The 60,214-nt window shown below is 38.8% G+C and overlaps 1 protein-coding gene and 1 pseudogene across 1 annotated transcript; one reads left to right on the forward strand and one right to left on the reverse strand.

The window, feature by feature from the left end:
- Positions 1–22,391: 22,391 nt before the first annotated feature.
- Positions 22,392–23,043, forward strand: LOC129376556 (gastrula zinc finger protein XlCGF26.1-like; annotated as a pseudogene).
- A 2,966-nt stretch (positions 23,044–26,009) lies between these two features.
- LOC129376552 (gastrula zinc finger protein XlCGF57.1-like) lies at positions 26,010–49,191 on the reverse strand (the record flags this gene model as incomplete). The annotated part of the gene is made up of 3 exons (XM_055056153.1): positions 49,050–49,191; positions 48,761–48,961; positions 26,010–26,524 (listed from the first exon to the last, which is right to left on the reverse strand). Coding segments are annotated over exons 1-3 (858 nt in total), but the record flags the coding sequence as incomplete, so codon positions are not given.
- Positions 49,192–60,214: the final 11,023 nt, after the last annotated feature.

A 60,214-nucleotide genomic window follows, 5' to 3' on the forward strand; every position in this document is an offset into this window, starting at 1 on the left:
TACAAGACATTCAGAGCATCGACTTGGCTTTGGATGAATGGATATTTTTGTGCAGAATTGGCATGGATTTAATTTATAAGTAAAGGTAAGATGGGAAAAAACATGTTTTTGTTTAGTTTTTTAATGAAATGTGCATTTTGTGGGCCACAGTCTGTATGTCTAAAGAATTCAGTAAAGTAGAAATGTTAGCTAATCTACCACAGCAATGATTTATTAATAAAACACTAAGACTAAAACAAACTACTGCAAAAAACTCAATGTTCTATTCAGTGACCAAAATTCTTTTTTTTTTTTTTTGTTAAATCCTAAAACATGGCATTGTTATCAGTTGCTATTGCAACGAGTCTGCATGTAGCTTGGGTGATGCAGAGTGAGAAAGTGGTTTAGGTTTCTCCCTTTGCTGTGGATCATAACACGAAACAATACCTACATTTCTAGGTTTCACCTGGTTACTACAGCTATGGATGACGTGTAAAAGAACGGTCTTTCTGCCCTCCAGCGTTGTATGCATGAGCAAAATTTCTGAGTAACCAATAACATACATGGTGTCTGTATTTATACATCGTAAAGCCTCACCGCACGTCACTGTTTCGCATCCATATGAATCTTTATGTGTTTAAGTAATTGTTGTTTCATCCTGAAACTCTTTCCACAGGTCCCACATGAGAAAGGCTTCTCACCTGTATGAATTCTCATATGCTGAGTTAAAGTCCCTCTGTCACTGAAACTCTTTCCACAGGTCTCACACCAGAAAGGCCTCTCACCTGTGTGAATTCTCATATGCTGAGTTAAAGTCCCTCTGACACTGAAACTCTTTCCACAGTTTGAACAAGTGAAAGGCTTCTCACCTGTGTGAATTCTCATATGTTTAATTAAAGTCCCTCTGTCACTGAAACTCTTTCCACAGTTTGAACAAGTGAAAGGCTTCTCACCTGTGTGAATTCTCATATGCGTAGTTAAAGTCCCTCTGTCACTGAAACTCTTTCCACAGGTTGAACAAGTGAAAGGCCTCTCACGAGTGTGAATTCTCATATGCCTAGTTAAATTCGTTTTTACACTGAAACTCTTTCCACAGGTCCCACAAGTGAAAGGCTTCTCACCTGTGTGAATTCTTATATGCCAAGTTAAAATCGTTTTTTGTCTGTAACTCTTTCCACAGGTCCCACATGAGAAAGGCTTCTCACCTGTATGAATTCTCATATGCTGAGTTAAAGTCCCTCTTTCATTGAAACTCTTTCCACAGGTTGAACAAGTGAAAGGCTTCTCACCTGTGTGAATTCTCATATGACAGATTAAACCATGTTTTTGAATGTAACTTTTCCCACAGTTTGAACAAGTGAAAGGTTTTACTCCTGTGTGAGTTCTCATGTGTCTCTTCAAATTACTGTTTAGAGAAAAGGTTTTATCACAAATTTTACAAGAATATATTTTTTGCCCTCTGTGAGTTTTCTTCTGCGGTTTTTGTTTTTCAGCATCAGTTCTGTCTTTCTGCTGTTTTGTTTTCTCATATCTCTCCTTTGGTTTATGTTCTTCCTTTCTCTTTTTTCCTGGGTCTTCAGAATTGCTTCCTTCCTGATCCTGGTTCTCAGTTTCTGCAGAGCCATGAGAGATGAGTTGGTTCTTCTGTGGTTTTGTGTCATTGAGAATCTCCTCTTCTTCACACACACAACATTGTGGAAAATCTGGGAAATAGACAAAAAAAAGTTTTTTAAATGTCAATCAAACAAGAAATCCACTTTGATGCCTTCATGTATCGAAACAGGATTTTCTTAGGTTATTCTAAAATTACAATCTTACAAGAATGAACATTAACTCAACTAAGAAGTTAACGTTCTATGTTCTAGAACATTGGATGTTCTAGAATGGAACTATGACCAGAACTAGTTTCATTCTGGTCATTGCTCCATTCTAATGACCAGACTGGAACTATTCTTGAGTCAAAATATGATATTAAGGATCTCCAGGTGAGCAAATAAGATGGCAATCGCTTAATCTAGTAGCTTCCTGACAAATATTACATAAAATCTTCTTCCTCCATGTAGAGAGAGGAAGAAGACGCCTAAATGGAGGAGGAGTCAGATGTTCAGGTCACCTGACTTTTGGACGTGTACCCTGACCACACACACGGTGTCGCAATCCGACTGGGAGATTGTGGACCAACGCTGGTGGTGATGCGGGCTGTGTGCCTGTAATGGGCGCAGGGGAAGTGCACCCATTATATGTCACCAGATATATATCACATTAAAGAGTGACATAAAATGCCTAAAGGGAAACCATAAAGTAATTTTAATCTCACCCGCTGATATTGTCAGACATTGCTCCGCTCACACACTCAACACAAACGTTCAAAAGCACAACTAAATCTCAGCCTTTACTTTCCTGGGATTCACAGCAGAATTGGTAGCATTGGGTGATTGTTGTTAATCGCACACATGCAGAAAATAATGGCAAAATGAACCAATTGAAAATATTTGACATGAATATTGGACAATTTGGAAGATTAAATATGAAAGGTGAAAATGTACAATGATAAAATTATTTAACGAGTTTATTTAAGACACAAGTTAGTTAATAAGTCATTTACTATGTTTACATTATGAAAATGGAAACTTAGCAGCCAGACAAGACAATTACTAAATATGCTTTTGATTGTTGTGATCATTATTATCACCTGGATCCACTTCCTGTCAGGTCACCATAAAATAATTCCCCAATGAAAGTGGAGGGCGGGGCTTTAGGCGGGTCTAACACTGACCTTCTTTAACTTAAATTTGAGCCGTTATTCTGTCAGAATAGCTGACATTCATTGAGTACAAATGAGCATTAAGAGGCGCTGTCAGCTCAGCATATGTGACAAGATACAAGAGAAAGTCAATAAATATTTTCTAGTGATAACTGGATGGATAGTAGCGTTGCTGTAAACAAATATTTCAGTAATTGAGTAATCTATTAATTATTCTTATGATTAATCAAGTAATCGGATTAAAAACGTATATAAATAAAATATTGGTAAATCTGCTATAACACCAGTTTTACTATCAGATATCAATATCAATCCAATTTTTCATATTGGAGCATCCCTAACAGTGATTTCTTTGTAGTTTAGAAAACTGACCTGTAACAATAACATCAAATAACATAACATTGGAAGATGCACATTCTAGGCTAAACAATCACAGAGAAGTTTGATAGGGGAATTAAAAAACTGTGTCGGCGATATTCAGGGTGCACAGTGGGTCAGGAGAGGAACCGCAGACCCGTCAGAACCTAAAGAACCAGACATCAGTCTCTTCATCCCTCAGTGATAGAGACTGAGAAATAATATGAATGGCAATTTACAGAACAAATCATACAAATAGGTTAATAAATATTGCGAAGAGAAACCGACTCAGAGACAGTGCAATAATATTAGCCTGCATGATCTTTTCCTCTCAGGTTAGGGCTCTGCTTTGCTGCACAAGCATCAGCCTTTTCCCTGAAATAAGCTTCTAGCTATTTTTATTACTTATTAGCCAAGTTTAGGACCCTGAATGCAGGAAGTCAATGTAAGACAACATTGTAATGATGCCCCACATGCTACTAGCAGCATTTAGGCTAACATTAGCATTTTGGCTCATTTTAGATTATACACTAATCTGTTTTCATCTTCCCCGCCTTCTTCTTCTTCTTCTTCTATTTTTCATGGCGGTTGGCAAGAAACTTATTGATGTGAATTACCGCCATCTACTGGAATGGAGTGTGAAACGGGATGCTACATAAATATTCTCCCGCACCCAAATTATTATTATTATTATTATTATTATTATTATTATTATTATTATTATTATTATTATTATTATTATTATTATTATTATTATTATAAATAAAATATTCTTTCTACCAATTTCGTTTTCTTAAGGTGATTTATTAAAGAACAAATATATTCAGAAATGTTCCCCGTGTTTCACTGGAACTGTACTGAAGAAACTGTGAACGATTCAAAAGTTCCGCTTTAATATACCACATTTTCTTTCATATTTTAATTTATTGAGCATGATTAGATCTGTTTAATTAGAACAAAGCACGTACAGTTATTATATCGACACAGGAGGTTTTAGTTTGTAGGTTCTGATTCATTTTTAAAGTTAAACAGTATGAAGCTACATGTGGTTTAGTGTAATGTATTCAACTTGAACATTTGAAATAAAATTAAAAAAACGTCTCACAATAGATAACTGACTTCAAACACACATTTATGAAATACAACTTTTTTGTTGTTGGTCTGATTCCATGTTATTGAACATGACTGTTTAAACATACTCCTGCATATGAAATCAATTGAAATGAATTCAGTCGCACAGACTGTAGAAAAATAGCTCTTTGTAGGTGTAGTATCAGGTTCATGTCAGTAGGTGGCAGCATAAAGGGGCTTCTGTGTCACATTTCTGATTTAAAATGTTTTATTATACATTGAAAGTTTAATATAAACATTTTACATATATTTAAAAAAACGTTAGTAAATGTGTTTAAAAAAAACATAAAACTTAATAATTAATTAAAATGACTTGAAGAAAATTATACTGAGTTTCACTCGGGTCAACTGAGGAACTGAATGAATAGTAATGGAAAAAAGGAAATGAATCAGAAAGAATTTACTCTAATTTGCTATCACTCTTAGTTACCAAGGTAATCAAACAGTTATTGTCATCATCAGTGTTTTTCCAGACTGATCTGAGCTGATCGTTCATCTCTTCCTCCATCTTAATGTTGATTCATTTCCACTCTGTGGATGTTTCTTCAGCAGGAGTTCTGACTAAACCACAGGTGTCAAACTCCAGTCCTCAAGGTGACCTGCAGTGTTTAGATGAGCCACAGGTACAAAACACTGCAATGAAATCACCATAATTACCTCCTCCTTGTGTGGATCAGATCTGCAGAGCCTTAATGACCTAATTACTCTATTCAGGTGGTGCAGCAGAGGCTCAGCTAAAGGTTTCAGGGCATCAGCCCTCCAGGACTTTAAAAGAAGAGACTCAGCAGAAAATTTAATGCCGGAGATGTTGAAATGGTAAAAATGTTGAGAGATGGGAATCTGTTGGTGGTTTGTAAAAATGAAGAACAAAAGAACAAGGCTCTAAACATTGAGAATATTTGTAAAAAGAATGTGTTGGAGAAACAAATCATTGGAGAAAATTAAAAAACTAGAGGAGTGATTTATGGGATCCCTCTAGATGAAGATCTTGATAAAATCAAGAAAAGTGTAGTTGGTGCAAAAGTGAATAACTTAAAGAGATTGTCCAAAACAATAAACGGGGAGAGAGTGGGGAGTCTGTCAATACTCATGGAATTCGAAGAGAAAGAATTACCACTAAACATCAAAATAGGTTATCTCAGTTTTCAGGTCAGGCCTTATATCCCTCCACCGCTTCGTTGCTTTAAATGTCAAAGATATGGACACAGAGCAGCAGTTTGCAAAGGAAAGCAGAGATGTCCAAAATGTGGAGAAGATCACAAATTAGAAGAATGTAAAGAAGAAGTACAAGAAAAATGTTGTAATTGTGGAGGGAATCATAGAGTTACATATGGAGGATGTGAAGTCAGGAAGAAAGCAAAAGAAGTCACACAGATTAAAATGACTAAAAATATAAACTATGCAGAGGCAGTTAAAAATGTGAAAGAACAGAAAATAAGAGAGATTGAAAAAACGAGGCAAATTCCACTGCAAAGTGAGATACAGTCAGAGGAAAAGGTTGTGATATCAGTAGAAAAACTAATATTATTTATGGCATATGTTATCAACTGTACTGACCAAGACAAGAATAAAACGGAGAAGATTAAAATTATATTGAGGGGAGCGGAAACGTTTTTGGGGTTTAAAGAAGGATCATGGGAGAACATAAAGAAAAAATTGGAGGTAGACAGGAAGCCAGGAACATCTGGTGGAAATAATTCATGTTAATATTACAATGGAATGCAAGAAGTTTGATTGCTAACGGACAGGAACTTAAAGGATATATTGATAGTCTTGAGGAAAAACCAGAAATTATTTGTATTCAGGAAACATGGCTAAAAGCAACGTTAGATTTTGAGATTAACGGATTTGGTAGTGTAAGAAGAGATAGGCAGGAGGGAGGAGGAGGTGGATGTGGAATATTTGTAAAAAAAGGGATACAATATCAGGTTTTAGGGAAAGGGAAAGAACTTGAATATATAATAATTGAAATTTGGGAACAAGGTGGTAAAGTTAAAATAATAAATTTTTATAATACATGTAAATTATTATCAATTGAAATAATGGATGAATTAACTGAATATTTGGAAGGAAAAGTAATTTGGTGTGGGGATTTTAATGCTAATAGTACATTATGGGGTAAATGTAACGATAGAAATGGGAAAATAATAGAAGAATTAATAGAAAGTAAAAATCTTGTATGTATTAATGATGGGAGGGGAACTAGACTTAATGTAAGAACAGGAATGGAATCAGTTATTGATTTAACAATAGTCTCAAATGTGTTAGCTGGTATTTGTGAATGGATCATTGATAAAAATACAACAATAGGTAGTGCTCATTATCCCATTACAATAAAAGTAGGATTAATATAAATAATAAAAATATAAAGGTCAATAAAAAATGGGATTTTAATAAAGCAGATTGGATTAAATTCAGATTTTTAAGTCAAATAAAATTAGAAAAAGTGGATATGGAAATGAATATAGATGAAATAAATTTAAAAATTTGTGAGATAATCTTGGAAGCAGCAGATAAATCTATGAAGAAAATAGGGTGTAAAAATTATAAGAAAATAGTACCATGGTGGACAAATGAATGTAAAGAAGCAATAAAAGTAAGAAACAAAGCATTTAAGGTATTAAGAGGTAATTCAAAATATGAGAATTTAATTGATTATAAAAGAAAGCAAGCAATAGTAAGGAGAATAATTAAGAATGCAAAAAGAGAATATTGGAAAAAATTTTGTAGCACAATAGGGAAGGAAACAAAAATAGAAAAAATTTGGAGAATGATTAGAAGAATGAATGGCATTAAAAGAGAATTTGAATATCCTATATTAAAAGTAGATAATATAAATATAATTAAAGATGAAGATAAAGCAGAAATATTGGCAAGAACATTCAGTAAAATCCACAGTTCAGATAATATTAGTGAGGAGGGTAGAAAGGAAGAGAAAATACAAAACTCAAATATAAAGATGTGTTGCAGAATGAAGAAGAAGCAAATAACTTGTTAAATGTTGAATTTACAAAAGCTGAATTGAACTCTTCATTTACAAAACTTAAAAATACAGCACCAGGTAAAGATAAAATATGGTATAGAATGATAAGTCAGCTCAGTGAAAAATCTAAAGAGATAATATTGAAATTATATAATAAAATTTGGGAGGAGGGGAAATTACCAATGGAATGGAAAGAATCAATTATAGTACCAATAGCTAAACCAGGGAAAGATCAATCAAAACCAGAAAATTATAGGCCAATAGCTTTAACATCAAACTTATGTAAAATAATGGAAAAAATGATTAACAATAGACTAGTATATTATTTAAATAGTAAGGGGTATATAGTAAATTATCAAAGTGGATTTCGAAAAGGGAGGAGAACTAATGATCCAACAATATGTCTAGAGCATGAAATTAGAAAGGCACAAGTAAATAAAGAAAATGTGGTGGCAATATTTTTTGATATAGAAAAAGCGTATGATATGATGTGGGTAGAGGGATTATTAATTAAATTATATAGGTTGGGCATTAAAGGAACGATATATCAATGGATTAAAGACTTTTTACTAAATAGGAAAATTCAAGTTAGAATCGGTGAAGTAACATCAGGAGTATATAGAGTAGAAAATGGAACACCACAGGGGAGTATAATAAGTCCGTTATTGTTCTCTATTATGATAAATGATATTTTTAAAGGTATTGATAAAGAAATGGGATGTTCACTCTTTGCGGATGATGGAGCGGTTTGGAAAAGAGGGAAAAATTTAGGTTTTATTGTTAAAAAATTACAAGATGTTATAAATGAGCTAGAGAGATGGGCATGGCAATGGGGATTTAAGTTTTCAGTTGAAAAAACAAAAATGATATTTACTCAGAAAAAAATAAACAGGGAAGTAAAATTAAAATTATATAGTCAAGAATTAGACTATATAAAGACTATATAAAGATTAGACTATATAAAGTGTATAAAATTTTTAGGAGTATGGTTTGATGATAAACTAAAATGGAATGTACATATTCAGAAAGTTGTCGATAAAAGTATGAAAATCTTAAATATTTTTGAGATGCTTGGCTGGCAATGATTGGGGAGCAGATAGGCAATCTTTGAGACAGTTTTATACAGGTATGATAAGAGCTAATATAGATTTTGGTTGTATTGTTTACGGTTCAGCAGCAAAAGTACATTTGGTTAAATTAGATGTAATACAACATCAAGCATTAAGATTATGTTCTGGAGCATTTAAAACCACACCAAGAGCAGCAATGGAAGTAGAGATGGGAGAAATGCCATTAAAATTAAGAAGATTAAGGTTGGAATTAAATTATTGGTTAAATTTGCAAAGCAATAATATTGATCATCCGGCTAGGGAAATTTTAAAACCATGTTGGGAAAAAGAAACAAAAGAAATGGGGAGTCTTGGATGGACAATTGAAAACAAAATAAAAGAATTTAACATGAGTAGTCTGGAAATTAGTCATACAACACCAACATCAGTAAAACCACCATGGATTCTACCAGAAGCAACAGTAGATATGACAATAATGGATAAGAAACAGGATAAATCTTTCATCATTGATAGTAGTTCAGTGCAAGTACTTTTAAACAATTACTATCAGTATATTCAAATCTATACAGATGCATCAAAAATAACTGGAAAAGTAGGTATAGCGTTTGTAGTACCAGAATTCAATATAAGAATAGGAAAACGAATTACAGACGGATTATCAGTGAACACAGGAGAAATGATGGCAATTCTATTGTCTTTACAATGGGTAGAAGAGATAAAACCATTAAAAACAATAATCTGTTCAGATTCAAGATCTGCATTATTAAGTATTAAAAACAAGCAATCGGATAGTAGAATGGACATTTTATTAGAAATATTTCACACATTATATAGAATAAAAAATATGGGGGTGATAGTTAATTTTGTATGGGTTCCAGCACATATTGGAATAGAAGGAAATGAGAGGGCAGATAAATTAGCAAAAGGGGCAATTCAAAATCCAATTAGCATTAAAGTTAAAACAAGTAAAGCTGAAGGAAAGAGTATAGTTAAGGAAAAACTGACGGAAAAGTGGCAGGAAAGGTGGGATGAAGAAATAACAGGAAGATGGTATTATAAGATCAGAAGATGGTAGGAGAAAGAAGAAAGGGAAGAAGAAATAGAAAAGCGGAAAGAGTGATAACAAGGATAAGATTTGGGCATACAGGACTTAACTACTCACTTTTTAGAATTCAAAAGCATGAAACTGGTAAATGTGAGTATTGTGGAGAATGGGAAACAGTAGAACATGTTATTCTAGAATGTGATAAATATGAAAGAGAGAGGAGATATTTGAAAAAAGAGTTTGAAAGTATTAAGGAAAAATTTAATTTAATAGATATTTTGAGGAAGAGTTTTGAGAGCAAACATATACAAAGTTATTCGATTTTTAAAGAAAACTAAGATATTCAGTAGAATTTGATAGACATAAGAGTTCATTTATGGATGATAGTGATGAGTAGAATATAAATATGGATGTAAGTATGTATGTGTAGGTATAAATATAAATATGTTTTTTCTTTTTTTGTGTGTAGGTGTATGTATGAATATATATAGGTATATATATACAGAGAAAGCGTTAGACCAACATGAGCCACACTCCATACCAGTAAGTGGCGGTAATGCTACTCTAAGTTTGTTGCAAACCGCCAATAAACACAACAAGAAGAAGAAGAAGAAAATTTAAAGCCAAACTAATAATCACTTCCAGTTTCTTCAGCACAGCAACAGTGAAACACGTGAAAAATAAAAACAGAGCAAATGTCTGGCTTTACTTTTCCTCTTAAAGACACTTTTGCAGTTTAGTTAAATGTTTCCGTGTTTTCAGTGAAAATGTCTTCAGTTCAGCCTCAGAGAGTTTATCAAGCAGCAGGAAACTCCTGCTGAAGAAACATTCACAGAGTGGAAAGAAATCAACGTTAAGATGGAGGAAGAGATGGACGATCAGCGCAGACTGATGGATTTTACCCGGATACCCAAGATCATCTTGCACCGGATAGGTACGAAACAGCTGAAGTAGCTGTCATTATTTTAATTGATTGTATACATTGATATTAATTTAATTGGTGAATCAATAAAACCAGAGCACACAGAGCATGCTCATTGCTCTGTGATAGTTCTGTGCTGCCTGGCTTCATGCAGCAGGAGAAAAAGTGAGAACTGTCACAGTGTTTGGTTATTTCTGCTTGTTGCTCCTTGGTCTGTGTTCATGATGGAGCGTTGTTTACCACTAGTGCATTGCCTTAATTGCTATGTTTAATAGTGCAGACAATGGTGGTTTCTGATATGAGCAATATGGGCAACCGCCCAGGGTGTTAACTTTTAGGGTTGGCATGAGACTTCCATGGATTGTAGCACAGAGCAAAGTAGAACAAAGAGTGTGAATTGATAATATTGGTTAAATTGATTTGTTTTTATGGGAATGTGGATCTTTCAGACCAATTTGATTAGCACTTTTGCTAATATTTCACATTTTATTGTCATGTGGCGGCTGGTCTTGGTCTTTGCTTAGATGGTCTTGACTATAACACTATGTAAAACTATTTAAAGGGCCGTTTCATTTAACTAAAAAGAAATGTCATAATACTAATGGTCAGATATTGACTTAGCAAGCAGAGTTAATTAGAGACGGTTCAGTTTAAATATTTAGTACTTTACTGTAAGTTACAGTGTGGGACCATTATTTGATAAGCGCCATCACATTCTGTGTCCATAAGAATAGCAAAGTATGATGTAAACCTGCAACAGCGCCTCCTACAGTCACAATGTGCAGTGGTCACAGAATATGGTGTAACGTCCCTGTTGGCGAGAAGCGAATCTTGAAGGGGAGTTAACGTCAGCTAGCCAGACTGCATATTTCCAAATGTTGCCACATTTGACGGCACTAAAGTTTAATTCCTGGTAAAATTATTAACCACATGCAGACATTGTTTATTCTAAATAAGGTAAATAACAATCTCTCTGAAAGACGATGGAAGAGATTTCATTTTGTAATGTTTTGCTGAGAATTACATTTTCCTCTCCTGGGGGTTTCTGTGGGCTCTAGTGTCCCTTATAAGAAAGAAGGCTGACAGGAATGTAGTAAGGAAAGACATTCAACAAATATTGTCTGGTCCGGAAATCAAACCCGGAACGGCCGTGTGGAGGATTGAAGGCCTCCAAACGTGGGTTGCGCTACCACAGCACGCCCCCTGATGAAGAATATTTTCATTTTAGTTTTTAATTAAAGGGTTCATTGTGTGACGTCACATTTTGACTTTTTTGTCCAGATCTCCCACAATGCAGTGTGTGCAAAGAGGAGGAGGATCTAAATGAGCTCAGAAACCCAGAGAGAAACTTCACTTCAGATCAAGATCATCCAGAACCTCTGCAGATAAAACTGGAACAAGAGGAACCAGAACCTCTGCAGATGAAACAGGATCAAGAGGAACCAGAACCTCTGCAGATAAAACTGGAACAAGAGGAACCAGAACCTCTGCAGATGAAACTGGATCAAGAGGAACCAGAACCTCTGCAGATGAAACTGGAACAAGAGGAACCAGAACCTCTGCAGATAAAACGGGAACAAGAGGAACCAGAACCTCTGCAGATGAAACTGGATCAAGAGGAACCAGAACCTCTGCAGATGAAACTGGAACAAGAGGAACCAGAACCTCTGCAGATGAAACTGGATCAAGAGGAACCAGAACCTCTGCAGATAAAACAGGATCAAGAGGAACCAGAACCTCTGCAGATAAAACAGGAACAAGAGGAACCAGAACCTCTGCAGATCAAAGAGGAAGAGGAGCAACTTTCCATCAGTCAGGATGAAGAGCATCTTGTGATGAAACAGGAAACTGATGACATTTTGAACAAACAGCAGAAAAACTCAACAGAGACTTCAGAACAAGAAACGCACATGAAAGCTCAACCAGAACAAAATCTATATTCCTGTAAAATTTGTGATGAAACCTTTTCTCAAAATAGTTCCTTGATGAATCACATAAAAACTCATACGGCTAAGAAACCTTTCAAATGTTCCACCTGTGGAAAAAGTTACCCTTACAAGAGTCGTTTAAATAATCACATGAGAACTCATACAGGTGAAAAACCGTTCACTTGTGCAGCTTGTGGAAAAGGTTTCCATCTAAACGACTCTTTAAACAGACACAAGAGAATTTTCTTTGGTGAGAAATCTTACACATGCACAATCTGTGGAAAAAATTTTGTGTCTAAATGTCAGTTACTTCCTCATATGACGATTCATACAGGTGAGAATCCTTTCTCATGTGAGACCTGTGGAAAATGTTTTCAGAAGAAATCTCATTTAGTTAATCACATCAGAGTTCACACCGGTGAGAAACCTTTCTCATGTGAGACCTGTGGAAAAAGTTTCTCTCAAAAGCAAAATTTAACTGTTCACATGAGATCTCACACAGGTGAGAAACCTTTCTCATGTGGATTTGTGGAAGAAGTTTCACTCAAAAAAACAACTTAACTTCTCACAACAGAATTCACACAGGTGAGAAGCCATTCTCATGTGAGGTCTGCGGAAAAATGTTTCCCTCATAAAAATTGTTTAACTGTTCACATGAGATCTCACACAGGTGAGAAACCTTTCTCATGTGGGATTTGTGGAAAAGGTTTCACTCACAAACACAACTTAACTTCTCACAACAGAATTCACACTGGTGAGAAGTAGCTGTGCATTGATTTATCAGCTGGCTGATTAATAAATGTTGATTTTCTAAATTTTGGGACATTGGTGAGCAGCAGATACATGCATGTGAAGCTGATCTGATTCCTCAATGTTATTGACCTCAGCCACTGTTCTGTTCTCCGCTGTGAGGTTTGACTATTAGACCAGCTCACCATGTCATGTCTGCACCCTTAGTGAAAAGCGAGGAAAATGTTTTGTGTATAGATCCAGTTTAAGTCATCACATGAAGATTCACACGGGTTGGAAGCTTTTATTCTGTAGATTCAGTAGAAAAAGGTTCACTCTAAATAAATGTAACTGTTCAAATGAGAAACTCGCACAGGTTTGATGGCACAATGTGAACCTCAAGATTCTCAGTAAGTTGCTGTTTGGAAGTGGAGTAATTGCAACCGACTTAAATTCTTAAATGTAGCAGGTTTTGCTTACAAAGCATTTTAATCTGGATATTTAGCTGAAATTCGTAAAAATTTTATTCTGCCAGTTTTATATTTCCATTTTATTGAATGAGACTGAGGGAGAGATTGTCTAACAAACAATGAGTTTGAATGCTTTGAGATTTAGACTTCTGAAATTTTGGAGTCTTTATTGTGTTTATCCTTTGTACATATTTTTATTTTAATGATTTGGAGAAATGGATGCATTTCTTTGACATGGTTTAAATAAATTTTCTGCTTACAAAATGGTTTGACGATGTGGATTGAATTTCAGATAGAAAAATCATTGAAACTTTTTCTATAATTTTAGATGATAAAGTATCATAATGATGGTCTTTTCTATTTTTCTGTTTAGTCAAAGACTGTGACAGAATCGATTTACATAAACATAGAGACTGAAATAAAACCTGTTTGAAACAAATAGTAAATCAGGAAAACCTTCATATATAAACAGTTAACTTCTCACATGTTATTAATTTGATTTCAGCACCTCTGAGATCTAGAATTATAAGGCTGAGATATCAAGGTAAACAAAGAGAACCCAGTAGCTGCTGGTAGGGGCCCTCCAGACATTATTACAGAATATAAATAGAAACTGGTTTATAACTTCAACATCAGACCTATGTTTTTATTCACAAGTGTACGTTAGAAAAAATTAATTATTGCCCAAAATTTGACCGTTAGAGGTCACAGTTCAGCCCCGCTCTTCCTCGCCACGGACCCGGTGTCTGAACAACGTGGAGGCAGAAGGACTGGGAATCCTCATAATTAGACCAAGGGCAGCCAGACTCATTAGTTTTGCTAGGTGTTATATTTAGAGGCACAAGAAGGCCTCCTGACACAAAAGACTCAAGTAGAAAACAAAAATAAACTCAAAAAGGGCTCTGGGGGGCATCAAGGGTAAAAGGGGCAGGGCTCAAGCCCTCTCCAGACCCCCTATGCATGTGCCTGCATATGAATGCTTGTCTTTCTAAGTTACCATTCAATAAAATATCTGAAATACAATTTAAATGATGTTAGAAAAATGGCTCTGCAAACTCCGGCATTATTACTTCCTGCACCTCCTGGTTTTAGCTGTAGATTGTTGATCCACTTTTCTCTTTGTTAGGTGAGTTCTTTCTAAATTAACTTCCTTGTGACCGACTACCTTCAAAACACAAAGACAAAGTTTTTCTTTCTCTCTTTTAGAATGGTTGGAACAACCACACATGGCACAGACTTAAGACATTTTGATGTTTAAGTCAAAATGCCTAAATGTGCTGCATTTACTTTCTGACCCCCACCTCCATGGTAAGGCATCGGTGCTACATCATCTGAAACCCAGCAATTTATGGGAAAAAAGAATAATACACTGCTTTAAAATGTAAAATACTTTATTTCAAGTCATACATGTAAAAGTCAAACAATGTAAAAGCTGAACTCAATAACTACATGACACAGAACTGCAAGACACCTGAAATCCACAGAAATTAAAGCTTCCTGAAGACATTCCCTCTTTAACTTCAGTATCTAATGGGACACTGATGGGAACCTTAAGTACAAATGTGACTGAGAAATAAAACAAAAAACTGATTTTAGAAAAACAAAGCTGGTAGACAAAAATGGACCTCAAGTCTATCTTAGTACAAGACATTCAGAGCATCGACTTGGCTTGGATGAAATGGATATTTTGTGCAGAATTGGCATGGATTTAATTTATAAGTAAAGGTAAGATGGGAAAAAACATGTTTTGTTTAGTTTTTTAATGAAATGTGCATTTTGTGGGCCACAGTCTGTATTCTAAAGAATTCAGTAAAGTAGAAATGTTAGCTAATCTACCACAGCAATGATTTATTAATAAAACACTAAGACTAAAACAAACTACTGCAAAAAACTCAATGTTCTGTTCTGTGACCAAAATTCTTTTTTTTTATGTTAAATTCTAAAACATGGCATTGTTATCAGTTGCTATTGCAACGAGTCTGCATGTAGCTTGGGTGATGCAGAGTGAGAAAGTGGTTTAGGTTTCTCCCTTTGCTGTGGATCATAACACGAAACAATACCTACATTTCTAAGTTCACCTGGTTACTACAGCTATGGATGACGTGTAAAAGAACGGTCTTTCTGCCCTCCAGCGTTGTATGCATGAGCAAAATTTCTGAGTAACCAATAACATACATGGTGTCTGTATTTATACATCGTAAAGCCTCACGCACGTCACTGTTTCACACCCATATGAATCTTTATGTGTTTAAGTAATTGTTGTTTCATCCTGAAACTGTCCACAGGTCCCACATGAGAAAGGCTTCTCACCTGTATGAATTCTCATATGCCGAGTTAAAGTCTCTCTGTCATTGAAACTCTTTCCACAGGTTGAACAAGTGAAAGGTTTTACTCCTGTGTGAGTTCTCATGTGTCTCTTCAAGTTACTGTTTAGAGAAAAGGTTCTATCAGAAATTTTACAAGAATATATGTTTTGCCCTCTATGAGTTTTCTTCTGCGGTTTTTGTTTCTCAGCATCAGTTCTGTCTTTCTGCTGTTTGGTTTTCTCATATCTCTCCTTTGGTTTATGTTCTTCCTTCTCTTTTTTCCTGGGTCTTCAGAATTGCTTCCTTCCTGATCCTGGTTCTCAGTTTCTGCAGAGCCATGAGAGATGAGTTGGTTCCTCTGTGGTTTTGTGTCATTGAGAATCTCCTCTTCTTCACACACACAACATTGTGGAAGATCTGGAAATAGACAAAAAAAAAAAAGTTTTAAATGTCAATCAAACAAGAAATCCACTTAGATGCCTTCATGTATAGAAACAGGATTTTCTTAGGTTATTCGAAAATTACAATCTTACAAGAATGAACATTAACTCAACCAATAAGTTAACGTTCTATGTTCTAGAACATTGGATGTTCTAGAATGGAACTATGACCAGAACTAGTTTCATTCTGGTCATTGCTCCATTCTAATGACCAGACTGGAACTATTCTTGAGTCAAAATATGATATAAAGGATCTCCAGGTGAGCAAATAAGATGGCAATAGCTTAATCTAGTAGCTTCCTGACAAATATTACATAAAATCTTCTTCCTCCATGTAGAGAGAGAGGAAGAAGACGCCTACATGGAGGAGGAGTCAGATGTTCAGGTCACCTGACTTTTGGACGTGTACCCTGACCACACACACGGTGTCGCAATCCGACTGGGAGATTGTGGACCAACGCTGGTGGTGATGCGGGCTGTGTGCCTGTAATGGGCGCAGGGGAAGTGCACCCATTATATGTCACCAGATATATATCACATTAAAGAGTGACATAAAATGCCTAAAGGGAAACCATAAAGTAATTTTTAATCTCACCCGCTGATATTGTCAGACATTGCTCCTCACACACTCAACACAAACGTTCAAAAGCACAACTAAATCTCAGCCTTTACTTTCCTGGGATTCACAGCAGAATTGGTAGCATTGGGTGATTGTTGTTAATCGCACACATGCAGAAAATAATGGCAAAATGAACCAATGGAAAATATTTGACATGAATATTGGACAATTTGGAAGATTAAATATGAAAGGTGAAAATGTACAATGATAAAATTATTTAACGAGTTTATTTAAGACACAAGTTAGTTAATAAGTCATTTACTAGTTTACATTATGAAAATGGAAACTTAGCAGCCAGACAAGACAATTACTAAATATGCTTTTGATTGTTGTGATCATTATTATCACCTGGTTGCAGTTCCTCTCAGGTCACCATAAAATAATTCCCCAATGAAAGTGGAGGGCGGGGCTTTGGGCGGGTCTAACACTGACCTTCTTTAACTTAAATTTGAGCCGTTATTCTGTCAGAATAGCTGACATGCATTGAGTACAAATGAGCATTAAGAGGCGCTGTCAGCTCAGCATATGTGACAAGATACAAGAGAAAGTCAATAAATATTTTCTAGTGATAACTGGATGGATAGTAGCGTTGCTGTAAACAAATATTTCAGTAACTGAGTAATCTATTAATTATTCTTATGATTAATCAACTAATCGATTAAAAATGTATATAAAATAAAATATTGGTAAATCTGCTATAACACCAGTGTTAATATCAGATATCAATATCAATCCAATTTTTCATATTGGAGCATCCCTAACAGTCATTTCTTTGTAGTTTAGAAAACTGACCTGTAACAATAACATCAAATAACATAACATTGGAAGATGCACATTCTAGGCTAAACAATCACAGAGAAGTTTGATAGGGAATTAAAAACTGTGTCGGCGATATTCAGGGTGCACAGTGGGTCAGGAGAGGAACCGCAGACCCGTCGAACCTAAAGAACCAGACATCAGTCTCTTCATCCCTCAGTGATAAAGACTGAGAAATAATATGAATGGCAATTTACAGAACAAATCATACAAATAGGTTAATAAATATTGCGAAGAGAAACCGACTCAGAGACAGTGCAATAATATTAGCCTGCATGATCTTTTCCTCTCAGGTTAGGGCTCTGCTTTGCTGCACAAGCATCAGCCTTTTCCCTGCAATAAGCTTCTAGCTATTTTTATTACTTATTAGCCATGTTTAGGACCTGAATGCAGGAAGTCAATGTAAGACAACATTGTAATGATGCCCCACATGCTACTAGCAGCATTTAGGCTAACATTAGCATTTTGGCTCATTTTAGATTATACACTAATGTAACAAACTGAATGGAGCAAATCCATGTTAGTCAACATGCTTGTGACTTTCCACAGGCTATTGACTATAATTCAGTTTAGCTTAGCATTGATGCTAATTGTTAGCATCAGAGCGCTGGGTCCAAACTGGGGCCACACTTTAGCAGGCCCCGGTTACATTTCTCCAGGGATTTTCTATTTTACTTAATTTGAGCGGATTCTTTAAATATGTCTACGAACACAACGATTATTTATCTGTAAAAACTCTCTTTAACCTGACTAATCAGTAAACCGTGAAGATGTTTAGTACCTATCCGGTGCAAGATGATCTTGGGTATCCGGGTAAAATCCATCAGTCTGCGCTGATCGTCCATCTCTTCCTCCATCTTAACGTTGATTTCTTTCCACTCTGTGAATGTTTCTTCAGCAGGAGTTTCCTGCTGCTTGATAAACTCTCTGAGGCTGAACTGAAGACATTTTCACTGAAAACACGGAAAAAATTAGCTAAACCTCAAACTCTTCTTCAAAGGAAAAGCTAAAGCGAGCCCGCGTGCTCTGTTTTCATCTTCCCGCCTTCTTCTTCTTCTTCTTCTTCTTTTTTTTCATGGCGGTTGGCAAGAAACTTATTGATGTGAATTACCGCCATCTACTGGAATAGAGTGTGAAACGGGATGCTACATAAATATCTCCCACACCCAAAATTATTATTATAATTATTATTATTATATATTATATTATTATATATTATTATTATTATTATTATTATATATTATAATAAAAAATATTCTTTCTACCAATTTAGTTTTCTAAGGTGATTTATTAAATAACAAAATATTCAAAAATCTTCCCCGTGTTTCACTGGAACTGTTCTGAAGAAACTGTGAACGATTCAAAAGTTCCGCTTTAATATACCACATTTTCTTTTCATATTTAATTTATTGAGCATGATTAGATCTGTTTAATTAGAACAAGCACGTACAGTTATTATATCGACACAGGAGGTTTTAGTTTGTAGGTTCTGATTCATTTTTAAAGTTAAACAGTATGAAGCCACATGTGGTTTAGAGTAATGTATTCAACTTGAACATTTGAAATAAAATTAAAAAAACGTCTCACAATAGATAACTGACTTCAAACACACATTTATGAAATACAACTTGTTTTGTTGTTGGTCTGATTCCATGTTATTGAACATGACTGTTTAAACATACTCCTGCATATGAAATCCATGGAATGAATTCAGTCGCACAGACTGTAGAAAAATAGCTCTTTGTAGGTGTAGTACCAGTTCTTGTCAGTAGGTGGCAGCATAAAGGGGCTTCTGTGTCACATTTCTGATTTAAAATGTTTTTATCATACATTGAAAGTTTAATATAAACATTTTACATATATTTTAAAAAAACGTTAGTAAATGCGTTTAAAAAACATAAAACTTAATAATTAATTAAAATGACTTGAAAAAAATTATACTGTGTTTCACTCGGATCAACTGAGGAACTGAATGAATAGTAATGGAAAAAAGGAAATGAAATAGAAAGAATTTACTCTAATTTGCTATCACTCTTAGTTACCAAGGTAATCAAACAGTTATTGTCATCATCAGTGTTTTTCCAGACTGATCTGAGCTGATCGTTCATCTCTTCCTCCATCTTGACGTTGATTTATTTCCACTCTGTGATGTTTCTTCAGCAGGAGTTCTGACTAAACCACAGGAGTCAAACTCCAGTCCTCAAGGTGACCTGCAGTGTTTAGATGAGCCACAGGTACAAAACACTGCAATGAAATCACCATAATTACCTCCTCCTTGTGTGGATCAGATCTGCAGAGCCTTAATGACCTAATTACTCTATTCAGGTGGTGCAGCAGAGGCTCAGCTAAAGGTTTCAGGGCATCAGCCCTCCAGGACTTTAAAAGAAGAGACTCAGCAGAAAATTTAAAGCCAAACTAATAATCACTTCCAGTTTCTTCAGCACAGCAACAGTGAAACACGTGAAAATAAAACAGAGCAAATGTCTGGCTTTACTTTTCCTCTTAAAGACTGTTTTGCAGTTTAGTTAAATATTTCTGTGTTTTCAGTAAAAATGTCTTCAGTTCAGCCTCAGAGAGTTTATCAAGCAGCAGGAAACTCCTGCTGAAGAAACATTCACAGAGTGGAAAGAAATCAACGTTAAGAGGGAGGAAGAGATGGACGATCAGCGCAGACTGATGGATTTACCCGGATACCCAAGATCATCTTGCAGCGGATAGGTACTAAACAGCTGCAGTAGCTGTCATTATTTTAATTGATTGTATACATTGATATTAATTTAATTGGTGAATCAATAAAACCAGAGCACACAGAGCATGCTCATTGCTCTGTGATATTCTGTGCTGCCTGGCTTCATGCAGCAGGAGAAAAAGTGAGAACTGTCACAGTGTTTGGTTATTTCTGCTTGTTGCTCCTTGGTCTGTGTTCATGATGGAGCGTTGTTTACCACTAGTGCATTGCCTTAATTGCTATGTTTAATAGTGCAGACAGTGGTGGTTTCTGATATGAGCAATATGGGCAACCGCCCAGGGCGTTAACTTTTAGGGTTGGCATGAGACTTCCATGGATTGTAGCACAGAGCAAAGTAGAACAAAGAGTTTGAATTGATAATATTGGTTAAATTGATTTGTTTTTATGGGAATGTGGATCTTTCAGACCAATTTGATTAGCACTTTTGCTAATATTTCACATTTTATAGTCATGTGGCGGCTGGTCTTGGTCTCTGCTTAGATGGTCTTGACTATAACACTATGTAAAGCTATTTAAAGGGCCGTTTCATTTAACTAAAAAGAATGTCATAATACTAATGGTCAGATATTGACTTAGCAAGCAGAGTTAATAGAGACAGTTCAGTTTAAATATTTAGAACTTTACTGTAAGTTACAGTGTGGGACCATTATTTGATAAGCGCCATCACATTCTGTGTCCATAAGAATAGCAAAGTATGATGTAAACCTGCAACAGCGCCTCCTACAGTCACAATGTGCAGTGGTCACAGAATATGGTGTAACGTCCCTGTTGGTGAGAAGCGAATCTTGAAGGGGAGTTAACGTCAGCTAGCCAGACTGCATATTTCCAAATGTTGGCACATTGACGGCATTAAGTTTAATTGCTGGTAAAAATTATTAACCACATGCAGACATTGTTTATTCTAAATAAGGTAAATAACAATCTCTCTGAAAGACGATGGAAGAGATTTCATTTTGTAATGTTTTGCTGAGAATTACATTTTCCCCTCCTGGGGTTTCTGTGGGCTCTAGTGTCCCTTATAAGAAAGAAGGCTGACAGGAATGTAGTAAGGAAAGACATGCGGCAAATATCGTCTGGTCCGGAAATCAAACCCGTGACGGCCGTGTGGAGGATTGAAGGCCTCCAAACGTGGGTTGCGCTACCACAGCACGCCCCCTGCTGAAGAATATTTTCATTTTAGTTTTTAATTAAAGGGTTCATTGTGTGACGTCACATTTTGACTTTTTTTCCAGATTTCCCACAATGCAGTGTGTGCAAAGAGGAGGAGGATCTAAATGAGATAAGAAACACGGAGAGAAACTTCACTTTAGATCAAGATCATCCAGAACCTCTGCAGATAAAACTGGAACAAGAGGAACCAGAACTTCTGCAGATGAAACTGGATCAAGAGGAACCAGAAACTCTGCAGATAAAACAGGATCAAGAGGAACCCGAACCAGAACCTCTGCAGATAAAACTGGAACAAGAGGAACCAGAACCTCTGCAGATGAAACTGGAAAAAGAGGAACCAGAACCGCTGCAGATGAAACTGGATCAAGAGAAACCAGAACTTTTGCAGATGAAACAGGAACAAGAGGAACCAGAACCTCTGCAGATGAAACTGGATCAAGAGGAACCAGAACCTCTGCAGATAAAACAGGAACAAGAGGAACCAGAACCTCTGCAGATGAAACAGGAACAAGAGGAACCAGAACTTCTGCAGATGAAACAGGAACAAGAGGAACCAGAACCTCTGCAGATGAAACAGGAACAAGAGGAACCAGAACCTCTGCAGATGAAACAGGAACAAGAGGAACCAGAACCTCTGCAGATGAAACAGGAACAAGAGGAACCAGAACTTCTGCAGATGAAACAGGAACAAGAGGAACCAGAACCTCTGCAGATCAAAGAGGAAGAGGAGCAACTTTCCATCAGTCAGGATGAAGAGAATCTTGTGATGAAACAGGAAACTGATGACATTTTGAACAAACAGCAGAAAAACTCAACAGAGACTTCAGAACAAGAAACGAACATGAAAGCTCAACCAGACCAAAATCTATATTCTTGTCAAATTTGTGATAAAACCTTTTCTCAAAATAGTTCCTTGATGAATCACAAGAAAACTCACATGGCTAAGAAACCTTTCCAATGTTCCACCTGTGGAAAATGTTACCCTAAAGAGAGTCGTTTAATTGATCACATGAGAATTCATACAGGTGAAAAACCGTTTACTTGTCCAGCTTGTGGAAAAGGTTTCCGTCTAAACGACTCTTTAAACAGACACAAGAGAATTTTCTTTGGTGAGAAATCTTACACATGCACAATCTGTGGAAAAATGTTGTGTCTAAATGTCAGTTACTTGCTCATATGACGATTCATACAGGTGAGAAACCTTTTTCCTGTGAGACTTGTGGAAAAAGTTTCCGGAGGAAATATAAGTTAGTTAATCACATCAGAATTCACACGGGTGAGAAACCTTTCTCATGTGAGACCTGTGGAAGAAGTTTCACTCATAAAAAAGTTTAACTGTTCACATGAGATCTCACACAGGTGAGAAACCTTTCTCATGTGGGATTTGTGGAAAAGTTTTCACTCACAAACAGAGCTTAACTTCTCACATGAGAATTCACACTGGTGAGAAGCCATTCTCATGTGAGGCCTGTGGAAAATGTTTTCCTCATAAAAAAAGTTTAACTGTTCACATGAGATCTCACACAGGTGAGAAACCTTTCTCATGTGGGATTTGTGGAAAAGGTTTCACTCACAAACACAACTTAACTTCTCACAACAGAATTCACACTAGTGAGAAGCCATTCTCATGTGAGGCCTGTGGAAAATGTTTCCTCATAAAAAAGGTTAACTGTTCACATGAGATCTCACACAGGTGAGAAGCCTTTCTCATGTGGGATTTGTGGAAAAAGTTTCACTCAAAAACAGTGCTTAACATCTCACAACAGAATACACACTGGTGAGAATAAGCTGTGCATTGATTTATCAGCTGGCTGATTAATAAATGTTGATTTCCTTAATTTTGGGACATTGGTGAGCAGCAGATACATGCATGTGAAGCTGATCTGATTCCTCGATGTTATTGACCTCAGCCACTGTTCTGTTCTCCGCTGTGAGGTTTGACTATTAGACCAGCTCACCATGTCATGTCTGCACCCTTAGTGAAAAGCGAGGAAAATGTTTTGTGTATAGATCCAGTTTAAGTCATCACATGAAGATTCACACGGGTTGGAAGCTTTTATTTTGTGGATTCAGTAGAAAAAGGTTCACTCTAAATAAATGTAACTGTTCAAATGAGAACTCGCACAGGTTTGATGGCACAATGTGAACCTCAAGATTCTCAGTAAGTTGCTGTTTGGAAGTGGAGTAATTGCAACTGACTTAAATTCTTAAATGTAGCAGGTTTTGCTTACAAAAGCATTTTAATCTAGATATTTAGCTGAAATTCTTAAAAATTTTATTCTGCCAGTTTTATATTTCCATTTTATTGAATGAGACTGAGGGAGAGATTGTCTAACAAACAATGAGTTTGAATGCTTTGAGATTAAGACTTCTGAAATTTTGGAGTCTTTATTGTGTTTTTATCCTTTGTACATATTTTTATTTTAATGATTTGGAGAAATGGATGCATTTCTTTGACATGGTTTTAAATAAATTTTCTGCTTACAAAATGATTTGACGATGTGGATTGAATTTCAGATAAAAAAAATCATTGAAACTTTTTCTATAATTTTAGATGATAAAGTATCATAATGATGGTCTTTTTCTATTTTTCTGTTTAGTCAAAGACTGTGTGACAGAATCGATTTACATAGAGACTGAAATAAAACCTGTTTGAAACAAAGAGTAAATCAGGAAAACCTTCATATATAAACAGTTAACTTCTCACATGTCATTAATTTGATTTCAGCACCTCTGAGATCTAGAATTATAAGGCTGAGATATCAAGGTAAACAAAGAGAACCCAGTAGCTGCTGGTAGGGGCCCTCCAGACATATTACAAAATATAAATAGAAACTGGTTTTATAACTTCAACATCAGACCTATGTTTTTATTCACAAGTGTACGTTAGAAAAAAATTAATTATTGCCCAAAATTTGACCGTTAGAGGTCACAGTTCAGCCCCGCTCTTCCTCGCCACGGACCCGGTGTCTGAACAACGTGGAGGCAGAAGGACTGGGAATCCTCATAATTAGACCAAGGGCAGCCAGACTCATTAGTTTTGCTAGGTGTTATATTTAGAGGCACAAGAAGGCCTCCTGACACAAAAGACTCAAGTAGAAAACAAAAATAAACTCAAAAAGGGCTCTGGGGGCATCAAGGGCAAAAGGGGCAGGGCTCAAGCCCTCTCCAGACCCCCTCTGCATGTGCCTGCATATGAATGCTTGTCTTTCTAAGTTACCATCCAATAAAATATCTGAAAATACAATTTAAACAATGTTAGAAAAGTGGCTCTGCAAACTCCCGCATTATTACTTCCTGCACCTCCTGGTTTTAGCTGTAGATTGTTGATCCACTTTTCTCTTTGTTAGGTGAGTTTTTTCTAAATTAACTTCCTTGTAACCGGCTACCTTCAAAACACAAAGATAAAGTTTTTCTTTCTCTCTATTGGAATGGTTGGAACAACCACACATGGCACAGACTTAAGACATTTTGATGTTTAAGTCAAAATGCCTAAATGTGCTGCATTTACTTTCTGACCCCACCTCCATGGTAAGGCATCGGTGCTACATCATCTGAAACCCAGCAATTTATGGGAAAAAAGAATAATACACTGCCTTAAAATGTAAAATACTTTATTTCAAGTCATACATGTAAAAGTCAACAATGTAAAAGCTGAACTCAATAACTACATGACACAGAACTGCAAGACACCTGAAATCCACAGAAATTAAACCTTCCTGAAGACATTCCCCTCTTTAACTTCAGTATCTAATGGGACACTGATGGGAACCTTAAGTACAAATGTGACTGAGAAATAAAACAAAAAACTGATTTTAGAAAAACAAAGCTGGTAGACAAAAATGGACCTCAAGTCTATCTTAGTACAAGACATTCAGAGCATCGACTTGGCTTTGGATGAATGAATATTTTTGTGCAGAATTGTTATGGATTTAATTTATAAGTAAAGGTAAGATGGGAAAAAACATGTTTTTGTTTAGTTTTTTAATGAAATGTGCATTTTGTGGGCCACAGTCTGTATGTCTAAAGAATTCAGTAAAGTAGAAATGTTAGCTAATCTACCACAGCAATGATTTATTAATAAAACACTAAGACTAAAACAAACTACTGCAAAAAACTCAATGTTCTGTTCTGTGACCAAAATTCTTTATTTTTTTATGTTAAATCCTAAAACATGGCATTGTTATCAGTTGCTATTGCAACGAGTCTGCATGTAGCTTGGGTGATGCAGAGTGAGAAAGTGGTTTAGGTTTCTCCCTTTGCTGTGGATCATAACACGAAACAATACCTACATTTCTAAGTTTCACCTGGTTACTACAGCTATGGATGACGTGTAAAAGAACGGTCTTTCTGCCCTCCAGCGTTGTATGCATGAGCAAAATTTCTGAGTAACCAATAACATACATGGTGTCTGTATTTATACATCGTAAAGCCTCACCGCACGTCACTGTTTTGCATCCATATGAATCTTTATGTGTTTAAGTAATTGTTGTTTCATCCTGAAACTCTTTCCACAGGTCCCACATGAGAAAGGCTTCTCACCTGTATGAATTCTCATATGCCGAGTTAAAGTCCCTCTGACACTGAAACTCTTTCCACAGGTCTCACACCAGAAAGGCTTCTCACCTGTGTGAATTCTCATATGCCGAGTTAAAGTAACTCTGTCACTGAAACTCTTTCCACAGGTTGAACAAATGAAAGGCTTCTCACCTGTGTGAATTCTCATATGCCTAGTTAAAGTCGTTTTTTGTCTGTAACTCTTTCCACAAGTCCCACATGAGAAAGGCTTCTCACCTGTATGAATTCTCATATGCGCAGTTAAATTCGCTTTTACACTGAAACTCTTTCCACAGGTTGAACAAGTGAAAGGCTTCTCACCTGTGTGAATTCTCATATGCTCAGTTAAAGTCGTTTTTTGTCTGTAACTCTTTCCACAAGTCCCACATGAGAAAGGATTTTCACCTGTGTGAATTATCATATGCTGAGTTAAAGCCGTTTTTACATTGAAACTCTTTCCACAGGTTGAACAAGTGAAAGGTTTTACTCCTGTGTGAATTCTCATGTGTGTCTTCAAGTTACTGTTTCCAGAAAAGGTTTTATCACAAATTTTACAAGAATGTATTTTTTGCCCTTTGTGAGTTTTCTGCTGCGGTTTTTGTTTTTCAGCATCAGTTCTGTCTTTCTGCTGTTTGGTTTTCTCATATCTCTCCTTTGGTTTCTGTTCTTCCTTTCTCTTTTTTCCTGGGTCTTCAGAATTGCTTCCTTCCTGATTCTGGTTCTCAGTTTCTGCAGAGCCATGAGAGATGAGTTGGTTCCTCTGTGGTTTTGTGTCATTGAGAATCTCCTCCTCTTCACACACACAACATTGTGGAAGATCTGGGAAATAGACAAAAAAAAAAAAGTTTTTTAAATGTCAATCAAACAAGAAATCCACTTTGATGCCTTCATGTATAGAAACAGGATTTTCTTAGGTTATTCTAAAATTACAATCTTACAAGAATGAACATTAACTCAACTAAGAAGTTAACGTTCTATGTTCTAGAACATTGGATGTTCTAGAATGGAACTATGACCAGAACTAGTTTCATTCTGGTCATTGCTCCATTCTAATGACCAGACTGGAACTATTCTTGAGTCAAAATATGATATTAAGGATCTCCAGGTGAGCAAATAAGATGGCAATCGCTTAATCTAGTAGCTTCCTGACAAATATTACATAAAATCTTCTTCCTCCATGTAGAGAGAGGAAGAAGACGCCTACATGGAGGAGGAGTCAGATGTTCAGGTCACCTGACTTTTGGACGTGTACCCTGACCACACACACGGTGTCGCAATCCGACTGGGAGATTGTGGACCAACGCTGGTGGTGATGCGGGCTGTGTGCCTGTAATGGGCGCAGGGGAAGTGCACCCATTATATGTCACCAGATATATATCACATTAAAGAGTGACATAAAATGCCTAAAGGGAAACCATAAAGTAATTTTTAATCTCACCCGCTGATATTGTCAGACATTGCTCCGCTCACACACTCAACACAAACGTTCAAAAGCACAACTAAATCTCAGCCTTTACTTTCCTGGGATTCACAGCAGAATTGGTAGCAGTGGGTGATTGTTGTTAATCGCACACATGCAGAAAATAATGGCAAAATGAACCAATTGAAATATTTGACATGAATATTGGACAATTTGGAAGATTAAATATGAAAGGTGAAAATGTACAATGATAAAATTATTTAACGAGTTTATTTAAGACACAAGTTAGTTAATAAGTCATTTACTAAGTTTACATTATGAAAATGGAAATTTAGCAGCCAGACAAGACAATTACTAAATATGCTTTTGATTGTTGTGATCATTATTATCACCTGGATCCACTTCCTGTCGTGTCACCATAAAATAATTCCCCAATGAAAGTGGAGGGCGGGGCTTTGGGCAGGTCTAACACTGACCTTCTTTAACTTAAATTTGAGCCGTTATTCTGTCAGAATAGCTGACATGCATTGAGTACAAATGAGCATTAAGAGGCGCTGTCAGCTCAGCATATGTGACAAGATACAAGAGAAAGTCAATAAATATTTTCTAGTGATAACTGGATGGATAGTAGCGTTGCTGTAAACAAATATTTCAGTAACTGAGTAATCTATTAATTATTCTTATGATTAATCAAGTAATCGGATTAAAAACGTATATAAAATAAAATATTGGTAAATCTGCTATAACACCAGTGTTACTATCAGATATCAATATCAATCCAGTTTTTCATATTGGAGCATCCCTAACAGTCATTTCTTTGTAGTTTAGAAAACTGACCTGTAACAATAACATCAAATAACATAACATTGGAAGATGCACATTCTAGGCTAAACAATCACAGAGAAGTTTGATAGGGGAATTAAAAAACTGTGTCGGCGATATTCAGGGTGCACAGTGGGTCAGGAGAGGAACCGCAGACCCGTCAGAACCTAAAGAACCAGACATCAGTCTCTTCATCCCTCAGTGATAAAGACTGAGAAATAATATGAATGGCAATTTACAGAACAAATCATACAAATAGGTTAATAAATATTGCGAAGAGAAACCAACTCAGAGACAGTGCAATAATATTAGCCTGCATGATCTTTTCCTCTCAGGTTAGGGCTCTGCTTTGCTGCACAAGCATCAGCCTTTTCCCTGCAATAAGCTTCTAGCTATTTTTATTACTTATTAGCCATGTTTAGGACCCTGAATGCAGGAAGTCAATGTAAGACAACATTGTAATGATGCCCCACATGCTACTAGCAGCATTTAGGCTAACATTAGCATTTTGGCTCATTTTAGATTATACACTAATTTTAACAAACTGAATGGAGGAAGTCCATGTTAGTCAACATGTTTGTGACTTTCCACAGGCTATTGACTATAATTCAGCTTAGCTTAGCACTGATGCTAATTGTTAGAATCAGAGCGCTGGGTCCAAACTGGGGCCACACTTTAGCAGGCCCTGGTTACATTTCTCCAGGGATTTTCTATTTTTACTTAATTTAAGCAGATTCTTTAAATATGTCTACGAACAGAACGATTATTTATCTGTAAAAACTCTCTTTAACCTGACTAATCAGTAAACCGTGAAGCTGTTTCGTACCTATCCGGTGCAAGATGATCTTGGGTATCCGGGTAAAATCCATCAGTCTGCGCTGATCGTCCATCTCTTCCTCCATCTTAACGTTGATTTCTTTCCACTCTGTGAATGTTTCTTCAGCAGGAGTTTCCTGCTGCTTGATAAACTCTCTGAGGCTGAACTGAAGACATTTTCACTGAAAACACGGAAAAAATTAGCTAAACCTCAAACTCTTCTCCAAACGACCGTCTAACAAAGGAAAAGCTAAAGCGAGCCCGCGTGCTCTGTTTTCATCTTCCCCCCCTTCTTCTTCTTCTTCTTCTTCTTCTTCTTCTCTTCTTCTTCTTCTTCTTCTTCTTCTTCTTCTTCTTCTTCTTCTTCTTCTTCTTCTTCTTCTTCTTCTTCTTCTTCTTCTTCTTCTTCTTCTTCTTCTTCTTCTTCTTCTTCTTCTTCTTCTTCTTCTTCTCGAGTGAGAGGAGGGTGTGTGAGGAGGAGCGGAGGAAGAGTGTGATGATTGTATATCTTTTCTTTATCTTTTTCTTACTGTTTTTCTGGGTGTTTGGTTTACTTGTTTAATTGTTTTTTCTTGTGTTTAGTTTTATCACGTTTTAAGGGGTTTTTGTTCGTTTGTTTGGGGTGTGGCCGTCGGGCGTGCCTGGCTTGCCGGCGTCTGACGGCAACAATGGTGGGTGTTGTCGGTGGTGGGTCTTTTTCCACGCTGACACGGAAGAACGGCATCAAGGTGGGTGCTGGTTCTCCGTGCAGCGTGGAGGAAGTTTGTTTGGCGGTGGGTGAGATCATTGGGCACGGGAATATAAAGTCGGCTGCACGTATGAATGGGGCAGTGGTGTTGTTTGTGGAGAAGGTGGAACATGCACAGCAGGTGGTGGAAAAGGGTGTTTCGGTGAATGGGTTGTTTTTACAAGTTTCACCGCTCACGTTACCATCCACTAAGATAATGTTGTCAAACGTACCTCCTTTCATCAGTGATGAATTTTTGATTAAAGAACTGTCGAGACACGGAAAGGTGGTGTCGCCGGTGAAAAAAGTCCTTTCCGGGTGTAAATCACCGCTATTGAAACATGTTGTTTCTCACCGTAGACAGTTATTTATGATACTGAACAGAAAGGATGAGGAAATGAATTTGCGTTTCCACGTTAGAGTGGATGATTTTGACTATGTTTTGTTTGCCACATCAGGGCAGATGAAATGTTTTGGTTGTGGGCAGGAGGGCCACATCATAAAGATGTGCCCTGATAAGGCAGAACTGGCCAAGCCGGACTCGGAAAAGCAGCAGCCTGTTGCTGCTGAGCAGAGTAAAAAAACAAATAGTGAGGAGGATGTTGTGGAGGGAGACACTGCTAATGTTGCGGCGGGAGAACCCGCCGCTGCTGCCGCTGCTGCTGCTGGCGCGACTGCCGCTGCGGGGGAACCAGCGGTGGTGGAGGAGGATGTGACAGGAAACATTGTTAAAGAGGCGGTGGAGGACGGTGGTAATGGTGCGAGTATAGGAGAGGATGAGAGCACGGTGGTGTGTGGTGATGGGCTGAATGGTGGTGTGGGTGGAAGTGTAGGGAAGGAGAGTGATGGTGTGCAGAAAGAACAGGAGGATGTGAGGGGTGATGAGGAGCATCAAGTGTGTGGAGATCAGAGCGAGGGGGGAGAGGTTCAGGGGGAGAAACAGGTACAAAGAAAAGACGGTGTGGAGTCGTTTATAGTGGCTGGAGTGGAGGGAGAAACAGGTGAGGTGGAGGAGGAAATGGAGCTGGAAGCTTGTGTCCCGGTGAAACGGCGCAGCAAGAGGAAAAATGTGGTGGCTGCTGTGCAGGCCAGTAAGAAGGAAAGTAAGTCGGTTGTGGAGAAGAGAGAGGTATCGGACAGCAGTGATGAAGAGAGTTATTTCTCAGATACCAGTGAAGCTTCCGTATCTCAGACGAGTAGAGAACCGAGATACCCGGTTGAAACATTTAGAACCTTTTTAAAACAAACAAAAGGTCTCAGAGGGATAAAACTTGAGAGCTATTTCCCAAATTTAAGACTTTTCTATTTTTCCGCAAGGCATCACATTAGACATAAAGAGGACTCAGGTTTCACAGACACAGAAATTTTTAGGTTAAAGAAAATAATGTCTAAAGCCAGAAAACAATTTTTATGATGTACAGTAGTTTTTTAATATCTATTTTAATGTTTCGGTGTGTTTGTTTTAGCCTTTTACCTAAGATGGATTCATTTAAAATAGCATCCTTGAATCTAAATGGGGGAGGGAGGCTGAAAAACGGGCATTGATTTATCAGATGATGAAACAAAAGAAATTGATATCGTCTATCTACAGGAGACACATAGTGATTGTACAATAGAAACAGACTGGGGCAAGGAGTGGGAGGGAGAGGTGATTTTAAGTCATGGCACCTCCAAGAGTGCAGGGGTGGGTTTTCTTTTTTCAAAAGCTTTCACCCCACTTTCTATAGAAATTGAACATGTGGTGCAAGGGAGATGTCTTTTAGTAAAGACAAAATTTGATTGTTTAAACATGTTTTTTATTAATATCTATGCTCCGATAGCCAATGCAGAGAAGAAATGTTTTTATGAGAAAATTGGGAGAGGCTGGGTGATTGCGGACCGAGAATTATGTTTTTATAGGTGGGGATTTTAATTGTACTGAGAACGAGTTTTTAGATCGCAATCACGCAGAGCCACATCCGGCGGCCCAACGGGTCTTGAAGCAACTGGTCTCGTCTCATGGCCTGGTGGACGTATGGAGGAGGATGCATGCAGGCGCCAGGCAGTATACATGGTCCCACATTGTTGATAGTAAAATCTCTTTAGCTCGTTTAGATCGTTTTTATTGTTTTAAACACCATTTTAACGTGTTTAAAACATGCCAGATTTTACCAGTGGCTTTCACAGACCATTCGTTGCTTTTAGGTAGTGTTTTTATCAGAAACATTTTACCTAGAAGCGCGTACTGGCATTTTAATTCTGCTTTAACTTATGATCAGAGCTTTAAAGAGGTTTAACTTATTTTTGGACTGGTTTTAGGGAAAGGAAAGCTGATTTTAGCTCTCTTAGACAGTGGTGGGACTATGGAAAGGTTCAAATAAAACTGCTGAGTCAACAGCACACTGTCAATGTCACTCGTGACATTGCCGGATCTATCAGAGATCTGGAGATGAGTATAGTGGAATTAGAACGACTTACTGACTCCACAGGAAATCGAGAGTATTTTGAAGCTCTCAAATCTAAAAAGCTAACTTTAGCAAACCTGCTGGAAAATAAAGTCCAAGGCGCATTGGTCAGATCCCGGATACAGGACATCACAGAGATGGATGCTCCCTCTGGCTTTTTCTTCAGCCTGGAGAGGAAACACGGACAGAGGAAAATGATCCACTCCTTGCTGTCGGACACGGGGCAGCATTTGAGCGAACCGGGGCAGATAAGGAGGAGGGCTGTGGAATTTTACCGTTCTCTGTTCCGCAGCGAACACAGAGAGAACGACGAACTGTTGGAGGAGTTCTGTGAGGAACTACCTCAGGTCTCTGCGGAGACCAACCTGGAGTTGGAACGGCCTCTGAGCCTGCAGGAACTACACACAGCCCTCCTTGGCATGAAGGGTCGGAAGTCTCCAGGCGTTGACGGGCTCACGGTCGAGTTCTACAAGGCCTATTGGGAGCTTCTGGCCCAAGACGTGCTCGACGTATTCAACGAGAGTCTGTCTACCGGTTCGCTCCCCTTGTCTTGCCGCAGGGCAGTTATCACCCTGCTGCCTAAGAAGGGAAACTTGCAAGAGATTAAGAACTGGCGCCCCGTGTCCCTCCTTTGTACAGATTATAAAATCCTCTCCAAGGCCCTGGCCACTAGGCTAGGGAAAGCCATGGAGCAGGTCATCCACCGGGATCAGACCTATTGCGTCCCCGGCAGGTCCATGGTGGACAATGTCTACCTAATTCGGGATATTTTGGAAGTCTCCGGTTCATTGGGTCTACAGACAGGCTTGATTTCATTAGATCAAGAAAAGGCTTTTGACCGCGTTGAACACGACTTCCTCTGGAAAGTAATGAGGAGGTTTGGGTTCAGCGAGGGTCTTATCGCCAAGATCCAGGTGTTGTACGGTGACATTGAGAGTGTGCTGAAGATCAATGGCAGCCTGTGTGCTCCTTTTAGAGTGTGTAGAGGCGTTCGACAGGGCTGCGCGCTCTCGGGAATGCTCTATGCACTCTCCCTGGAACCCCTTTTAAAGAAGATGCGATCAGACATTCACGGCTTGGTTTTACCGGTTTTAAAGACAAATTGGTTTTATCTGCCTATGCTGACGATCTCGTGGTTTTTATTAAAGATCAAAGAGACGTCAGCGTTTTAACAGAAATCATAAGAAAGTTCTCCATGCTGTCTGCCGCCAAAGTAAATTGGGGAAAAAGTGAAGCCCTGGCTGTTGGCGAGTGGCCCGACGGACTCCCGGCTCTCCCCAAAGGCATGACCTGGAGAATAGATGGCCTAAAATATCTAGGCGTGTATTTAGGCGAGAAAAGTTTTGTTGAAAAAAACTGGGAAAACCTAGAACAAAAAATATCAAACAAACTTGCGAACTGGAAATGGTTGCATGAAAAAATGTCGTACAGAGGAAGAGTGTTAGTGCTTAATAATCTGGTCGCATCACAACTCTGGCACAAGCTCATTGTACTAGATCCACCGTCAGGGCTGCTGACAAGAATACAGACGGAAATGGTTAATTTTTTCTGGAACAATCGTCACTGGGTGCCACAGTCGGTGTTTTTTTATCCAGAGAAGAGGGGGGCCAGGGCCTTGTCCACCTGGCCAGTAAGTCACTGTGTTTAGGATACAGTTTTTACAAAAGTACCTGATAGGATCTCCTGTGTGGAAGGATGTAGCCAGTTGCATTCTAAGACGCGTGAATTCCTTGGATTGGATGCTGCTCTGTTTTTAACAAATTTTAGTCTTCTAAGGTTTAAAGGAACTCCGCAATTTTATCAGAGCGTTTTTAAATCATGTGCTCTTTTTAGATTGCGTAGAGCGGAAATGACTGATTCTCTGCATTGGCTATTAGAAGAACCCTTGGTGTACGGAGCAAGACTGGATGTTGAAGAGGACACGTTCCTGGGGCTAACAGAGACGCTGTCTAGAGCCGGAATGGTGACCTTAAAGAGGCTGATTCGAGCGTCAGGAGCAGACTTTGGCGATGCCCAGAAGGTCGCTGCCGCACTGAAAGTAAGGTCTACAAGAATGATGGAACGTGTCCTGATGAGAATAAGAGAAAGATTGACTGGAAAAGAGAAGAGTTTATTGCAGGCATACAAGGATGGAGAATGCCTGCCAAAAGAAACAGATCCTTTTCCTAAGGTTCTTCTGAGTCCAAGCTTTGAAGAGGACAGCGGTCCTCTGCTAAAGACCATGGACTCAGAAATGGATTTGTGCAAAGTGGCACCAAAGACTTTATATAAAAACTGTGTGAAAATTCTAAACAAGAGAACGCTTCGAAAGAGGGACGTCAGCGTGTGGGTTGAAAGACTGAAAGGACAACCAATCCACTGGAGGACAATGTACAAACCGCCGATTAGAAAAAAGATTGGCGACCTCCAGTGGAGGATACTCCATGGCGCTATAGCCACCAACGCGTTTTTATCGGCGATTAGTCCTGGTTTTATAAATGAGTGTCCATTTTGTAGGTTGTCAGAGAGTGTTTTTCATGTTTTTATAGATTGCACACGTTTGATAGTCTTTTTTAGTTTTTTATCGACTGTTTTTAGTCTTTTTAAAATGATTTTTACCGATGCACTATTTATTAACGGAGTACGTCATAGTAAAGCGACTAGTTTTAAGTCAAGGCTTTTAAATTATTTATTAGCCGAGGCAAAATTAGCTATATATATAACTCGAAGAGACAAGATGCAGGATGGACCTCAAGTTGATGTTGTGGCTCTGTGGAAGGTAAACATCAAGGCGAGGCTGAAGTTGGAGTTTGCTTTCCACAGAGCCACTGGGAATGTGCAGGGGTTTTTAGAGTTATGGGATGTGACAAAGTGTTGTGCATCATTTCAGAAAATAATGAACTAATTTATACAGACGTTTTATTATAATGTATTTGTTTGACATAGGATTATTGTAAAACAACAAAAAAAGGAAATTGTTTTATTATTATTGTAAATAAATGTTTTGGTAAAAATCAAAAAAAAAAAAATCTTCTTCTTCTTTCTTCTTCTTCTTCTTCTTCTTCTTCTTCTTCTTCTTCTTCTTCTTCTTTCTTCTTTCTTCTTCTTCCTTCTTCTTCTTCTTCTTCTTCTTCTTCTTCTTCTTCTTCTTCTTCTTCTTCTTCTTCGAGTGAGAGGAGGGTGTGTGAGGAGGAGCGGAGGAAGAGTGAAAGCAAGAGTGATTGTATATCTTTTCTTTATCTTTTTCTTACTGTTTTTCTGGGTGTTTGGTTTACTTGTTTAATTGTTTTTTCTTGTGTTTAGTTTTATCACGTTTTAAGGGGTTTTTGTTCGTTTGTTTGGGGTGTGGCCGTCGGGCGTGCCTGGCTTGCCGGCGTCTGACGGCAACAATGGTGGGTGTTGTCGGTGGTGGGTCTTTTTCCACGCTGACACGGAAGAACGGCATCAAGGTGGGTGCTGGTTCTCCGTGCAGCGTGGAGGAAGTTTGTTTGGCGGTGGGTGAGATCATTGGGCACGGGAATATAAAGTCGGCTGCACGTATGAATGGGGCAGTGGTGTTGTTTGTGGAGAAGGTGGAACATGCACAGCAGGTGGTGGAAAAGGGTGTTTCGGTGAATGGGTTGTTTTTACAAGTTTCACCGCTCACGTTACCATCCACTAAGATAATGTTGTCAAACGTACCTCCTTTCATCAGTGATGAATTTTTGATTAAAGAACTGTCGAGACACGGAAAGGTGGTGTCGCCGGTGAAAAAAGTCCTTTCCGGGTGTAAATCACCGCTATTGAAACATGTTGTTTCTCACCGTAGACAGTTATTTATGATACTGAACAGAAAGGATGAGGAAATGAATTTGCGTTTCCACGTTAGAGTGGATGATTTTGACTATGTTTTGTTTGCCACATCAGGGCAGATGAAATGTTTTGGTTGTGGGCAGGAGGGCCACATCATAAAGATGTGCCCTGATAAGGCAGAACTGGCCAAGCCGGACTCGGAAAAGCAGCAGCCTGTTGCTGCTGAGCAGAGTAAAAAAACAAATAGTGAGGAGGATGTTGTGGAGGGAGACACTGCTAATGTTGCGGCGGGAGAACCCGCCGCTGCTGCCGCTGCTGCTGCTGGCGCGACTGCCGCTGCGGGGGAACCAGCGGTGGTGGAGGAGGATGTGACAGGAAACATTGTTAAAGAGGCGGTGGAGGACGGTGGTAATGGTGCGAGTATAGGAGAGGATGAGAGCACGGTGGTGTGTGGTGATGGGCTGAATGGTGGTGTGGGTGGAAGTGTAGGGAAGGAGAGTGATGGTGTGCAGAAAGAACAGGAGGATGTGAGGGGTGATGAGGAGCATCAAGTGTGTGGAGATCAGAGCGAGGGGGGAGAGGTTCAGGGGGAGAAACAGGTACAAAGAAAAGACGGTGTGGAGTCGTTTATAGTGGCTGGAGTGGAGGGAGAAACAGGTGAGGTGGAGGAGGAAATGGAGCTGGAAGCTTGTGTCCCGGTGAAACGGCGCAGCAAGAGGAAAAATGTGGTGGCTGCTGTGCAGGCCAGTAAGAAGGAAAGTAAGTCGGTTGTGGAGAAGAGAGAGGTATCGGACAGCAGTGATGAAGAGAGTTATTTCTCAGATACCAGTGAAGCTTCCGTATCTCAGACGAGTAGAGAACCGAGATACCCGGTTGAAACATTTAGAACCTTTTTAAAACAAACAAAAGGTCTCAGAGGGATAAAACTTGAGAGCTATTTCCCAAATTTAAGACTTTTCTATTTTTCCGCAAGGCATCACATTAGACATAAAGAGGACTCAGGTTTCACAGACACAGAAATTTTTAGGTTAAAGAAAATAATGTCTAAAGCCAGAAAACAATTTTTATGATGTACAGTAGTTTTTTAATATCTATTTTAATGTTTCGGTGTGTTTGTTTTAGCCTTTTACCTAAGATGGATTCATTTAAAATAGCATCCTTGAATCTAAATGGGGGGAGGGAGGCTGAAAAACGGGCATTGATTTATCAGATGATGAAACAAAAGAAAATTGATATCGTCTATCTACAGGAGACACATAGTGATTGTACAATAGAAACAGACTGGGGCAAGGAGTGGGAGGGAGAGGTGATTTTAAGTCATGGCACCTCCAAGAGTGCAGGGGTGGGTTTTCTTTTTTCAAAAGCTTTCACCCCACTTTCTATAGAAATTGAACATGTGGTGCAAGGGAGATGTCTTTTAGTAAAGACAAAATTTGATTGTTTAAACATGTTTTTTATTAATATCTATGCTCCGATAGCCAATGCAGAGAAGAAATGTTTTTATGAGAAAATTGGGGAGAGGCTGGGTGATTGCGGGACCGAGAATTATGTTTTTATAGGTGGGGATTTTAATTGTACTGAGAACGAGTTTTTAGATCGCAATCACGCAGAGCCACATCCGGCGGCCCAACGGGTCTTGAAGCAACTGGTCTCGTCTCATGGCCTGGTGGACGTATGGAGGAGGATGCATGCAGGCGCCAGGCAGTATACATGGTCCCACATTGTTGATAGTAAAATCTCTTTAGCTCGTTTAGATCGTTTTTATTGTTTGAAACACCATTTTAACGTGTTTAAAACATGCCAGATTTTACCAGTGCTTTTACAGACCATTCGTTGCTTTTAGGTAGTGTTTTTATCAGAAACATTTTACCTAGAAGCGCGTACTGGCATTTTAATTCTGCTTTAACTTATGATCAGAGCTTTAAGGAGGTTTTAACTTATTTTTGGACTGGTTTTAGGGAAAGGAAAGCTGATTTTAGCTCTCTTAGACAGTGGTGGGACTATGGAAAGGTTCAAATAAAACTGTTGAGTCAACAGCACACTGTCAATGTCACTCGTGACATTGCCGGATCTATCAGAGATCTGGAGACGAGTATAGTGGAATTAGAACGACTTAGTGACTCCACAGGAAATCGAGAGTATTTTGAAGCTCTCAAATCTAAAAAGCTAACTTTAGCAAACCTGCTGGAAAATAAAGTCCAAGGCGCATTGGTCAGATCCCGGATACAGGACATCACAGAGATGGATGCTCCCTCTGGCTTTTTCTTCAGCCTGGAGAGGAAACACGGACAGAGGAAAATGATCCACTCCTTGCTGTCGGACACGGGGCAGCATTTGAGCGAACCGGGGCAGATAAGGAGGAGGGCTGTGGAATTTTACCGTTCTCTGTTCCGCAGCGAACACAGAGAGAACGACGAACTGTTGGAGGAGTTCTGTGAGGAACTACCTCAGGTCTCTGCGGAGACCAACCTGGAGTTGGAACGGCCTCTGAGCCTGCAGGAACTACACACAGCCCTCCTTGGCATGAAGGGTCGGAAGTCTCCAGGCGTTGACGGGCTCACGGTCGAGTTCTACAAGGCCTATTGGGAGCTTCTGGCCCAAGACGTGCTCGACGTATTCAACGAGAGTCTGTCTACCGGTTCGCTCCCCTTGTCTTGCCGCAGGGCAGTTATCACCCTGCTGCCTAAGAAGGGAAACTTGCAAGAGATTAAGAACTGGCGCCCCGTGTCCCTCCTTTGTACAGATTATAAAATCCTCTCCAAGGCCCTGGCCACTAGGCTAGGGAAAGCCATGGAGCAGGTCATCCACCGGGATCAGACCTATTGCGTCCCCGGCAGGTCCATGGTGGACAATGTCTACCTAATTCGGGATATTTTGGAAGTCTCCGGTTCATTGGGTCTACAGACAGGCTTGATTTCATTAGATCAAGAAAAGGCTTTTGACCGCGTTGAACACGACTTCCTCTGGAAAGTAATGAGGAGGTTTGGGTTCAGCGAGGGTCTTATCGCCAAGATCCAGGTGTTGTACGGTGACATTGAGAGTGTGCTGAAGATCAATGGCAGCCTGTGTGCTCCTTTTAGAGTGTGTAGAGGCGTTCGACAGGGCTGCGCGCTCTCGGGAATGCTCTATGCACTCTCCCTGGAACCCCTTTTAAAGAAGATGCGATCAGACATTCACGGCTTGGTTTTACCGGTTTTAAAGACAAATTGGTTTTATCTGCCTATGCTGACGATCTCGTGGTTTTTATTAAAGATCAAAGAGACGTCAGCGTTTTAACAGAAATCATAAGAAAGTTCTCCATGCTGTCTGCCGCCAAAGTAAATTGGGGAAAAAGTGAAGCCCTGGGTGTTGGCGAGTGGCCCGACGGACTCCCGGCTCTCCCCAAAGGCATGACCTGGAGAAAAGATGGCCTAAAATATCTAGGCGTGTATTTAGGCGAGAAAAGTTTTGTTGAAAAAAACTGGGAAAACCTAGAACAAAAAATATCAAACAAACTTGCGAACTGGAAATGGTTGCATGAAAAATGTCGTACAGAGGAAGAGTGTTAGTGCTTAATAATCTGGTCGCATCACAACTCTGGCACAAGCTCATTGTACTAGATCCACCGTCAGGGCTGCTGGCAAGAATACAGACGGAAATGGTTAATTTTTTCTGGAACAATCGTCACTGGGTGCCACAGTCGGTGCTGTTTTTATCCAGAGAAGAGGGGGGCCAGGGCCTTGTCCACCTGGCCAGTAGAGTCACTGTGTTTAGGATACAGTTTTTACAAAAGTACCTGATAGGATCTCCTGTGTGGAAGGATGTAGCCAGTTGCATTCTAAGACGCGTGAATTCCTTGGGATTGGATGCTGCTCTGTTTTTAACAAATTTTAGTCTTCTAAGGTTTAAAGGAACTCCGCAATTTTATCAGAGCGTTTTAAATCATGTGCTCTTTTTAGATTGCGTAGAGCGGAAATGACTGATTCTCTGCATTGGCTATTAGAAGAACCCTTGGTGTACGGAGCAAGACTGGATGTTGAAGAGGACACGTTCCTGGGGCTAACAGAGACGCTGTCTAGAGCCGGAATGGTGACCTTAAAGAGGCTGATTCGAGCGTCAGGAGCAGACTTTGGCGATGCCCAGAAGGTCGCTGCCGCACTGAAAGTAAGGTCTACAAGAATGATGGAACGTGTCCTGATGAGAATAAGAGAAAGATTGACTGGAAAAGAGAAGAGTTTATTGCAGGCATACAAGGATGGAGAATGCCTTCCAAAAGAAACAGATCCTTTTCCTAAGGTTCTTCTGAGTCCAAGCTTTGAAGAGGACAGCGGTCCTCTGCTAAAGACCATGGACTCAGAAATGGATTTGTGCAAAGTGGCACCAAAGACTTTATATAAAAACTGTGTGAAAATTCTAAACAAGAGAACGCTTCGAAAGAGGGACGTCAGCGTGTGGGTTGAAAGACTGAAAGGACAACCAATCCACTGGAGGACAATGTACAAACCGCCGATTAGAAAAAGATTGGCGACCTCCAGTGGAGGATACTCCATGGCGCTATAGCCACCAACGCGTTTTTATCGGCGATTAGTCCTGGTTTTATAAATGAGTGTCCATTTTGTAGGTTGTCAGAGAGTGTTTTTCATGTTTTTATAGATTGCACACGTTTGATAGTCTTTTTTAGTTTTATCGACTGTTTTTAGTCTTTTTAAAATGATTTTTACCGATGCACTATTTATTAACGGAGTACGTCATAGTAAAGCGACTAGTTTTAAGTCAAGGCTTTTAAATTATTTATTAGCCGAGGCAAAATTAGCTATATATATAACTCGAAGAGACAAGATGCAGGATGGACCTCAAGTTGATGTTGTGGCTCTGTGGAAGGTAAACATCAAGGCGAGGCTGAAGTTGGAGTTTGCTTTCCACAGAGCCACTGGGAATGTGCAGGGGTTTTTAGAGTTATGGGGATGTGACAAAGTGTTGTGCATCATTTCAGAAAATAATGAACTAATTTATACAGACGTTTTATTATAATGTATTTGTTTGACATAGGATTATTGTAAAACAACAAAAAAAGGAAATTGTTTTATTATTATTGTAAATAAATGTTTTGGTAAAAATCAAAAAATCTTCTTCTTCTTCTTCTTCTTCTTCTTCTTCTTCTTCTTCTTCTTCTTCTTCTTCTTCTTCTTCTTCTTCTTCTTCTTCTTCTTCTTCTTCTTCTTCTTTTTTTCATGGCGGTTGGCAAGAAACTTATTGATGTGAATTACCGCCATCTACTGGAATGGAGTGTGAAACGGGATGCTACATAAATATTCTCCCACACCCAAATTATTATTATTATTATTATTATTATTATTATTTTATTATTATTATTATATTATTTTATTTATTATTATTATTATTATAAAAAATATTATTTCTACCAATTTCGTTTTCTTAAGGTGATTTATTAAATAACAAATATATTCAGAAATGTTCCCCGTGTTTCACTGGAACTGTACTGAAGAAACTGTGAACGATTCAAAAGTTCCTCTTTAATATACCACATTTTCTTTCATATTTTAATTTATTGAGCATGATTAGATCTGTTTAATTAGAACAAAGCATGTACAGTTATTATATCGACACATGAGGTTTTAGTTTGTAGGTTCTGATTCATTTTTAAAGTTAAACAGTATGAAGCTACATGTGGTTTAGAGTAATGTATTCAACTTGAACATTTGAAATAAAATTAAAAAAACGTCTCACAATAGATAACTGACTTCAAACACACAATTATGAAATACAACTTTTTGTTGTTGGTCTGATTCCATGTTATTGAACATGACTGTTTAAACATACTCCTGCATATGAAATCCATTGAAATGAATTCAGTCGCACACACCGTAGAAAAATAGCTCTTTGTAGGTGTAGTACCAGGTTCTTGTCAGTAGGTGGAAGCATAAAGGGGCTTCTGTGTCATATTTGTGATTTAAAATGTTTTTATTATACATTGAAAGTTTAATATAAACATTTTACATATATTTTTAAAAAAGTTAGTAAATTCATTTAAAAAAACATAAAACTTAATAATTAATTAAAATGACTTGAAAAAAATTATACTGTGTTTCACTCGGGTCAACTGAGGAACTGAATGAATAGTAATGGAAAAAAGGAAATGAAATAGAAAGAATTTACTCTAATTTGCTATCACTCTTAGTTACCAAGGTAATCAAACAGTTATTGTCATCATCAGTGTTTTTCCAGACTGATCTGAGCTGATCGTTCATCTCTTCCTCCATCTTAACGTTGATTCATTTCCACTCTTTGGATGTTTCTTCAGCAGGAGTTCTGACTAAACCACAGGTGTCAAACTCCAGTCCTCAAGGTGACCTGCAGTGTTTAGATGAGCCACAGGTACAAAACACTGCAATGAAATCACCATAATTACCTCCTCCTTGTGTGGATCAGATCTGCAGAGCCTTAATGACTTAATTACTCTATTCAGGTGGTGCAGCAGAGGCTCAGCTAAAGGTTTCAGGGCATCAGCCCTCCAGGACTTTAAAAGAAGAGACTCAGCAGAAAATTTAAAGCCAAACTAATAATCACTTCCAGTTTCTTCAGCACAGCAACAGTGAAACACGTGAAAAATAAAAACAGAGCAAATGTCTGGCTTTACTTTTCCTCTTAAAGACTGTTTTGCAGTTTAGTTAAATATTTCTGTGTTTTCAGTAAAAATGTCTTCAGTTCAGCCTCAGAGAGTTTATCAAGCAGCAGGAAACTCCTGCTGAAGAAACATTCACAGAGTGGAAAGAAATCAACGTTAAGATGGAGGAAGAGATGGACGATCAGCGCAGACTGATGGATTTTACCCGGATACCCAAGATCATCTTGCACCGGATAGGTACGAAACAGCTGCAGTAGCTGTCATTATTTTAATTGATATTAATTTAATTGGTGAATCAATAAAACCAGAGCACACAGAGCATGCTCTTTGCTCTGTGATAGTTCTGTGCTGCCTGGCTTCATGCAGCAGGAGAAAAAGTGAGAACTGTCACAGTGTTTGGTTATTTCTGCTTGTTGCTCCTTGGTCTGTGTTCATGATGGAGCGTTGTTTACCACTAATGCATTGCCTTATTGCTATGTTTAATAGTGCAGACAGTGGTGGTTTCTGATATGAGAAATATGGGCAACCGCCCAGGGCGTTAACTTTTAGGGTTGGCATGAGACTTCCATGGATTGTAGCACAGAGCAAAGTAGAACAAAGAGTTTGAATTGATAATATTGGTTAAATTGATTTGTTTTTATGGGAATATGGATCTTTCAGACCAATTTGATTAGCACTTTTGCTAATATTTCACATTTTATTGTCATGTGGCAGCTGGTCTTGGTCTCTGCTTAGATGGTCTTGACTATAACACTATGTAAAGCTATTTAAAGGGCCGTTTCATTTAACTAAAAAGAAATGTCATAATACTAATGGTCAGATATTGACTTAGCAAGCAGAGTTAATAGAGACAGTTCAGTTTAAATATTTAGTACTTTACTGTAAGTTACAGTGTGGGACCATTATTTGATAAGCGCCATCATATTCTGTGTCCATAAGAATAGCAAAGTATGATGTAAACCTGCAACAGCGCTCCTACAGTCACAATGTGCAGTGGTCACAGAATATGGTGTAACGTCCCTGTTGGCGAGAAGCGAATCTTGAAGGGGAGTTAACGTCAGCTAGCCAGACTGCATATTTCCAAATGTTGGCACATTTGACGGCATTAAGTTTAATTGCTGGTAAAATTATTAACCACATGCAGACATTGTTTATTCTAAATAAGGTAAATAACAATCTCTCTGAAAGACAATGGAAGAGATTTCATTTTGTAATGTTTGCTGATGGATATATTTACATTTTCCTCTCCTGGGGGTTTCTGTGGGCTCTAGTGTCCCTTATAAGAAAGAAGGCTGACAGGAATCTAGTAAGGAAAGACATGCGGCAAATAAAGTCGGATCCGGAAATCAAACCCGTGACGGCCGTGTGGAGGATTGAAGGCCTCCAATCGTGGGTTGCGCTACCACAGCACGCCCCCTGATGAAGAATATTTTTATTTTAGTTTTTAATTAAACTGATGGGTTCATTGTGTGACCTCATATTTTGACTTTTTTTTCCAGATTTCCCACAAGGCAGTGTGTGCAAAGAGGAGGAGGATCTAAATGAGCTCAGAAACCCAGAGAGAAACTTCACTTCAGATCAAGATCATCCAGAACCTCTGCAGATGAAACTGGATCAAGAGGAACCAGAACCTCTGCAGATGAAACTGGAACAAGAGGAACCAGAACCTCTGCAGATAAAACTGGATCAAGAGGAACCAGAACCTCTGCAGATGAAACTGGAACAAGAGGAACCAGAACCTCTGCAGATCAAACGGGAACAAGAGGAACCAGAACCTCTGCAGATGAAATGGGAACAACAGGAACCAGAATCTCTACAAATGAAACTGGAACAAGAGGAACCAGAACCTCTGCAGATAAAACTGGAACAAGAGGAACCAGAACCTCTGCAGATGAAATGGGAACAACAGGAACCAGAATCTCTGAAGATGAAACTGGAACAAGAAGAACCAGAACCTCTGCAGATGAAACTGGATCAAGAGGAACCAGAACCTCTGCAAATGAAACTGGAAAAAGAGGAACCAGAACCTCTGCAGATGAAACTGGAACAAGAGGAACCAGAACTTCTGCAGATGAAACTGGAACAAGATGAACCAGAACCTCTGCAGATGAAACTGGATCAAGAGGAACCAGAACCTCTGCAGATGAAACAGGAACAAGAGGAACCAGAACCTCTGCAGATGAAACTGGAACAAGAGGAACCAGAACCTCTGCAGATGAAACTGGAACAAGAGGAACCAGAACCTCTGCAGATGAAACTGGAACAAGATGAACCAGAACCTCTGCAGATGAAACTGGATCAAGAGGAACCAGAACCTCTGCAGATGAAACTGGAACAAGAGGAACCAGAACCTCTGCAGATGAAACAAGAACAAGAGGAACCAGAACCTCTGCAGATGAAACTGGAACAAGAGGAACCAGAACTTCTGCAGATCAAAGAGGAAGAGGAGCAACTTTCCATCAGTCAGGATGAAGAGAATCTTGTGATGAAACAGGAAACTGATGACATTTTGAACAAACAGCAGAAAAACTCAACAGAGACTTCGGAACAAGAAACGCACATGAAAGCTCAGCCAGACCAAAATCTATATTCTTGTCAAATTTGTGATAAAACCTTTTCTAGAAATAATTCTTTGAAAAATCACAAGAAAACTCACATGGCTAAGAAACCTTTCAAATGTTCCACCTGTGGAAAACGTTACCCTAAAGAGAGTCGTTTAAATGATCACATGAGAATTCATACAGGTGAAAAACCTTTGACTTGTCCAGCTTGTGGAAAAGGTTTCCGTCTAAACGACTCTTTAAACAGACACAAGAGAATTCATTCGGGTGAGAAACCTTACACCTGCACAACCTGTGGGAAAAGTTTTTCGTTTAAATCTCATTTACTTGCTCATATTGAGATTCATACAGGTGAGAAACCATTCTCTTGTGAGACCTGTGAGAAACGTTTCCGGAGGAAACCTCAGTTAGCTATTCACATCAGAGTTCACATGGGTGAGAAACCTTTCTCATGTGAGACCTGTGGAAAAAGTTTCACTCGAAAGGAAAGTTTAACTGTTCACATGAGATGTCACACGGGTGAGAAGGTTATAACTTGTGGCACTTGTGGAAGAAATTGTTTGACTAGATATCAATTAGTTCATCACATGAGATCTCACACAGGTGAGAAACCTTTCTCATGTGGGATTTGTGGAAAAAGTTTCACTCATAAACAGAACTTAACTTCTCACAACAGAATTCACACAGGTGAGAAGCCTTTCTCATGTGTGATTTGTGGGAAAAGTTTCCCTTATAAAAAAAGTTTAAATCGTCACAGGAGATCTCACACAGGTGAGAAGCCTTTCTCATGTGGGATATGTGGAAAACGTTTCAATCAAAAACAGCACTTAACATCTCACAACAGAATTCACACTGGTGAGAAGTAGCTTGCATTAATCTATCAGCTGGCTGATTAATAAATGTTGATTTCCTTAATTTTGGGACATTGGTGAGCAGCAGATACATGCATGTGAAGCTGATCTGATTCCTCAACGTTATTGACCTCAGCCACTGTTCTGTTCTCTGCTGTGAGGTTTGACTATTAGACCAGCTCACCATGTCATGTCTGCACCCTTAGTGAAAAGTGAGGAAAATGTTTTGTGTACAGATCCAGTTTAAGTCATCACATGAAGATTCACACGGGTTGGAAGCTTTTATTTTGTAGATTCAGTAGAAAAAGGTTCACTCTAAATAAATGTAACTGTTCACATGAGAACTTGCACAGGTTTGATGGCACAATGTGAACCTCAAGATTCTCAGTAAGTTGCTGTTTGGAAGTGGAGTAATTGCAACCGACTTAAATTCTTAAATGTAGCAGGTTTTGCTTACAAAGCATTTTAATCTGGATATTTAGCTGAAATTCTTAAAAATTTTATTCTTCCAGTTTTATATTTCCATTTTATTGAATGAGACTGAGGGAGAGATTGTCTAACAAACAATGAGTTTGAATGCTTTGAGATTTAGACTTCTGAAATTTTGGAGTCTTTATTGTGTTTTTATCCTTTGTACATATTTTTATTTTAATGATTTGGAGAAATGGATGCATTTCTTTGACATGGTTTTAAATAAATTTTCTGCTTACAAAATGGTTTGACGATGTGGATTGAATTTCAGATAAAAAAAATCATTGAAACTTTTTCTATAATTTTAGATGATAAAGTATCATAATGATGGTCTTTTTCTATTTTTCGGTTTAGTCAAAGACTGTGACAGAATCGATTTACATAAACATAGAGACTGAAATAAAACCTGTTTGAAACAAATAGTAAATCAGGAAAACCTTCATATATAAACAGTTAACTTCTCACATGTCATTAATTTGATTTCAGCACCTCTGAGATCTAGAATTATAAGGCTGAGATATCAAGGTAAACAAAGAGAACCCAGTAGCTGCTGGTAGGGGCCCTCCAGACATTATTACAAAATATAAATAGAAACTGGTTTTATAACTTCAACATCAGACCTATGTTTTTTATTAACAAGTGTACGTTAGAAAAAATTAATTATTGCCCAAAATTTGACCGTTAGAGGTCACAGTTCAGCCCCGCTCTTCCTCGCCACGGACCCGGTGTCTGAACAACGTGGAGGCAGAAGGACTGGGAATCCTCATAATTAGACCAAGGGCAGCCAGACTCATTAGTTTTGCTAGGTGTTATATTTAGAGGCACAAGAAGGCCTCCTGACACAAAAGACTCAAGTTGAAAACAAAAATAAACTCAAAAAGGGCTCTGGGGGCATCAAGGGTAAAAGGGGCAGGGCTCAAGCCCTCTCCAGACCCCCTCTGCATGTGCCTGCATATGAATGCTTGTCTTTCTAAGTTACCATCCAATAAAATATCTGAAAATACAATTTAAATGATGTTAGAAAAGTGGCTCTGCAAACTCCGGCATTATTACTTCCTGCACCTCCTGGTTTTAGCTGTATTGTTGATCCACTTTTCTCTTTGTTAGGTGAGTTTTTTCTAAATTAACTTCCTTGTGACCGGCTACCTTCAAAACACAAAGATAAAGTTTTTCTTTCTCTCTTTTAGAATGGTTGGAACAACCACACATGGCACAGACTTAAGACATTTTGATGCTTAAGTCAAAATGCCTAAATGTGCTGCATTTACTTTCTGACCCCCACCTCCATGGTAAGGCATCGGTGCTACATCATCTGAAACCCAGCAATTTATGGGAAAAAAGAATAATACACTGCTTTAAAATGTAAAATACTTTATTTCAAGTCATACATGTAAAAGTCAACAATGTAAAAGCTGAACTCAATAACTACATGACACAGAACTGCAAGACACCTGAAATCCACAGAAATTAAACCTTCCTGAAGACATTCCCCTCTTTAACTTCAGTATCTAATGGGACACTGATGGGAACCTTAAGTACAAATGTGACTGAGAAATAAAACAAAAAACTGATTTTAGAAAAACAAAGCTGGTAGACAAAAATGGACCTCAAGTCTATCTTAGTACAAGACATTCAGAGCATCGACTTGGCTTTGGATGAATGGATATTTTTGTGCAGAATTGGCATGGATTTAATTTATAAGTAAAGGTAAGATGGGAAAAACATGTTTTTGTTTAGTTTTTTAATGAAATGTGCATTTTGTGGGCCACAGTCTGTATGTCTAAAGAATTCAGTAAAGTAGAAATGTTAGCTAATCTACCACAGCAATGATTTAAATAAAACACTAAGACTAAAACAAACTACTGCAAAAAACTCAATGTTCTATTCAGTGACCAAAATTCTTTTTTTTTTTTTTTTTGTTAAATCCTAAAACATGGCATTGTTATCAGTTGCTATTGCAACGAGTCTGCATGTAGCTTGGGTGATGCAGAGTGAGAAAGTGGTTTAGGTTTCTCCCTTTGCTGTGGATCATAACACGAAACAATACCTACATTTCTAAGTTTCACCTGGTTACTACAGCTATGGATGACGTGTAAAAGAACGGTCTTTCTGCCCTCCAGCGTTGTATGCATGAGCAAAATTTCTGAGTAACCAATAACATACATGGTGTCTGTATTTATACATCGTAAAGCCTCACCGCACGTCACTGTTTCACACCCATATGAATCTTTATGTGTTTAAGTAATTGTTGTTTCATCCTGAAACTCTTTCCACAGGTCCCACATGAGAAAGGCTTCTCACCTGTATGAATTCTCATATGCCGAGTTAAAGTCCCTCTGTCACTGAAACTCTTTCCACAGGTCTCACACCAGAAAGGCTTCTCACCTGTGTGAATTCTCATATGCTGAGTTAAAGTCCCTCTGACACTGAAACTCTTTCCACAGTTTGAACAAGTAAAGGCTTCTCACCTGTGTGAATTCTCATATGTTTAAAGTCCCTCTGTCACTGAAACTCTTTCCACAGGTTGAACAAGTGAAAGGCCTCTCACCAGTGTGAATTCTCATATGCCTAGTTAAAATTGTTTTTTGTCTGTAACTCTTTCCACAGGTCCCACATGAGAAAGGCTTCTCACCTGTATGAATTCTCATATGCTGAGTTAAAGTCCCTCTGTCACTGAAACTCTTTCCACAGGTTGAACAAGTGAAAGGTTTTACTCCTGTGTGAGTTCTCATGTGTCTCTTCAAATTACTGTTTAGAGAAAAGGTTTTATCAGAAAATTTACAAGAATATATGTTTTGCCTCTATGAGTATTCTTCTGCGGTTTTTCTTTTTCAGCATCAGTTCTGTCTTTCTGCTGTTTGGTTTTCTCATATCTCTCCTTTGGTTTATGTTCTTCCTTTCTCTTTTTCCTGGGTCTTCAGAATTGCTTCCTTCCTGATCCTGGTTCTCAGTTTCTGCAGAGCCATGAGAGATGAGTTGGTTCCTCTGTGGTTTTGTGTCATTGAGAATCTCCTCTTCTTCACACACACAACATTGTGGAAGATCTGGGAAATAGACAAAAAAAAAAAGTTTTTTAAATGTCAATCAAACAAGAAATCCACTTAGATGCCTTCATGTATAGAAACAGGATTTTCTTAGGTTATTCGAAAATTACAATCTTACAAGAATGAACATTAACTCAACTAAGAAGTTAACGTTCTATGTTCTAGAACATAGGATGTTCTAGAATGGAACTATGACCAGAACTAGTTTTATTCTGGTCATAGCTCCATTCTAATGACCAGACTGGAACTAGACCTGAGTGAAAATATATTAAGAATCTCCAGGTGAGCAAATAAGATGGCAATCGCTTAATCTAGTAGCTTCCTGACAAATATTACATAAAATCTTCTTCCTCCATGTAGAGAGAGGAAGAAGACGCCTACATGGAGGAGGAGTCAGATGTTCAGGTCACCTGACTTTTGGACATGTACCTGACCACACACACGGTGTCGCAATCCGACTGGGAGATTGTGGACCAACGCTGGTGGTGATGCGGGCTGTGTGCCTGTAATGGGCGCAGGGGAAGTGCACCCATTATATGTCACCAGATATATATCACATTAAAGAGTGACATAAAATGCCTAAAGGGAAACCATAAAGTAATTTTTAACCTCACCGCTGATATTGTCAGACATTGCTCCGCTCACACACTCAACACAAACGTTCAAAAGCACAACTAAATCTCAGCCTTTACTTTCCTGGGATTCACAGCAGAATTGGTAGCAGTGGGTGATTGTTGTTAATCGCACACATGCAGAAAATAATGGCAAAATGAACCAATTGAAAATATTTGACATGAATATTGGACAATTTGGAAGATTAAATATGAAAGGTGAAAATGTACAATGATAAAATTATTTAACGAGTTTATTTAAGACACAATTTAGTTAATAAGTCATTTACTATGTTTACATTATGAAAATGGAAACTTAGCAGCCAGACAAGACAGTTACTAAATATGCTTTTGATTGTTGTGATCATTATTATCACCTGGTTGCAGTTCCTGTCAGGTCACCATAAAATAATTCCCCAATGAAAGTGGAGGGCGGGGCTTTGGGCGGGTCTAACACTGACCTTCTTTAACTTAAATTTGAGCCGTTATTCTGTCAGAATAGCTGACATGCATTGAGTACAAATGAGCATTAAGAGGCGCTGTCAGCTCAGCATATGTGACAAGATACAAGAGAAAGTCAATAAATATTTTCTAGTGATAACTGGATGGATAGTAGCGTTGCTGTAAACAACTATTCAGTAATTGAGTAATCTATTAATTATTATGATTAATCAAGTAATCGGATTAAAAACGTATATAAAATAAAATATTGTAAATCTGCTATAACACCAGTGTTAATATCAGATATCAATATCAATCCAATTTTTCATATTGGAGCATCCCTAACAGTCATTTCTTTGTAGTTTAGAAAACTGACCTGTAACAATAACATCAAATAACATAACATTGGAAGACGCACATTCTAGGCTAAACAATCACAGAGAAGTTTGATAGGGGAATTAAAAAACTGTGTCGGCGATATTCAGGGTGCACAGTGGGTCAGGAGAGGAACCGCAGACCCGTCAGAACCTAAAGAACCAGACATCAGTCTCTTCATCCCTCAGTGATAGAGACTGAGAAATAATATGAATGGCAATTTACAGAACAAATCATACAAATAGGTTAATAAATATTGCGAAGAGAAACCAACTCAGAGACAGTGCAATAATATTAGCCTGCATGATCTTTTCCTCTCAGGTTAGGGCTCTGCTTTGCTGCACAAGCATCGACTTTTCCCTGAAATAAGCTTCTAGCTATTTTTATTACTTATTAGCCAAGTTTAGGACCCTGAATGCAGGAAGTCAATGTAAGACCACATTGTAATGATGCCCCACATGCTACTAGCAGCATTTAGGCTAACATTAGCATTTTGGCTCATTTTAGATTATACACTAATTTTAACAAACTGAATGGAGGAAGTCCATGTTAGTCAACATGCTTGTGACTTTCCACAGGCTATTGACTAATTCAGCTTAGCTTAGTATTGATGCTAATTGTTAGCATCAGAGCGCTGGGTCCAAACTGAAACCACACTTTAGCAGGCCCTGGTTACATTTCTACGGGGATTTTCTATTTTTACTTAATTTAAGCAGATTCTTTAAATATGTCTACGAACACAACGATTATTTATCTGTAAAAACTCTCTTTAACCTGAACTAATCAGTAAACCGTGAAGCCGTTTCGTACCTATCCGGTGCAAGATGATCTTGGGTATCCGGGTAAAATCCATCAGTCTGCGCTGATCGTCCATCTCTTCCTCCATCTTAACGTTGATTTCTTTCCACTCTGTGAATGTTTCTTCAGCAGGAGTTTCTGCTGCTTGATAAACTCTCTGAGGCTGAACTGAAGACATTTTCACTGAAAACACGGAAAAAATTAGTTGAACCTCAAACTCTTCTCCAAAGGAAAAGCTAAAGCGAGCCCGCGTGCTCTGTTTTCATCTTCCCCGCCTTCTTCTTCTTCTTCTTCTTCTTCTTCTTTTCTTCTATTTTTCATGGCGGTTGGCAAGAAACTTATTGATGTGAATTACCGCCATCTACTGGAATGGAGTGTGAAACGGGATGCTACATAAATATTCTCCCACACCCAAATTATTATTATTATTATTATTATAAATAAAATATTCTTTCTACCAATTTCGTTTTCTTAAGGTGATTTATTAAAGAACAAATATATTCAGAAATGTTCCCCGTGTTTCACAGGAACTGTACTGAAGAAACTGTGAACGATTCAAAAGTTCCGCTTTAATATACCACATTTTCTCTCATATTTAATTTATTGAGCATGATTAGATCTGTTTAATTAGAACAAAGCACGTACAGTTATTATCGACACAGGAGGTTCTAGTTTGTAGGTTCTGATTCATTTTTAAAGTTAATCAGTATGAAGCCACATGTGGTTTAGAGTAATGTATTCAACTTGAACATTTGAAATAAAATTAAAAAAACGTCTCACAATAGATAACTGACTTCAAACACACATTTATAAAATACAACTTTTTTGTTGTTGGTCTGATTCCATGTTATTGAACATGACTGTTTAAACATACTCCTGCATATGAAATCCATGGAAATGAATTCAGTCGCACAAACTGTAGAATATAGCTCTTTGTAGGTGTAGTATCAGGTTCTTGTCAGTAGGTGGCAGCATAAAGGGGCATCTGTGTCACATTTCTGATTTAAAATGTTTTCATCATACATTGAAAGTTTAAAAAAACATTCCACATATTAAAAAAAACGTTAGTAAATGTGTTTAAAAAAAACATAAAACTTAATAATTAATTAAAATGACTTGAAAAAAATTATACTGTTTCACTCGGGTCAACTGAGGAACTGAATGATAGTAATGGAAAAAAGGAAATGAATCAGAAAGAATTTACTCTAATTTGCTATCACTCTTAGTTACCAAGGTAATCAAACAGTTAATGTCATCATCAGTGTTTTTCCAGACTGATCTGAGCTGATCGTTCATCTCTTCCTCCTCTTAACGTTGATTTATTTCCACTCTGTGGATGTTTCTTCAGCAGGAGTTCTGACTAACCACAGGAGTCAAACTCCAGTCCTCAAGGTGACCTGCAGTGTTTAGATGAGCCACAGGTACAAAACACTGCAATGAAATCACCATAATTACCTCCTCCTTGTGTGGATCAGATCTGCAGAGCCTTAATGACCTAATTACTCTATTCAGGTGGTGCAGCAGAGGCTCAGCTAAAGGTTTCAGGGCATCAGCCCTCCAGGACTTTAAAAGAAGAGACTCAGCAGAAAATTTAAAGCCAAACTAATAATCACTTCCATTTCTTCAGCACAGCAACAGTGAAACACGTGAAAAATAAAAACAGAGCAAATGTCTGGTTTTACTTTTCCTCTTGATGACTGTTTTGCAGTTTAGTTAAATATTTCTGTGTTTTCTGTGAAAATGTCTTCAGTTCAGCCTCAGAGAGTTTATCAAGCAGCAGGAAACTCCTGCTGAAGAAACATTCACAGAGTGGAAAGAAATCAACGTTAAGATGGAGGAAGAGATGGACGATCAGCGCAGACTGATGGATTTTACCCGGATACCCAAGATCATCTTGCAGCGGATAGGTACGAAACAGCTGCAGTAGCTGTCATTATTTTAATTGATTGTATACATTGATATTAATTTAATTGGTGAATCAATAAAACCAGAGCACACAGAGCATGCTCATTGCTCTGTGATAGTTCTGTGCTGCCTGGCTTCATGCAGCAGGAGAAAAAGTGAGAACTGTCACAGTGTTTGGTTATTTCTGCTTGTTGCTCCTTGGTCTGTGTTCATGATGGAGCGTTGTTTACCACTAGTGCATTGCCTTAATTGCTATGTTTAACCTCCTGAGACCTGGGATTTTGTTTGATGTGCATTTCTTATGTCTCCTTACTATTTGGGATTAGTCTGACCTAATTTTAGTTGAAATTACATTTTAGCTTTCTATGTGCTCTTGAACTATGTCAAAACCATATGAGGACAATGGGTCTGTTTTTGCACATAAATTTTTTCCTTTACCATTTGGGATCAAAAGGACCCAATTAGCCTAAAAATGAAATTTTAGCTTTCTACAATAAGTGGTTATCTCAAAACCAAATGTCCTCATACGAGGACATCGGGTCTATCTGTGTGACGATAAGACCATTAAATCAATGTCATTATTTACATCTGTGTTTCACAGGATGTACATTTACGCTGCTTTCTGTCCAGACTTTCACAATGAAGACACCATTGGTTAACAAAGTACAAAGGTTTATTTTATACTGTCAAACACAAAAGTGCAGATAAAAGTGCAAAGTCTATGATCTTCATTATGAACATGTCATAGCGAACTCATCATTCTGTCTGATAAGTCTACCCCACCATCTTTGCATTGTACTCCTGTACAATATTTGGTCGTCTGATGGTTAAGTAGCATTTGTCCTACTTGGACCACCGCTGGCAGGTGTCCTCTGGCTCCTTAGCGTGGACAGCAGAGAGCATCAGGACAGGCTTGTTGTCAAACCATTTCACTACATTCAGTTTCCCATCTCCCCTGACAACTGATGCGGAGGACCGGAGGTACCTCTGCCTTGCTGCTTCAGATCTTGTCACTTGGAAGCTTCTGTTTTGCTTTTGGGATCCTGTTCTTCATGACTGTACCAGCTAGGTTCACCTAAAAACAAAACCAATTAGATCATCTCAAAGTGATGTAGCAAGGACCATTTTTTTATGGCAGCCATCTTGACAGAAAACAGGGAAAACCTGCACCATTTTTGGAGGATGAGTCTTATTTTAAGAGTAATAACATTTATTTTAAGTGTAATAAGACTTATTTTCACTATAAATTAGACATTTTGACTAGAAATAAACACAAATGCTCTTGGAAACATTTTACATTTTTGCACTGAAGCTAGACTTGATGTCCTCAAACAAGTACGTCATGTTTACAGACGTTGTAGCTTGCTAATATTACTCAAATATATCAAATTAGCATGCCAGGTGGAGCTACAGACATTATTGTGCATAAATAAACTAGTTTCAATCATAAAATTAGATTAGGATTTTTACCTTGTCCATGTTTCTGTCGGGAGCTGCGTAGAAGAAATTGGCCGTCATCCCCGCCATGCTGGTTTGTTTTGTTTTTTTCAAATGAGTGTAATTTCATTGTGAGGCCACTAGGTGGTGCGGTCATGCCGCCCAGATGAGGACAATTGGTCAAAATTCGCACAAATTAAAGATCATGGTGCAGAACAGCAAAATGTAATGTCCTCATATGAGGATGCGGGGTCTGAGGAGGTTAAATATGGGAATCCTTTCCTCTTTCATCCAGTTTTCACTCTGCGCCGTTGTTGTTTTTTTATTTTTAACCAGTGTTGTAAAAAACCATCATGTATTCTAAACCCGATAGACCAAAACGTGCAAGCGCACGAGCAGCAAATCAGCCAACACAAAGCAATCAGACTTTACGTTTTTTATTCTTTTTTAGCGCTAAAAAAGAGACGCTTACCATCACAGACTAGAATTGAAAGCCAGCGGCCCCGTGTCTATACAGAATGTGTTTAAAAACGGGAAGATTCGTTGCTTATGATCTAAGAACACGCCCAGTGGTCATCCGATGTCCTGCGTCACCTAAATCTCTATTTGCTTGGAGATGGGAGTGAGGAGATGATTCAGTTTCTGTATCTGTTACAAATACAAAGGCCTTTGTGTGAAAGTATGAGAGTGTAATGTGTGTAGAAGCATATGTGTGTATTTGACCTTGGTAAGCGCCTCAACAACTCCCCCTTTCGGTCTCAAAGAGACCACACAAATTAAGAGGGCTCTCCATCCTGAGTAGACATTGCCCCTATCTGGAAACATCCCCCGAGGCTCATTACCGATGTTGACCCGTCTTCAAACTTTGCTGTTCTTTCATGCCATTTCATTGTTGGGGGTAAAACAGATAGGGCTCCCCACGCCTCCGAAGGCGGCGGATCGAAATCACTATGTCCCTCTTACAGGCTAAACAATAACATTAAAAAAATAAATAAATAAAATGTTAAAGGACGTTTAATTGTTAGAAGAAAATGTGAGTGTTAATGAACTATAAATGAGTGCATTTTTTTCAAATAATATGTGAATGTTAATAAACTGTGACATTAATAAATGTTAAAAATGAGTAATAGTTATATAATTTAAAAATCTATTAGTAAAATGTTAAAGAATGATAAAATGTACAGTGAGCGAAATGTTAAGGTAATACTGTAAATCTCAACAAAATATAAGCCGAATAATAGTTACAAAAATGCAAAATGCCTAAAGTGTTAGGTAATAGATTCAATGAACCAAAAGTTAATAAGATAAACTTTAATATGAAGAAATGTTAGACAATACTTAAAAAGAGAAAATGCAAACAACGAAATGTGAAGATCTCAGGCTTCAGTATGGCGTTTCAGATGTAAATTGGTACATCAATCACGGAAGGCTCCTACAGTCTCACATTTCGGCACACCAGAAAAGATTAGACTTTATTCACTAAACACTGGAAAGTTGAAGTTCCACGGTCGTTTTACGTCCAGGGGGTCGGACTCCCCGGACTGCTCCTGCATGGTTTTACTCAGGGCCTTGAGTCCTTCCAGCGTCTTGGTCACCGTTCCATCAGGCGCTGTGTGATTTGGCACAAAGACGCAACAGAGACCTCCAAAAATAGCACAAACCTTCAATTGCATCTCTAGTTAAATTACTTAAACTCAGCACATTATAATGAATATAATTGATTCTGTCTACATGTTTGTTGGATGGTATCCATAGGAAAATACTCTCAAAACCTTCAACAACCTGGTCCACTAGTTTGTATTGGTCTGGAACTCCCCGGGGAACACCAATGCTGTCAATATAAGTGGATGAATTTGTGGTAAAATCAAATGCGCTGCGCTTTACTCGTGAGGAGATGCTGTCAATCAGGGGTTGTTGTTCTCCTACCATTATGACATGGGCTCAAAGTCTGACCATAGCACAAACTCACAAACCCCAAACATCAGATCGAATCAAAGGAGCGGGCTCAGTATACATTCTAGGTCGTCCAGCTGCGCAGGCCACACAATTAGACATTTGGTATTGTTGCACTGTTGCAGTTAACCAGTTTAATCACAAATTGGTTCCTGTATAACCTGTTGCTAACATGATCACATCAGCAGGAGTCAATTTAGAGTAGTCAAAGTTAGTACACCCCCAGTCTTTTTATCTAAAAAGGCAGTCCCAATTTCAGGTTCATTGTTTGGTTTTGTCAGGAGGTTAATTTGAATCACTTTAGGGGTCTTCCCGGCTTGCCTCAGGTCCGAGCACAATGCTAGGGTTGCCATCATGTAGTGACTTCTGCACACCATGCAGTGATAAAAGGAGTGGATTCTCTGTGGGTGTTCTGGGACCTGGAAAGCTTTGTCCGGTGGTGAGCTCAAATGGTGTCAGTCCCGTTCTGGAGTTGATTGAACACCTGATGGACATCAGAGCCAGAGGTAATGCATCAACCTAATTCAATTTTGTTTGTGCACAAACCTTAGCCAATTTGTTTTCCAGTTCTGGTTCATTGTTTCTGCTTTTCCTTGAGATTGTGGGCGGTACACTGTTCCAAACCTGTGTTTTAGACCGAGGTGGGCCTCCACTGTTTGCAGGTCCTTGTTTTTAAAGTGGGTTCCATTGTCCAACCTGATTTTCTCTGGGAAAGCCGTGCCTGGGGATGTAATGGTTAATTAGACATTTTATCACTGCCTTCTGTCCTCCTTTGCTGCTGGCCAGGCTTCTGGCCACCCTGTGAAAGCAAACACTCAAACCAGCAAATATCTTTTGCCTTACACGTGTTCACCATGTCTGTGAAATCCAACACAATCTCTTTCCCTGCACATGTAAGTAGAGGAGACTGTCCCTGTTGGGGATATAAAGTTTTTTTAGGGTTGAACTGTGCACACATTACAATTTTCACAAAATGTTTCACCATGTCAAGCATGTAGGGGTGCCACCATTCTTTAAGGTTGTGCATCATCTGTTTAGTCCCCACATGTCCAACACCTCCTGTTTTTTCCCAGGGGGCAGAATTAACCTGCAACTGGGCCCCTTCAGCATCTATTTGTTTCAGTGACGCCCCTGTGCTTCCACATGTTTTTTTCTTCAAGTGACGCCCCCTTTTGGCATCTTTTCACCTCTTCCAGTGTCAATTTGTCTTTTAATTCCTCCTCTGAGGAACACACCATGGCCAAATCTGTGTGTCTGAAACAACTGTCTCACCTCTGGTCCCATCAGAGGAGCTGCTTCCAGGTCTGGTCTTACCTTCTCTGTCTTTGCCACCAGCTCTGCACACTCGTGTGTCTCCTTCTGCAAAACAGTCTGCCATGTTTATGCCTGCATGTGTGAATGAAATGTTTGGAGCTTGGCTATCCCAACTGCATGTTGTGTGCAAGGGTGATGCCTTTTTCCCATGTCGTCCATCAGTACTTTTCTCTCTCCCCCTTTTTTCTGGAACAAAACTCCGTTAACAGCCAGTTTGTTACAGAAACATTAAGGAAAAAACAGCAAGGTGTAGTCCGGGAGGGACTACACCTGTATTTACAGTATTTACGGTACCTTTTTTCTCCACTGGGAGAATGGGAGTGTTCCAAACAGACTGTGAGGGTTCCAGCACGCCAGCCTCAATTAGCCCTGTTATTGTTTCTGTGATGCCTGTTCAGCTGCGGGTTTGTGTGGATACTGAGGAATCCAGAGGGGTCTCTAGAGTCCACCTGAAATGGAATAGGAGAACAGGAAACAAGCCCAACATCCGTAGGCGATTCTGCCCAGAGAGAAGCAGGCAGAGATGTTATCATTTGTTTTGCTAAAGGGTGTTCAAATTTTCTTTCTACCATGACGTCTGAAAGCTTGTTCATGATGGAGCTCTACTGTTTCAGACATTGAAAAACTGATCTTGTATGTGTCAAGAGAGGGGGAGAAAAACAAATCTAGCGCTGCGGTGACAATTCAGTCTGTGGCTGCAGTGACCGTTTAACCACGCCGCCCAGTTCTTTAGCTTGATGCTCAGGGTGCAAAGAGAGAGAGATGTGAGGCACAGCTTCTTCAGACATTTGATACCACTCTGATTGTTGTTCTGTAAGACAGCAGCAGGAGCCACAAAAATATCTGAAATTTTACCTCCAGGTCGTTTTCCCCAAAGAGGAAAAGAAAGCTTCCTGGTACCACTCGGAGTTGTCCCTGTCGTAGAAAAGGGTGACACGAGGGGGGCCAGGCGGTGAGACATAGGGACGTAGAGCCAGGATCCAGGGCTTCCAGGTCATGAACGTTGACATCAGGCTGCTGGAGGGTAAGGTCGTTAGGAGGCCCCAGTAGAGGTCAGCACAGTCAGACACCACTGGTTGAATGAGAAACTGTCCATCAGTGTGGAAATTTCCACCAGGAAGGGAGGTGCCATCCGGAAAAGCAACATTTAGTCCATCAGCAGAACACATGACTGTGGCTCGCATCTTTATCAGCAAGTCTCTCCCTAGCAAATTGATAGGAGCTAACAAAATGTTTCATTTGTTGCTTGCCCAACCTGAAGGTCAGAGGCGTAGTGAATGGCAGACTCTGTTCAGTCCCTGAGAAACCTGTTAAAGATACAGTTTGTGATGTCAGACAAAAAGAGGGACGGAGTTCAGTGTGGAATGTGTGGCTCCGGTGTCAACAGTGCCCACGCTGTCCCTGGGTTCTCAGGGTGTGTCAGTAGGCACCCTGTGTGGGCTCCATGTCCCACTGAGAGTACTGTACGGGTCCATTTGGTGCGGGAATGACACCTGGATTGTGTAGTATAACACCTGGTTGACCTTGTGGTATGCCCCAGCATTGCGGGCCCAATGTCCAGGGCAGCCACAGGAGTAACATACGTCATGCCCTTTAGACATCCACCCCTTGCTCCACGGCCTCGTCCCAAGCCTCTCCGTCCAGACCAACCCCACGCCACCCTTCTCCATGAGGGGTCCTCCATGCCTTTTTGAGGATACATAAAAGGATAGAGAGAGAGAGGAGCAGGTCCTCCCACATATTGATAGTGTTTTGCATGTAATTTGGAACCCCCCTGAATATGTGTACCTTGT

This window comes from Poeciliopsis prolifica, unplaced genomic scaffold, assembly GCF_027474105.1.
Source record: "Poeciliopsis prolifica strain line A6 unplaced genomic scaffold, Auburn_PproV2 SCAFFOLD044, whole genome shotgun sequence".
Lineage (NCBI taxonomy): Eukaryota > Metazoa > Chordata > Actinopteri > Cyprinodontiformes > Poeciliidae > Poeciliopsis > Poeciliopsis prolifica.